Source organism: Ammospiza caudacuta, chromosome 3 (assembly GCF_027887145.1).
Source record: "Ammospiza caudacuta isolate bAmmCau1 chromosome 3, bAmmCau1.pri, whole genome shotgun sequence".
Taxonomy (NCBI): Eukaryota; Metazoa; Chordata; class Aves; order Passeriformes; family Passerellidae; genus Ammospiza; species Ammospiza caudacuta.
The window spans coordinates 62,165,464-62,237,552 of NC_080595.1; the positions used below are offsets into that span (position 1 = coordinate 62,165,464).

Genomic DNA, 72,089 nt, shown 5'->3' on the forward strand with positions numbered 1-72,089 from the left:
GTGAACCATGCCATGCAATGGTTTGAGGGAGCAATGGACAAGCTGATATTTAGTAATGGTAGTAAGAGTTTTTTAAAAAGAAAAACATTTTCTGAATCTCTCTGGGCTTGGTTAGGTGACTGCCTTCCTCCAGAAGAGGAGGTTCAGTTCAGAGAAGGTGGTAACCTGATGTCTCCCTGTGCTCCTGCCAGCAGCATCACTTATAGGCCAAGATCAGATTTAGAATGATTTAGACTGTGTTTTCTTCATATGTTTGGTCTCCTAATGGTGCAAAACATTTCTGGTGAAGTTGCCAAAGTCTCTTAACGTGAGTTTTGGGAATTTTGCAGCCCTACCCACAAAGTGCCTCTTCTACTAGGAAAGTTTTATTGCATGAGCATTGTTCTTGGGATTATAAATAGCAGCAAGTTGAAAAAGGTTGGTTTTGTCACAGTATTTGTAGATCAAGTGTGCATCTCCGTAAAACTGTTTTGATGATTTATTTTAATGGAAAAATATTTTCTGGAAATTGGAAAGGAAGTGGACTGCTATTCCTGCACTTGTATTGGTGTGAACGTTGCCATCACAATGGGGTGAGCAGTGCTGCTGAGTGTATGTAATGCCGGAAGACAGGATAGCATCACCACCAGGTTTGGGTAGAAAGCCACAAGGATTTGGGAGGTACAGACTTCAGAGCAGCAGAGAAGCAGCAGACTGACCCTTGAGCTCTGCACAGACAAAATCATTCAGTCCCATAGGAGATTTCAAGAATTCAAGCATTGTTTCCATTCCAACTCTCAGCCTCCAAAATGCCAATTTTCTCTGCATAGGCAAAGTAAAGCTCAGGAGCAATCTGGTGCTAGCTCCAGAGCCATGGAACAGGAATGCCCTGGCCACTGGCTCTGCCAGTACAGGACTCCCATGCTGGGCTGGGTGGAACTGTCCACCCTCCATGGCCACTGCAGCTCACCAGAAATAGCACAGCTGTTTCCTGTGAGTGTCATCACTTCTACCCGACCCACTACATCAAAACTCTGGCTTGTCGTGCCTGACATACTGAAATGTGTCCAAGGCCCTAGATGGTCCTGATGCTTTGGCTTTTGGCAGAATGACTGGGAAGATCCCAGCCAACCACAAGTTTGTGTGTGTTGGAGTTTTCTTTCTGTGCCTGTGTGCTGTGAGAGGAGCAGGGGGCAGGACATGCAGGGGGCAGGGTCGTATGGGGGGTGTGCAGCTGTTCCTCGGACAGCATCTGCAGTGCACACCCATCTCCAGCCCTGCTTCCCTCATGGCATCTGCATCCAGGCTAGCTGGGAAACCCTATTTCTGTCCATTGTGCTGTGCAGCCCAGCATGCTGTGTAGGATAGTCCATCACCCCTCCCTGTACTACAACATCCCATGTTGTGTATGGGCTCCTAAAATGTCATCAGCACCACCCTTACCAAACTGAGAAGTGCTGGAGTACTTCAAGTACATTTTGCACTCTTTTGTACAAATGCTTATACAATGCATGCTCTGGGAAGCACTAGCTGGACTTCAGTACCACCGCTGTGCTTTAAAGGCAGCAATTTTAAAGGCAGTACTAGATGTGTAATTCAATCATTCTTTTGAAGAGTGAGTTTGTCATCTCCATGTGATTGAAACTTTATCTAGGACTTTCTGTCATCTAAGAACATAATGCACAGTCTTATTTGAAAATTAAGAAAAAAGCTGTATTTAAGAAACATTCTTCATTCCTTCATTGTCCTTGCCCTCAGACAAGATAAAGATAAATGTGCACTTTTGGAACTGTGCTAAGGATCCCTCCCTCCTTTAGCACACAATTTTACAAAGGCTGAGTGCCCCCAGTTAGGTGCCAAGGTCACACCTTTGGCCTTGGCAGGGACTATCACACACCTGCAATTTCTCCTTAAATTAATCCATATCCACTTGCAGGTGTTAACAATTTCGTAGAGGAGAATCTAAACACTCAGCATCTCACAATTTTCTGTTTTGTCAGTAATATGAGTATTTGAAGTTACTGCTGTAATTGCAAGAACGGTCACACTAATCTATTCCCTCTAAAGATTGCTTTCATTTCACCAGTATTTAATTTTTTTCCCCCTCTAATTTCTTATGATGCCTTAGGTAAAAGTGATTTTTGGTGCTTATCCTTTTATAAGCATTTTCTTTTCTAAAAGTTGTTTTGTAGTTTGATATATCCCTCACATTACAATGGGTGGCTGTATTCTAGAAACCCTAGTGACACTTGTGCTTTTAAGGGTCAATATGACTTCTTGTGATCCTTAACTTTCCCGTTTTGGGTGCCACGTTTTGATTTTTTTTGTTTCCGTCCAGATCTGCAGAGGGCTGGGGAGCATTCCCCCAAGAGCATCTTTCTGCTCGTTGCTCTCGCCGCCGCCGAGTTGGTGATGCTGTGAGCAAGGGGAGGGAGGCAGCTGCTGCTGCTGCGGGAGCGCCGGGTCCGCATGGCCGGGCGGCCCGAGTGGCGGAGCCGCCGGGGCCGGCTGCGGGGGTGTCAAGGGACGCCAGCGCGCTTTTGAGATGTGCTTTTGTAGCCGTCTCAGTGCAAACCACTCGAGGGGTCCCCGTTTTCCACTTAAAATGCAAAAAGAACTCTCCCGACGGGGGATCTCCTGCTTAGCTCCGTCCGTCCTCCGCACCGTGCGCTCCTCGCACTGAGTGAGGAGGCGGCCGAGAGTGGGGAAGCGCTCCTTTGCCTCCGGGCTTCCTCCCGTGAATTCTTCCAGCGGTGTTAGGGTTGCCGGGAGGCCGGGGAGGTCTCCCGTCCACCGCCTTCCCTCCGCTCCCCTGGTCAGGGGGGGCGTTTTGGGTCGCTAACGCGAACTCCGAGCATCTCGGCGAGAAGCCCCCGCGGCCGTGCCCGGCAGGTGCTCCCGGCGCGGCGGGGTCCGGCACGGCCCCGATGGGGGCGCGGGCAGCGCCGGGCCGGGCGGGGGCGAACAAAGCGCGGCCGAGGGCGTGCTGCCCCGACGGGGCCGGCGCGGAGCCGCCCGCAGCGGGGGCGGGGTGACCGGGGCACCCGGCCCCCCTTCCCCACACACACACACACACACACACACACGCACAGACACACAGACAGACACACAGCCCCCGCACACGCACACCGCGCCCGGACACACGCCGAGACGCACGGGCGGCCGCTGGTGCGCGGCGAGAGGATGCGGCCGCTGCGCCCCTGGGCGCTGGTGCTGGGCGGGCTCCTGTGTGCCTGGGCCGGGGCCGGGGCCGGGGCAGCGGCGCGGAGCTACCCGCACAGCGCGGTGCTGGACGGCGCGGGCGCCTACCGCCTGCTCTGGGGCCGCCGCGGCAGCGCCCTCGCCCTCCGCCTGGAGGTGCGCACCCGCGGCTACGTGGGCTTCGGGCTCTCGGCCAGCGGCGGCATGGCCTCGGCCGACATCGTGGTGGGGGGCGTGGAGAGGGGCCAGCCCTACCTGCAGGTAAGGCCCTGCTCCTTCCCCTCGGCCGCCGAGACGGGTCCTCCTTGTCCGCCCACTTTCCCCGCGCTGTCCCTCGCTCGGGACGCCCTTCTTTCCCTGCCCCACGTTTCTTCTGCAGCCTTCTCGTCCTGCATCCCTGCACCTCTTTACTTCTTCCTTCCACCCTTCGGGTAATCCCTATTCTGCCTTCCTTTGCCCTGGAGGAGACAGTTCTTTTCGATCCTCTCCTTGCCAACCTTCCCTCTAAACTTCTACATAGATTTCGTTGGAGGTGTTAGGTTTCTTTGCTCTTTACGCAGAAGATGTAACAGCCCTATCCTCTCTCCTTTGGGCACTCTCTCCTGCCTGCCCGCTGAGCCCAAACCCGCGGAGGGGAGGGATGGGAGGGCAGAGTCTCTCCCGGGGAGGTGCGGCACCTTTCCCTTCACCTTGCCAACAGCTGCTGGAGCTTGGCCCTGCTGGTGCCGCCTGAGCTTGCTCTCTCTAATCCCACCGGCATGAGGGCAGCATCCCACCAGCTTCCAAGCCTGCTGACGTCCCCTTCTGCAGGGGCACAGCCGTTGCTGCTCCTGTTCTTGGTGTTCCTCCTCTCCTCCCCTGGAAGTGTTTTGAGCCAGATGTTGGAAAGGACTTGCAGAGTAACCACTGGGAGGACTCCTGGTACATGTCCTTGGTCTGGCAAAGCAGCCTCAGAGGTGCCCAACTCTACTGGTATAATTTCCTTGGGATATTTTTGTAGTAGTCTGGATATTGTCAGGGCTACGTCTGGGAACAGGAGTGTGGAACAGAGGCCTTGCTGGTGCTTAGAGCAAGTCATCCCCTCCAAGAGGCACTGGTGGAGCAGGAGCTATGAGAGGGGAGGGGACCCACACCTTTTGTCCCATCTCATCAATCTGAGATCCAGCCAGCAGGAGTTGCTCTGGGGTCAGGGGAGAAGGGACAGCTTGTCCCACGGATGACTGAAAGGGCAAGCGGGCCAGGAATGACATGTTGTCACCCCCAGATGCTTGAATAAGTCAGAGCTGCAGTTTAAGAGCAGAGTGGTTGTTAGAGTATGGTCTAGAAGTCATCTGTCTTTCCTTCATTATGCTAGAGCTAGTTGACCTTTGAAGCTCCTGCTTAAATTTTAAATCCATAAGAATATGGATTTTCTATTCACAATTCACCATAAGAAAACAAAATGCATAATATGATCTCCCTACTGTTTGTCAAGGTTTTATAAAATCAAAACTTTTCCAGAAGAATTGAGCTTTCAGTACAAATATTTTCCTTTAAAATGTCTTTTTCTTTCCTCCATTCATTTGCTGTATGAAGTTTAGGCAAATATTTGTCTTCCTTAAGTACAGACCAGTGATTTTCAGAATATTGCTTTCTCCATATTTCAAAATGAAGATAATTTTTCTTGAAGTATAAATAAAAGACTAATAACAGTACAAAAACCCAGTCTAGGCTACTCATTGAGCAGTGAGCTCTTCACTCACAGAATGAAAGGCTTTCTGAAAGGCTTTGCAATTCTCAGAAGACACACCTATTAACCATTAAAAGAAACCTCAGCTTTTTTCCTGGTTAGTTCATAGATCCTGTTAGGGTAAAGCAAGTATTTTAGAGAGGCATCCAAACCTAGTGTAAAGACATCCAGTGGTGGAGGATCCATCACTTCCGTTGCTAGTTTGTGGCAATAATGAGTCTCTGCTGTTCCTGATTGCCAGGATTAGTTTGTCTTGGTTTAGCTTTCAGCTATGCATTTTCTCTACTATATTAAAAACTCTACTCCCCCTGCATACCGCCTTCATAAAGTTATTTATATACTGCAATCGAGACAATCAAGTCGCTGCTCCATTTTCTTTTTTGTTAAATAAATAAGCTGAGCTCTTTAGCGTCACAGGACATTTCCCCCAGCACTCACAGCACTTTTGTGGCTCTTTTCAGCACCCTTCACAGGTTTTCAGTATCTTTAAAAATGGCCCCATGCTAACTCCATTCTTCCAGCAGGTTTTATCCACCAGCATTCTGTTACAAATAGAAAAGGACTGTAGCCAATGCCCACCAATAGAAACCTACTTATATTTTTCCTGAAACACTAATTTAGCACATAAATTGTTATGCTAAGAGCTGTGAGTTATTTTGTTGCACATTTGAGCAGGTAAGAAGAAATACTTTCGTCATGCTTGCTTGCCACGTGAGGCTTGCTCCATCCCCGTTCCTTCTTCAGTTCTAGGGAGCATGGTTTCTTTCTAAACAGAACTGAGGTTTTTTTAAAGTTGCTCGGTTAAAATTTTTCCATACTTGCACCAACAAGGAACGGCCAGAAACAAAGATGATCAACAAAATTTGTCCAGAGGCTTTTTCTGGTCAGGCAGCAGGGATTGCCAGAAAATGAACAAATTGTTCTAGGATGTTGTTCCAATAATATCCAATTCTTCACTTTACTGGACAAACAAATACAGTTAATATTTTAAAAATACATTCTGTGTTAAGTGTAGACCATCATAATTTAGATTATTACTACTGAAAAAGATTTTTTCATAGATAGCGCCCTTGAAAGTATGTGGTTTTATGCCTAGCTGAACTCCATGAAATATGTACACCCTATAATGAATGAACTTACTTTTCTTTTTGGTTTTAGAAATATGTTTTTATTCCATGACCATCTGTTGGAAAATGTGCATCGTGGTCTAAACTCTTAGAGGGGTCATTTTTTGGTTTCTTTGAAAGTTTTGAGATGCTTGTTAGTGGCCTGACATTCAGATGTTCTGAAACACCTTTATAGCCTTTCAAGTGGGCATTGAAATTGCTAGTCCCTTGGGTCAGTTTTGCCTTTTTTCCCCCCCAAATTCTCTCACCTTCTTTAAAAATAGAAAGTGTTCTCAGAGGTAAGAGTTCTCTTCTGGGAATAAACATGTAAATATAGTTAGACTACAGCTGCCAGTTAGGGTAAAAGCACATAATCCTGTCTGTGGAAGATCCATGTATTGGGGTAGAGGAAAACTGCCAGCTAGTTTTCAGAGAAAAGAAAAATATTGTTTCCTCTGGCATTTAGTCTTTATCCTCTCAGTGCAAGTAAATGCTATTACCACCATCAGCAGGCAGTGTTTGCCTTGAAAAAACTCAAAGTCCTGGATATCCTGGGTTGGATTTTATTTTCTCAATTTTCAGTGTATCCTGAACTTGGGTGCAATGAGCTGTTGGTTTTGGTTTGCTTTTCCATGTTGGAGCTGCATTTAATCTGAAAGGGTGTCTGACATAAGGAAAGGCTAAAACAATTTGGAAGCCTGTGGCTTAGTTTTGTCTAAATATATCAAGATGGAAAGTGTTATGATGTCATGAAAGAAGAAGAAAAAGTTTTTTGAAGAGCATTGGAATGATCAGGGAATTATACATTTACAGTCCTAACATTTAAGAAGTTTGATACTTGAAATGGGAACCTTAACATACTTTGGGAGGACATAGAATGGATATGTGTACACATACATGCATGACTTAGTGCTTTGTCATGAGGGAGGCATCTCCATCAAGCAGAAGGAGAAAAAGGAGATCAGGCTGTTCTCACACACTACTGAGAGCCTGTGGTGTCAGAGCAGCAGATTGTATGGTGTTTGGCTGAGCATGTTTGAGAACAAGAAGATGCCAATGGGGGTCGGTATTGGAAAGCTGGGAGCTGTCTTTGTCTCTGTAGGGAGGAGCTGGACTTAGGAGAGTTCATTCTTAGCAAAATGTTACCTTGAAATATTTCCATGGTCATTTGCAGCATGTGTTACTCTTCATACAAGATCTTGGGGCAGCCTTAGATTTTATGTCTAGTTTTCTTAATTCTTTTTTTCTTTTCTTCTTTTTTTCCTTTTTTCCTTTTTTTTTTTTTTTTTTTTTTCCTTAATGCATCTCTTTTGTGCTTATGAATTGACACAGCATGCATTTTCTTGCTAGACCCATGCCTTTTCCTTGGTCTCCACCCCTGTCTGGAATTGTGCATCCCCACCCACAGCACGTAGCTTCTGAGAGCCCCATTTTGGGGAGAGTAATCCTCCTTGATGAATGCCTATTTTGTGCAAGTTATACAAGAGGGTTGCATTGTTAGAATCTTCTGTTGAACTTGCACAAAAATAGTCCCTACTCAGGGTGAATAGGGACTGTATGTCACTAAAAAGTACTTTATTATTCATTAGAGCCCTGCTTGTTAACTGTCACCCAAACTAAAGAATATCTGTTATCAAATGTATCCCATAGAGTTAGCTTAATTGCTCACAGGGAGGTACTTGGAAGAGATTTTAAAGGACAGAAAACAGTGAGCATTTTCAGTACTTAACGATATGCCGCTTTTAAGTGCACTCATGCCAACAGCAACAAAAGAAGTGTTTAGAAAACAACTTGAAAGGCAGCAAGAGAGAGATGCGAAGCGAGTGCCACACTGACATATCTCAGTCGGTGTTTTGTTGGAGGTATTTCATGCCTTTGGGCATCGGGGCAGAATCTCCAGATGACTAATGTCTCCCTCTTGGCTTCCGTGTGGGGCATAAAGAGACACTCCAGTGTACATCTCCACTGGCTGGGTGTTTTGTAGTTCCCTTTGAGAGGTACAATAGTTAGGACAAGGAAGCAACAGTAGGTGAACAAAAGATGAGAAGAATTCTGAAGCTTGTAATTTGCAGGCCTTCAGGGGACTGTTTTCAAGTGTTTGGTTGGGATTTTTTTTTCTTTTTTCTTTTTTTTTTCTTTGCCATATTTTTTGTTCTCCTTTGGATTTTGGAAACACCAAGAAAATGAAATTTTCTCACATCTCCCCAAAAATATGGAATTTTAGCCACTGTGAGTGATGCAAAGACTTAAAATACTGGGGGGATGATTTAATTCCCAATATAAACAAGTACCACAGAAATAGGAAAGGGAGGAAGGGAGATTTTCTAAGGCAGATCCAGAAATTTTGGGAACAAATATCCCTAATTGTTGTGCTTGAAAATCCCCTAAGTGTTTTTAATCTTCCTCATAATTGAAGTAATTAAAATAATTAAACCCAGAAAACTTGTACCGAATAAATGTGGCTCCTATGTAAGGAATGTTCCTTGTGATAAACTGCAGTTCTAAGATTGTATCATGCAGTATCTCCTCATTACTGATTTTCTTCCCCTTAAAACACTTTGCTACATGTTTTGTCTAGTCTCTTTCTGTTAGGACAGCCTTTAATCTAGCTTTATATTTTCTGATATAGCTGGAATATAAACTCTTAAATTGGCATTTATTCTTGATGTAAAGAGTTGTATAGGGCCTTGGGACTCCACCACAATGTCAAATTATCCATGTCAATATGCAATGTCATTGTAATGGGGTGACTTTATGATGTGGAATTGTATCCCCATTTGTCTTTTCAGCCCAGAAATAAGTTTTTGCACCTTTCAGACTAGATCTGAGAGTGAAGGGGGGGAGAAGGAGAAGTGGTGGATTGTCTGAGGTGACTGTATTCAAAAACATAGAGATGAGAGCTTCAGCATTCCTGCTCACAGACTGTGTTGCCTGCAGCATGAACAGCAGGAGAGAGCTCTCCTTTGGTTTGGTTAGGGTGGTTTCTTTTGAGCTAGCTGAGGCAGAGAAGTACCTTGGACTGTGGCTTTTCTTTTTCTTGGAACTGATTGGCTATGCTCTGGATCAAAAAATCCAGAACACCGGGAGCTCACACCTGTGGCTCACTGGGGCCTGGGACATGGCATTTTCCAGCACAGGAGGGACTGATAAGAGACTGAGCAAACCAAGCTACAGCCCATCACAAGGACTCCCTGAATTTGCCATCTCTTCAGGACAGCAAGAGGTTTTATTGTTTGATATTATTCAATTTTTATGCTTGTGAATACTTTGTTTGCTAAATAAATGTTTTTCTTCCACTTTTCTCCCAGGAAATCTTTTCCTGAAGCAGTTGGGGGAGGGGCAGCTGGAATCTGCTTTCTAGAGGAACCCCTTTGGAAGTTTCCTCCCAAATTTGCCCTAAACCAGGACAGTCATATTTCAACCTCTAGCCACTAGTGCCTCTCATACCTTCTTGTGCTAAGATAGACAGGTCTCCACACTTCAGTGTTTTCATTTGTGTGCAGAGAAAGTGATGTGTTTTACTTCTCGTGAATTTCACAAAAACAAAGGGATTCCACTGCCAGCTGTAAGCCACCCTGGGCACCATTTAACTGGATATAAGAAATATACACAAGTGTATTCAAGTGAATATACGCTTCTATAAGAAGTATAAGAAATGTAAGAAGATATTCTTCTATTCTCTCGTATAAGAAATATACAGAAGTGTATTCAAGTCTGAATGAGAAAAGGCATATTTCTAAGTAAATAATTGTGTTTCATGTATAAAAATATACAAGCCCTCTTTTGTGAAGAAAATATATGAACATGTATACACATATACAGGCATTATCTGTTTCTGTAAATACACAAATGGAAATGTGTGTCTTTGTGTATATGTTTAGGTCTGCATTTAAAGTACAGACACACACGCACAATCATTTGTTAGAGATAAAAACTTTCTGTCCTTGTCAGAGTTAGTAGTGCACCTGAAGTAAATAACCCACAACCTAGTGTATGTCAGCCAGTTTAACTGGAGTTGTACCAGGAATTGTGTACAGCTTCTCAAAACTGCCCATGTGAGCGAGATCCAGGCTTCCTAGCAAGGACTGAATCCCTTCTGATAATCTGTTGTGTAGGTAAAAATGTAAAACAAAAGAACCCAAACCCACACCCCCAACCTCCCAAAAACCCACCCACCCAAACAACCAGAAGCAAACAAAAAACCTCCTGAACAAAAGCCAATGCAACATGCTCCCACCCCCCCTAAACTAATAAATCAATTATAAACAGACTGCCCATGGGACAGTGGCTGTGAACTTACTGATCCCAGTTACTTTAGGAACGTACTGCAACTACTTGATTGCTGTTGCTGTACCCTTTTGTATGGTTATTTTTTCATTTGCAACCAATCTCAAGATTGGTTCAGTCAACTGGAATGCTCTCAAGGTGTTCTTGTACAGAACAGTGATGCTTTCAGGCTCCTGCCTCATGTTTGGCTGCTGTGAGTGGGCTCTGCTTTTCCCCAGCATAAGAACATAGTAAGATCTTTGCCTGAAACTCAAGCTGAAATTTATTTGAGGTTGCAAAACAGTTTGGTTTGCTTATTTGTAAACTCATACTCTGTTTGGTTCTTGCCAAATACAGTGTAAAACCAGCTTCTTTTAGGTGGTAACATCTAGCGTGTACTGGAACCTTGAGCAGCAGGATTCCATTTAAATTGAATGCAACAATAAAAAAAAAAGAGAAATGTTAACCACAGTTATTTTTTTTGGAAACCCAGAAAGGCATAACTTGGTGCTTATTTCAAACAAATGTTTGGTTCCATTCTTTTCATTACTGTAGCAGTTTATCCAGCCTATTTATACTAAGATAAATCCTCTCCTACACCAACTTTCATCTTTGTTACAGCTTCATGATCCTTTTTGCCAAGCTTCTCTTTGGTCCTGGTCATTGGCATCAGCTTGGTAATTTGGGCATTGTTCTAGGGTGACTTTATCATGCTTGTATCCCCAATTGTCTGTTCTGTTCATGCTGGATGTTAAGTTCTGCACCTTTCAAAGTAGATCTGAGAGTAAAGTGGGGAGAAGGAGTGGAATGTCTGAGGTGACTGTATTCAAAAGCAGAGATAAGAGCTTCAGCGTTCCTGCTCACTGTGGTGTCTGCAGCCTGGAGAGAGCAGGAGAGAGCTCTCCTTTGCTTTTTAGTTAGTTTTTAGCTAGCTGAGGCAGAGAAGTTCCCTGGACTGTTTTCTTGGAACTGATCAGCCTGCTTTGGATCAAAAAATGCAGAAAAACACCGGGAGCTCACACCTGTGGCTCACTGGGGCCCAGGACATGGCATTTTCCAGCGCAGGAGGGATGGATAAGAGATTGAGTGAGCTGAGCTACGCCCCACGAAAAGGACTTCCTGAATTTGCCATCTCTTCAGAACAGCAAGAAGTTTTATTGTTTGATATTATTCAATTTTTATGCTTGTGAATACTTTGTTTGCTAAATAAACAGTTTTCTTCCACTTTTCTCCCAGGAAATCTTTTCCTGAACCAGCTGGGGGAGAGGCCACTTGAATCTGCTTTCTAGAGGAACCCCTTTGGAATTTTCATCCCAAATTTGCCCTAAACCAGGACAGTGATGTTTCAAATTCCATGGATTGGCTGCAGAACATCAGTGAGGACAAGTAGAAAGATGGCTTATTTTCCTGTCATTTCTCGTTCCTGACTTGTCCCTTTTTCCACTTTTGAGTGTTAGACTGGTGCTGGAGCAGCAGTGATGGCCCAGTTAGAGAAAGGCAGTGCACATAAATGGGGTGGCTGAGTTTCTCACAAGCTGAGCTCATGAGGCAATTGCTGGATGGGGCCACAATCTGAGAATTATTTTATGCTCCTTGAGGTTGAAAGGTGATATATATAATTTAGGACAGGAAACTGATATCATAAACAAAACAATCTTGTGCATTGTAAAGGTCTGGGGGGAGAGTCCCATAAACACCTGTTTCAGTGTGTGATGACAGCTGGTGGGACTTTTGGGGTCAGGCTTCCCTCTGCAGCTGTGCTTGCATTCTCAAAGGAGAAACCAGCATCTTTTCACATCCTTAAGAAATTACTCTCCCTGACTGTTTGTGGAACAGAAATCAGAAACCATATATACCTCAAAGTATTTTTTTTAAGAAGGAGAGTGGCTAATAGTATCTGAAAAACAGTATAACATGATCTGCCGCACATCTGGAAAAGAGCATAAAATATCTTGTAATGTCAGGAAGATTTTTCATTTTCCATATCTTATTTCAACTTTTAGGTAATGTGAGGAAGGAGATACTTAATTATTTGATGGATTGCACAACTTAGTTCAGAGTTCAATATGCCATTTTATGCAATATCATCAAAGGGTGTACAACAAATTTAAACGTTTCACATGTAAACAATTTACATACCTAAATCCTGAAACAGACATCTTTGTTATCATGTAGCATGACCAATAACATTTGTGAAGCTTTTTAAACACTTAGTCTTTAAAGAACCAATAGAAAAATATAGTTACTTTATTCTTTTCTTTAACTAATTCCTAAAGTTCTGTAAAGCTGATGTGTAATTTGAAAACTTTATTAAACATATGATATATAATTTTTGTGTGGAGAACCTGGATACAAGTACAGAATCAGTATATAAAACCATATTGTGGGTTTTTCCACATACATGAGAGTGTTTTAGAAATCCAGTTTGCAGGACTTGACAATTCCTGTAGATCTGTTGGAACTTCATGAAATTCAGGGGACTTGTATCAGTATAATCTACCCTACAAAAGACACAGGTTTTCTGCCTAACTGTCTGGGGTAGCAAAACCAGCTCTGTGTAAAAAAAGATTGTACCATGTTAGAGCCTTTTTCTGCTTGTTGGGAAGGATAAACTGTTCCAGTACGAAGTCCATTTTAGAACTATCTGTGATAGATATCAAAGCTCTGCAATACTGTGGATTAAATCATCCCACGGCTTTACAGAATTAAATAAGTGAAACTTGTGAATTTGGATAAGCTCTGTGTTATAGTAGTCGGGACCTGGGAGAGTTTCAAATTAAATTTATATTCCTTTAGTTTAACTGAAACCCAAATGCCCAGTTTACCCTCTCTGGGTTCTGGTAGATCCATCCTCTGTACTGCCACATTTCAAAGGCCTTCAGAGCTATACAGCTTTCTCCTTTGACTAGATAAAAGAGTGGAGTGTAGGCAGTCCAAATGTGATGGTTTTAATTGCATTTGCACCAGGACTTTTGGCAGCAGGACTTTATTTTTATTGTTCTACTCTGAAATGAACCATAGAATATATATAGCAGTACAGACATATATCTACATAGATATATGTAACATTTTTTTACTTTTCCAGATGGCAGGTTTTTCCAAATTGTGGCTGAAAAAGATGTGGCATCGCAGATTGTCACTGTGTTGTCATTTTTGAAAACCTTTTGTTCATTCTGTTTTGTACATAAACGCATCTTAAAGGCTTTTAAGCTTTGATGAGTAAATTGAGCAAAGTCTACATCGTTTGACTTAAAATCTTCTGTGTGAACAGAGAGAGATTCATATGGTTCCTGGACAATGTGGCATTATTTTGTTTTAAAACTGGAACACAAACCATTTTCATGTGAGAGGTTGAGCAATCAAATTTTGAGTTGTTCAGGCTTTTTGTTTTTGCTGTTTTATGTTGTTGTTCTTTGTTTTATTTTGGGGGATTTTGTTGGTGGCATTTTTTGTGTGACATAATTTGATTTTATTTTTATGATGAACGTCTGGATAATTTTCAACAAAGGAAGTAAAAATAGCATTAGCTACATCGAGCCACCAAATAATTTCAGGTGAAATCACTGAAATCAGCAAGGTTCTGTTCATTTTTGACAGCAGGGTTGGGCACCCAGTGCCTGAGCAGGCAGCAGTGTGAGTTCCCAGTGCAGTTCTCATCCCATGGGGAGCAGCCTGGTCCTCTCTGGGGGCCTGGGATTTGGGGCCACCTTCCCCAAAGCATTCACCAGCCATAAAATGGGCCCCTCTTGGTGAGCCAGAACTGTGACCTGTCTGTGACTGTCATCCAGCTGGGTGAGATAATTACACTGACAATCACGTTATCAAGGCATATCTGAGCTTACTCCTTAATTACAGAACTTCTTTGCATTATTGTTGCATTCTTGCCTCAGGCTCATGGAAATCAGGACTTTATCAAAGGGGTTTTTTTCTGGTTAGACCTGTGTCCTCTAGACTTGTGATGAAATTGTGAAGTTTACCACAAAACATTTGAGTGTGCACATCTTTTCTTCACATTTCTCAGCTTTCCTTCACACTGGTTTCAGGCAGAGACTTTGAGTCTGTTCACATGAGCAAAAGTTGCTCTTGAATTTGTATTCCTCAATATTTCAAAGTGTGGGGGCATTCACTAAGAATGTGTTCCTCCAATTTAAGGTAACATTTAAGAAAAGATATCGCACTTCAATAAAAACTGATGTTCACAGGGTTACAATTCTTGTCCAGGCAAACGCTTACTAAAAGATGGAAATGGAGATTCCACAGAAGAGTGTTTTCAGAGCAGGAATTGTACTAATGCATAGGCAATACACTGCCTCTTCCCAAGTTCTGATGCATGGTAAAAGTAGAGGGTTTTGATCCCATAAAGTATCTATCTTCAAAGAACCATTGCAAAACAATGTTATTATTTCTGTCTGGAAAACAGCAAATCCAAGTTATTTCTCTAAACCAATACAACTCATCAGTTCACTTTCTTTCAGGTCCCAGGCCTGTGTTTTGCTCTTTTTAGTGATTATTTTTCCATTTGCCTATTCTCTCATGTATGTACTTAATCATTTGTATTTGTAAGAAGTGGTGACAGGAAAAGAAGAACTTCCTGGTGTCTTGCCCACACACAGATTTCTAGGGTGGAATTAAGTTTAAGATTACAGCTCCTAAATGACCCTTTAGTGAATTAATGAAGTTTCAGTTATTTTTTTACTGCTATCAAAATACTTGGACATAACCTTTTACTGTTTTTCAGATTGGTTACCTCAACCTTAATGAAAGAGGAAAGTTAGAAATGTCCAAAAGTGAACAGAGGTCCAAGCAGATAGAGAAATAAATGCCTGACCAGACAGTGCTGCATTATTTTGCAAAGACACCACACAATTAATGGTGTCTGCCAGTAGCCTGTTTGGCATGAGAAATACATTGCTTACTTAAAAGACTCTTCCCTACCCCAAAGCAAGCAGAAACAGCCTAAAACCCCAAGGAGGGTGACCAGAGGAGGTGCTTCTGAGGCAGTGGCCAGCCCTTCCTAGGTGGCCAGGGTGGGAGGAGAGGGAGGGACGGGTCCCAGCTGCAGGAATCCGGGGTGAGGAGGTTAATGACCTGACATTGCTGCCATGCTACTCCTTTGTGCTGGGCCTCTGCAGAACCCTGGATGGGAAGCATCTTTCTTACAAACAGCTCCCTTGCCTCTTCCAAAACCTCAACCTAATCCCAGCAGCTTTTGTATGAAATGAGCACTTTTCGTGCTAGTTAAGCCGTAGGGTTTCTGGTTCCAGTCAATGTTCATTCAAGAGGTTTGTTTTTTGTGGGAAAGAAAAAAACATAGGAAAAGTTGTGAAAAAAAGGAGTGACACTATTGTTGATGCAAATATTAAGTGAATTTCATTCTCTCTTTAATTTCTCCCGGAGCTCATGACATCCCAGTTATGATAAATAAAGCTTCTTGGTTGCTGGATCCAACCTTTATTTCTGCAGTTGCATACAGGCAGCATGTTGCTAAAATTACCTAAAGCATTCTTGAAGCTGTTTATCAGGAGGGTTTCTTTCTTGGAGATTTTGTATAAAAAATAGTTTAGTGCCACCTCAAATTTAATGTTTAATTCAAAACTGACACTGCAGAAATTTACATGATTTGAAAAAGGCTTCAGTACTGTACATCGAGTTTCCTTTTTAATATTATATTCTAATAATGGGCCACCTTTCTTTCATAACAGGATTATTTTACAGATGAAAATAGAGTACTAAAGAAGGACCCTCAACAGGATTACCATCTGGAATATGCCATGGAAAACAGTACACATACAATACTGGCTTTTAGCAGAGAGCTGCACACTTGTGACACAAATGACAAGAGCATAACGGTAAGAGTCTCTGACTCTATGTAGAGAGATGAAATAATTAACACAGGATAAATGTGTGTATGGTTATTAAGCTGGTAATTGAAATATCTTTTTAGTAAAAGGACAGAATTAGAGAAATTCACTTTCCTGTTTGCTCAGGTAAAATACTCGCGCTACTTTTTTTAAACTATTATGTTTAAATTTCAGCTTTCTTTGTTTTTGTACTTTAATACATTATGTTCTGTAATTTCTAACAAGTGTACACAAGATAGAAATAGATACTTCTGCGCCATCAAGTCCTATATGCCATTGTTACAACCATTCAAGGGAGGCCAAATTGGGAAATACTTTTAAGATTCTGCACTAACTTTTAATTGATCTAAAAAACAATTTTTTTAAAAAATTGGAGAATATATATTTAAAGGGTCTGTTTGCTTTATTTCTTTATTCAAAATTAAGAGTGAAAAAAACTATGGTAAAACTTCCCATGGTAAAATAATTGTCATGGTAAATTCTTCTGTTGCCCTAGGGATTGCTGCGCTATTTCCTAAACATAATCTTAAATTACATGAAGGTGATGACTTTGGTATTGGAAATGACAGAAAGGTTAGAGAGATTTGCAAGGCGGCTTTCTCTGCTTTGGCTTGTTTACTTCTTCTTTTAGAGGCATTACTATAGGAGTAAAACACTATATTAATTATCTGTGTTTTTACAATATATGCAATTATAGCAACATGAGAGGCTGAAAATGCAGGAAGCAAATGCCACCTGTATAAACCACCAGTTTCCCAGGCAGTCAGTGGGTCTCTGGTTTGCACACCTGCTCCAAATTCTCAGTATAATTTAGCATTTTGAGACACTTCAGGATTTATTATAGCACTTAGTCTCAAGGGTCATTCTTGTAATCTGAGAATCGTTTACAGAGAACTGATCTGTATAGTGGCTGTAGATTGATTTTTAATATGTAAATCTGTTCTGTAATTGAATGTTAATTTTCCATAACATCTAAGGACAACAATTCACTGAAGGTGTTCACATCTTCACAGACTTGAGCCTGGAAAATGTCTGGCGGGGAAACATTCTGGTTGCTGATCAAATAAGTAACATCTCTAGAGAAATGTTTGTAATGCATTTAGCTTGTTACTTCTTTATGAGTCTTTTCTGCCATTTGAAGATATGATTTCAGTTCACTACATTAGGGAAGGAGTCTTTCAGAGAACAATTTAATTTCTGTGTATTTCCAGTTAACCCACTGAGTATAAAACATTATTTATTTCAAAGGCCAAATTCTGTAGGTAGATGACTGCTCCTCTAGGATACATTGTCATTGCTTAAATACACCTGTGTCACAGCTATTGCAGGAATTATAGGAACTGTGTAAGGAAGATGTTGCTCCTATCCCTTGTGGACATTCTGCTTTGATTTTTCAGGAGAGCACAGTGCGGGTAATATGGGCCTACCACCACAAAGATATGGGAGAAGCAGGGCAAAATTACCACGGATCGAATCGTGGTACAAAGAGTCTGCGCCTGCTGAACCCGGAGAGAGAGGAAGTCTCGTCCGCCTCTTTGCCGTACTTTGACTTGACAAACAAAGACGTAAGTTACTCCTACATGATGTAGAAACCTCCATGCTGTGGGTTTCTGTGGAGAAGGGAATAAGGCGGTAGCCAAAGCCTTGACTCACACAACGAGTAGTGTGACTTTTATATGTAGATTAAACATAAGGAAGAAATTCTTCACTGTGAGGTTGATGAGGCTTTGGAACACCCTGCCCAGAGAAGCTGTGGATCCCTGGAAGTTTTCAAGGGATGGGGCTTTGAGCAGTCTGGTCTAGTGGAAGGTGTCCCTGCCTAAAGCAAGGGGATTGGAACTGGATCTGGACCGCTAAGGTCCCTTCCAACCCAAACCACTCTGTGATTCTATGATAATACTGTGTTTGTGCCCTTTTTATTAAGACAGGTGCCTGTGCCAGACAAGGACACAACATATTGGTGCCAAATGTTTAAGATTCCTGTACAACATGAAAAGCATCATGTGACAAAGGTGAGTGATTCAGACTCAGAAAATTTAGAGGAATTTAGAGTATAGTTACACTTCAAATCAGTTCTTGCACTTTTGAAGTTTTTTTCACTGCTTACTGGAGGGAAACAAGACCTCTTCCTGTATTCACAAATATGGATCAAGTGTTTGTGTATGTGAGCCCAGAAACTTGCTCAAGTGTGCCCTTCAAACTGCCTTGAACAGTGACAGAGCCTCTTTCTTGCTGTTCTTTTCACCTTCATCCTCTCTCCCACAAGAAAATGAGGTTGAAAATTATTTGTGTCTGTAAATATTTCTGACAAGGACTAAGTAAAATTGTCTAAAAGCATGTTACATCAAGTTTTTACTTTTATATAGGAATTTAATGAATTTTTTTGAACAGATAGTAATTTTAAATTTAAAAAATAATTAAATGGTGGTGTTTGTTTAAATAAAGGGCCAGGTTCTTATTTGATTCCAGTCGTCTTTCTTGTGATGACCAGTGTGGAGCCAGGGTACATCACATAAGAACACACACCAGTGTTTTCAGCAGTTTAAAACCTAAATATTATTTCAAAAAGAGATGAACATTGCTGTTTATTTAAAAAATAATGAAAATGTGTAAATAAACATTCACACAAAGCTCACCAGGATCCTAGGTGACTTGAAAACTCATATGCATAAACATGTTTTCCTATAACACATTCTGTAACTTTTCTTTCTATTTTAAATTGAAAGCTTGAGTGCTGAGGGAAAGATGATTCTCACATTTCTCCCCAAAAGCAATATACTGAAGACCTAATGAAACAACAAATTCTTATTTTTCTAATATGCTGAGGATAGCTCAGTGAGATAGTTCTGGCCCTTATTTTATCTTTCTTTGAACCCACAGATCCATTGTGTAGAATTCTACTTCTTCTGTTTTGTTACAATTGTCATATTTCTTCAGTGCATTCAGTAAGACTGAAATTTTTAATTAATTCAGAGAACTTTAACATGTGATATCAATGTCTGTATGATAAATACTTTTAATTACTCTGAAATATTGCATGTTTCTACACTTTATCAGAATGAACAATTGCAAGGCCCAAATTTCTGCCTTCAGGTACTTGAGCTTTAATCACATTTGTGACAGCTACTTTCACTGTATGAAATAGAGAATTTGTTGTGTTATAATATGTATGTCAAGATCCCTAGTTTTTCTGCTTTAAAGTAAGAGACCTTTAAGATGATAGTATAGAAATCAAGCTTCTCATGTTAAATTTGGTGGAAGTTGTAGGTATTTGCTGCTTTGCTAAAAAAGTTCCCCGGAAGTATTCATTATTTATAATTTCTGATTTTATTTTCTAAATGCTTTGCATGACTGCACATACAGTTGCTCAGTCCTTAAAAAATAGTGTTTGGTTGAAGCTAAAACAAGATTTTAGCTCAGAAATACACTGGTTGATTTTTCAGGATAATTTTATATTCTTTGTTTTTACAATAATGGTTAAAAAATATTGAAGTTTTAGAAGTCATATTTTCAAATGAGCATCTATTTTATAAAGTTAAAAATTAGAGTAAAACCCTCAGTGATTTTTCCATCTTCACAAAAGCAAGAAAATTCGATTTTGTGGCTTAAAAATTTTTAGAGAGGGAAAAATGAATACAGAAAGAGAGTAGATTTAAGTAGGAACACTTCCATAGCCTTTCTTCTCTGGGGCACAACTTATATTTTCCTTTAAGTGGCACTTTCAGATGCCACATAGAGGGTTGTTGTGGAATTGTATCTATGTGCTCTTGCAAACTGATAAAACATTTCCTAAAGCCTGCTGATACACAAAGGATGGGGCTTATGGCTACTGGGGGAGATATTAGCTGTGCAAACAGAGCTTGAGTTCCACAAAGGGGAGGGCGGATGAGCTCTCTGCCCTGATCAAACTGTCCGGGTTAGTTAAATACTTACATGGATGTTGATGCTGGATTCCCTCTGTAGCACAGTTTTCACACAAACCTACGCATCTCATTTTTGCAGACAGAAAAAAAGAGGTGTAGACATGGTGCAAATTTGTCTGTGGCATAACTTAGCCTGCTTCAGCAGTGTACATGTGAGCTGGCTTTGGCCATTTCTGTGCTCCTGTATGGTTCTGTGGAGTGTTGGACTGCTCAGTTTGGCTCTTGCTGGACAATGTGTGCCATCAACAGTATGTACACTGGTGTGTAAATCTGGTGGTGACCTGGGATCTCAAGGAGGTGCATCAGCCACAATTGGAATTTTTTTTCCTATGTTCCACCATTCTCTTTCTTCTTGAAAATTGCTCTGAGCACTTTATAACCAAGTACTTCTTAAATATCAGTTTCATCTGGAAAGCATGATATTTTACTGAAGGACACTGAAAAAAAATTAGACCTGTCATTAAAGGTAGAGGTCAAGACTTTTAATTGTCTCTGGTTAACAAATACCAGATTCTGAATTCAGATTCTGAATTTAAAGCGTTTTTAATGTCTATTAAAGATGCATTATTTAAAAAAATATTGTCTTTAAACCAGAATATATTTAAGGTATTTACAAATACGTTTTGTAAATACAATCTAATGGTGCCAAAGCTGGCTACCTGATAACACATGGGTCTTAGGGTTCACCTGCAGTAATGTTTTAGTTTCTTCTGTTTGCACAAGATGAAGAAATAACTAGTGCAAGAGATCTCAGAACTAATCAAAGATAAATTATGTAAGACCTTAGGTCTTTTCTTTCTCTTTAGATAATATTCATGTTACTTTCCAGGAATCACAGGTAATGGGAAACAGCATATTTTCATTGATCAAGCTGCTCTACGTGATATGTAAATTGTGCAACAGATAAGATTGTAATCTTCTGTTCATTTCAGAGGTAGAATAAGGACATGGACAAGTAATTTCTCCTTATTCTGCATTTACTAATGGAGAACAGATCTTCACTGGAATAAAGGGACAGACATTCAGGTTTAGAACTTCTCTGTTAAATCTTCTTTTGTGTCACATTTCTTGCAACATTCTCTTCAGGGAAGAGATTGTGTCTTCCTCCTACATGTCCCTACAATGCCTTCTGTTTCTAATGCCTCCAGGAACTTCTGGAGAGACAGCTCATAATGACATGACTGCTAAGAAATGAAACAGAATAGGACAGCTTCTCAATACCTGGGCATAATAGTCAGTTATGCTATAAATGACAATAGTGATACAGGAAACAACCAAAACCTGGCACTGAGCTGGTTTTGTGGCTCTAATGGTTTGCATCACTCCTCAGCTTTAAACTGCCTACCTGGCTGAATTGTTGCTCCTTAAAAATTTATTAAACTTCTATAGGATTTTCCCCCAGAGCATTTTCTATTAACAGAACTAATTGTAAGGGTAATAGGTAAATTTTGAAAATAATATATGCAGAACAGATGAAAGGGCTTGCTTGGAGGTAATAGCAGGAATTCAAATCAGATATTTGCAGGATGGCCCTGCAGTGGTCCCAGAGTGGTGGACTTTGGCTGCTCTTCACATGGAGAGCACTCGGCTGCCTGTCTGCAAACTCCTCCTGCAGCTCTATTCTAACATTATAACTGTGCATTGACCTGTTCTGCTGCTCTGAGCTTCAGGCAGTGCTGTGTGCCTCAGGCTCTCTACCCAGGGGATTTTCACTTTTCTAACATGCAGAAGTTAGCTAGGAGCTTTCTCAGAAGTAGGTTTCTTAGAAAAATGCATTCCACTTATTAGCCCAGACTTTCTGGCGATGGGTTTAAGACTATGTCTTGCTGGGATTATTTGCAGTTCTCTGTAAATGTCATTATTCCGACTGGTCTTGAATGTGCCCTTTAATCACATTCCTAAAGAAAATTCTCTGGTTTCGCCAACTGCACCTCAGGAAGAAACTCCACTCCAGCAGGACCTCTTAGAAGGAGGGAGAGCGGGATCCACTGGTAGAGCAGACATCCAGGCAGGTCCACACACCTACCTTTGCATGAAAATGTATTTCTGTCTCTCTGCTAAAGCCATGCTGAGGGCAGGTTCCTGGGTGTGAAGAGCCCACACAGGCAGAGACGCCACTGCACCAGGCTGGGAGCAGGGCTGACAGAGACAGAGGTGATCATCCCAGGGAGCACACCCTGAAAATGGGTCTCTGCAGTATCCTCCCCCTTGTAAATTACCTGGATTGTCGCTTTCTTTTTGCTCATTCAGTTGGGAAAAAAAAAAGTTATTCAGTGACAGTCAACTGGATTTTCTGAAGTCTTGTCATTTTTGTACTGTTGAGATGTCCGATTTTCATGATTGTCACTGTGTATGGATATGTGTGTGCTGACACACATCTCTCTATTTTGACAAGTTTTAAGACTATTTGCTGATAGGTTTTTTCAGCCTATTTGCTGAATTTATTTTTTCCTTGCTGTGAGCAGGCATCATGAATGTATTTACCAGCAGCAAGAAAGTGAAAATTTGTTTCACATTCATGAGAAATACTTCCCAGTGTTTCAATGAACACAGGTCTTGCTTTGTATTCAAAGCTTGTTCTACAGATGCAGCTCTTTTTTATTACTATCTTTAGTTTAGGTTTCAATACTCCATGTCTTCTGTCACTTCAATTTAACTGTATTACTTATTCAAATAACTGCATCTGCTAAGGATTCATGACTCTGTCTTTGCATTTACATTAAGTCTTCCATGTGCTTGATTGTTTTTTCTGCTGCAATTAAAAGACCTTAAGATACAATGTTTCTTCTACTGTCTACATTTTTTGTGAATCCTGTAGACCTGTGGTCTCCCTCTCCACCTGACAAAGTGTTTAATGCTGTGTGTAAACTGGAAATTTAGAGTATATACTGGTGAAAGACTGGTATGGATATCCTGCATGCCAGACATGCCAAAATCTATTTGTGTGAGACTTTTCAGCATAGCATGCCTGTGCTAGTTCCAACACTGTAAATTTCCCCGCTATGTTTTCTTAATTTCTTTCAAAAACACTGTGTTTTCCTCAGGAAAAGTAGTTCCTCAGGCTTCATTAGTAATAATCCCCTAGTCAAAACCATGTCAAATATTAAATTTTCCTCCAAGAGTAGGAAAAGAATTTTATGTAAAATAAACCCCAAAATTGGGTAGTACAGTCACTTGTATCTGCATGTCTTTTCTCTAAGAATAACTCATTTTTCCTTAGTTCTAAACTTTATAGGTTGTTTCAGAACTAGTATAGTCAGAGAAATACCAGCAGAAATGCTGTGATGTGGCTGTGTCCGAGAGCATAAAATATTTCTGATTCTGGAAGAGAACTTTTTACATGGGACATCTAGTAGAGGGCATTTGGCATTGGAAAGGAGGATAGTAGTTGCATTTTGTAAGCTCTTAGAATCTTTGGTTCTTATAAAAAGCAGTCCTTCCACATGCATTATTTGAACCTGCTTATGAGAATGGTGTGAGCAGGTTTAGCTCTGCTGAAATGGGGAAGAATCCCCACACTTGGAATTAAGCTGTTGGTCAAAATCCAATATTTCTTCAGTACAACGTATGGATACTCAAGCAACATATTAGAGACAGTAAATTTTCAGCCACAGAGAGGGGCTTCCTCTCATCTAACCTGACTTATCTATGGGCCTGAGCCAGCTGCTTAATTGACCTTACAGTGGCAAAACTCGCTGTTGGTATCATCCTAGAGGAGTTGTCAGAAATGTATGAGCTCAAGCATCCTGTGTATGGTTCAATCTCTCTCTCCACTGATGGATGAGGGAACCCAGACCACCAGCCTTTGTTAGATAAGTAACACCCAGATGAATGAATCAGGGGAGATATATCTGAACCAAAAAGGTCAGGGGAGAGAAGAGACTGTAATAAAAGCAAAAATTGCAAAATAATACTTTTTAAAAAAAAATTGCCTGTGGGAAAAATGATCTTCTCTCAACCACAGCCCTGTGTAATTTTTTTGGCACTAAGCCTATGATGTGACTAGTGAAACAGGCTAATCATAAAAGCAGGAAAAAACCTTAATTATTTAGCATTAGCTGAGAAGTGTTACATTAGGCATATTTTTATATAGCACCAAAGTTTTCCATTGCTGATGTCCTTAGAAGAGGGAGCCTCTTTTCTATTAAAGAAAGGCCTGTATTAGAAATACCAGCAGCTGCCAGTTAATCTTCATGTTCTGTTTTGGGGCAAACTGATAAGGAAGTAAAAACTCTAAAAAACATGTTGCCATGGGTAACTGTGCTTTTTGACAGTGGAATGCTTTAGTAATACCAAAGACCTCAGTGTGAAAATACAAAGGGACTCCAGTTTAAGAGACTGATTGATTGGAAGCCAGAAGGGCAGCTTGTAGCCTGCAGTACCTAAATGAGGGCACTGATTTTTAACTTGAGTGATAGCAGACAGTAACTGCTTGTTACTCTCTGGCCTGAACTTTTACATTTTGCTAAATGTGATAACTCTAGCAAATTGCATCATGCAGCCTGACATAAACAAATGTTCTATATTTTCCCATGCATTCCCCTACAAAGCAATTTCAGCCCAAGTAAATTAGATTGGCAACCAGACAATCATCTTACGCTGCAGAGCTTGTAAGCTATCTGCCCTTTGATCTGCAGGGCTGGCTCTTTGGTGCAAGCCTGAATTGGCCCATTAGGCTTTCCAGTGCTAAGATTCATGTAACTGAACAGGCTGAAAATTAAAAGTTTCCCAAGCACTGTTGGAGGAAATAACAAAAATGCATTATTTTCTTATATTCTGCTAAATTATTTAATATGCAAAATTGCTTGAGGTATTATTCCATTCTGTGACCACAGATTAAATTATATATGACCACAGATTTTGCTGTCCTACCAAACTTTCTATTTCTTACATAAATTATTTTATGGTAGTCTTCTTTCATTTCACTTGTGTATCTTAACTAAAAGAATTATTAAATTATGCAGTTATTACTGCATTATTTATTCCATACTTGACATGCAAAAATAACCTACTTCTGTCATCAGCAAAGTTGAATGTCTAGTTAATTTAATCCATTTTCTTCGATTTTTGTTTTCTAAATAAAAGCAACATTGTCCATTATGGCAACGTATTGACCATGCCAGCAGGTGATAGGAAAATATGTGTGCTGTGTGACTTTTTGATTAAATAAAAGTCACATGACAGCAGTCTTACTTTAAAATGTGACCAAAAGTAAGCATGAAAAGGGGGAAGTAAAAGTTTTTTGAAGACCTCTGAGTTTTACCTCCCAATTCTGAGAGAATTTGTGGGGTGATCTTCAGGAGACCATTGATATTGGTTAACCCTATTTTGTCTTGTGCCATGTCTTTATTTTTTTTTCCTTATTCTTAGCTTTATTTATGATTTTAAAGTAAACCTATGTCTAGGTGAGGCACTGAAAAGATAAGAAAATAGTCTGCAGCCAAACATCTAGCACTTCTTATCATAGCAGGCAACAAAACACCTCAGAGCAGCATTTGTCCTTAGATCAGCAGTTCCAAAGCATCTTTTGTGCAAATACCAGAATAGCAGGCTCATAGGTAGTAAAATCTCTCTTGATGGGACTTGTGTAGATGGATCACAAAACAAACCTAGCTTGGTTCTGCTTAGCATCTTGGCATTGTTTCTGAAGATCAACCTTCTAATTCAGACAAATCACATTGTAGCAGCATCTTAAACAGATTTTCAATACGGCAAATTAAATTGCTCCAATGGTATTTAAATGGAGCAGAACTATCTATTCCCATCTAACTGAAGTATTTCTCTTCAGTACCAATCTTTTAATCTGCAACCCCAGCTACTGGTGGTAGTTTCAGAAAATGATATTATGACTCTCTCCCTCTTTGCTTTCACTTGCAGTGCGCAGTAGTCACAGCTATGAACAAAGCATAGATTCATAAACTCCACATTAATAACAGTGGAAAAATAGACAGACAATGGTCAGAAAATGCCTCTCCACCATGTCCACATAGCAGACTGTATTGGGTTTGCATGGCTAATGTTCTGGTGGCAGGAGGGCTACAGGGGTGGCTTCTGTGAGGAGCTGCCAGAAGCTTGCCTGATGTGCAGCAGAGCCAGTCTCAGGTGGCTCCAGGATGGATGTTCCAGTGGCCAAGGCTGGGCCCATCAGAAATGGTGGGAATGCCTCTGCTGTAACAGATCTAAGAAGAAAAAAAAGAAGAATTATTGTGCAGATGTAATTGTGGCTAGTGAATAGCAGAGTGAGAAGAGGAACAGCTATTCTGATCCCAAGGTCACTGAGGAAAGAGGAGCTGCTGCAGGTACTGGAGCTGAGATTCTGCTGCAGCCCCTGGTGCAGACCATGGAGCTGTGCATCTGCAGCTGTGCTCCTGCAGCCCGTGGAGGATCACAGGGATGCAGATATCCACTTGCAGCCTGTGGAGGAGCCCATGCTGGAACAGGTTTCTTGGTGGGACCTGTCACCCTGTGGAGGACCTTTGTTGGAGCAGGATGTGCCTGATGGACTGCATCCTGTGGAATAGTGACCCACTTAGAGCACTTTGCGGAGAGCTGTTGCCCATGAGATGGACTCACATTGGAGAAGCTCGTGGAGATCACGCATGATAGGGACCCCACACTCGAGCAGGAGGAAGACTTCTCTCCCTGAGAAGTGGGAGAAACAAGGTGTGTGATGAACTGACCATAACCCCCTTTCTCCTTCTTCCTGTGCTGCTGTGACCTTTCTATTACTGTGTCTTAAGTTGCTGGGACTGAAACTGTATCTTTCTGTTTTATGAAGTGCCAATCACAGTTTTGGTTTCTAAAGAATTGCCATGGTATAATTTTATTGCAGACTTCTAAAAAGAATCATGTAATCTGAAAATAACCCTTGTTGTGTGACTTCTTGCATGTGTTGATGGGTGATGAAGTCCTGCAAAAGGGTATACCAGGATTTGACTGGGTGAGAAAATGTGGAAATAGTATTAAGGTGATCGTTACTTAACTACTTATTTGTAAGCTCTCTTATGTTTGTATATTAACCCTGAAGATACAAATTTTTAGAGGGTTATGAGCAATAGTTCCTGAGTGTTGCTCTGGAGGCTGTCCTGTCAAAATTGGGAGCCTTGTGCTTACTTTATCCCCTGCTTTCCCTTCAAACTGAAGGTGCCAGGATGTGCAAGTTGGTGGCTCCTCTGGGAGCTCAGTATCCGAGCACACAAGGTTTTTCTCACATATGGTCCTTTTTGGTAGCCCCTCACAGAAGTCAGAGTGTCACTTTCAGAAAACATGTTTCCTGGTAATGTACTTCTGCATGTGCAAAACAAGAAAGGGACACACTGTCAATTCTCATGTGTTCTGTCTTCAGGCAAAGCTGCGCACTCACTCATAAGCAGGAGGAGAAAAACTCTAATGTTATTTTAGCTGCATGATCGAGGGAATTGCTTTGCAGTTCTACAATAGAATCAAAACCTCTGCCATTTTGCCCTCAAAGAAATAGACATTGCTGTGCAAGAGTGGTGATGCCATGAACAAATGGGAGTATCTTCGCTGACTTTATTATTTATACTGTTCAAATTGTACATTCCTCTTGAATAACTATAAACTCTTTATTGGTTACCCACTTTGGCCTTAGATATTTGGCCTGATACATATTTGGTTACATATTAATTTATGATGATACTGTTTTCATAAGGAAGTAATGATGCTCATGATTAATTGCCAATTAATTCTGCTTGAAGTGTGTCAACTATGCTGAGAGACTATGGTCATCCTTTAGACCACAACCACTGCCAGTGGCTCTGCTGCTTAGGAATACAGTGAGTGTACTGCCAGGATGCTTAACCAAAAGAAACATGTTTTTGCTTGACCTGAGCTTTTTATGAGATTTCTCCTCAGGGTTATACTTCTTAACTATTAGTAAATGCATTATCTTAAATCTTCAGGCGTACGTCAGGCAGAAACAATGTTTTATTGGTATTTCTTTGAGCTAAACTTCTTTTGGATTTAGTCTAAATTACTGTAAGTCTTTAAAGTCTGAAACTCTTTAGGAGTGGCAGAGTTCCAGGTAATTAATTAGGAATAAAAATTTAAGAATGAGCATGATAACAGAGAGAACAAGAAACCATCTCTAACTCACGTTTTTAAATGTTTGGGCTTATTATGTGTTTTGATTCCTCTTTCTTAATTAAAATATTTAAGTTGTTCTGCAGAAATTCTGGATAGACAGTGCAATTATTAGTAGGATTATATGGGGATAGAAAGATTTATGTAAATTTAGATATATAGCCTTCTCTCCAAGCTAAAAGCACAGCAACCCTTAGGTTTTACCTGAAAGTACATATTTTTTTCCAATAAAAATTCTAAAGCTTAAAACAGAGGTATGGTAATTACTTCTTAATGCTGTATAGAAATAAAACCTAAATAAGAGCCTTCATTGAACAACACAGTCACAGAGTAAACAAACCCTTTTTTTACGCCAAGAGCAGGAAATATCTGTGCTTTGAATTAGATTTTCCATTCACGTGGTAAAGATCTTTCCTCCTCAGTTTTGTTAGAATTCTTATTCTACATTTAAAAGAGGGCCCAAAACCAGGTAAACTCAACTGCCAACAATGCAGCTTCAGTCAATCAATCAATCAATCAATCAATCAAATTACATTGTTATTTCAAATTAAAATTATTATTTGAATCTCACTTTAAGGGGGAAAAACCCTCCACACATATTAAGTACAAATCGCACAAATTTCAGTGCCTTAGATTGCATAGAGCTTTCAGTCTGGAAAACTTCCATCCTCCAAGGAAACCTTACCTAATTACATTATGAGATTAGGGCTGGGGATGGTTTCTGTTGCCTGGGCCTTTTTCTTGTCTACATCTCTGTATTTATTCAAATACAAAAATCAAGAGCTGTCACTAAATGCTCAGGTTAGATTTTTCTCCAGCTAGAAGGTACGAAAAATGTGTATGAGAATAATTTGGTTTAACATTTTTACCTTTGAAAGACAATTTAAGTTTAGCAGTTGTACCTCCCTGTTGTACCTCAGAAGTAATCATCCCTGATGACCATGAGGGAACCAGAAGCAGTGGCTTTGCTCTATTTCCTGCAATTAACTCACCAAAACATACACCTTTCTAAGTGGCACAGTATAAACTCAGAAGCCCTTGGAACAGAGAATGATTTAAATAGATTTGTTAGAGGTAGTGATTGAATTTAGGGTCTGGGTTGTACAGTGAGGAAAACAGAATGAGCACTAAACTGTGTTGTGTGCAAATGATCTCAGGAAAGATTACAGCAGCTAGTCCACACTAGACTGCAGCCAGCTGGGCACTGGAAATGTCTCTTTCAGCTCTAACTATTCTGTGGCATTAATTTAATGCCTTCTGACAGATGGGGTAGGGTGGAGGCATGGGGAGGGTGGTCCCTGCCTGACCCCAGAATGCCTTAACTCTGGGCTGAAAGTCTGCACCGTAATTGTGTCCCAGATGTGGCTCTGGTGTAGGCAGGCTCTCCTGCTAACGTGAGATAGCTGTTCAGTTGTTGGTGCTAAAATCCTGCTCCACCCTGCAGTCAGGGACTTCAACATCTACCCCAGCCCAGAGGCGTGTTTCCAGCTCTTGTTTTAGCTCAGCACACCTCTGGGTTTTGTGCAAGAAGCAGTGTTAGGCAACAAACATCTTGTGGTTTTCTTTCAGAATATTTATAGGAAAATAAAGCCATATTACAGACAGGTTTTTTTCTGGAATACATATTTTTTTTTTTTCTGAAAAAGACCTAACTTTATAAAGCCAAATATTTTAAGTATGTGCTCTGCTGAAGAAAATCTGAAACCCTAAGGGTGATGTTTGGATAAATATTTGATAATTTCACAATTACACTTTTAAAAACTCAGAAAAAATCTTGATGAGTTCTAACAAGAAGAAATCATGTCACCCTTTGAAAAAGTTTTCTAAGTCAGATAATTTTTTAATATATATGCTTGGTACACATTTTCAAAAGAAGTACAAAGACCAAAGTAATCAGTAAGCATGTAACAGTTCTTCCTGATGAGGAGTACAGGAAGCAGAGACCCTATGACTTGGTCTTTAGCGAAAATTTTCAAGTGAACTCAGCCAGTACTCAGTTTCACAGCCATCACTCTTTGCTCTGAGTTAATCAGAGACATGGCAAGTTCATATAAATGAATTAACCAACCACAGACTGGAAATTCTCCTAGATGTAGCAGTGCTAGCATAAAAATCAAATTTTTACTCTCCATTTTGAGACCCAAGAATTACATTTTCTTCCCTGTGTCACCACTGTCTACCTACATGAGGTGTTGTGTAAGGCCTTATTCAGAATCATTTACATGGCAATATATCATACCATCATGTCTTTAAAATGTAAGATTGATTTGGAATTACCTGTTTGAGCCAGAAAAAAAAATCATTTTCTCTGACATTTTAGTGTAGTAACATTGCTGCAAGCAGATCAGAAACCTGCTGCTATTTCCATATATAAAAATAAAGTCAGGTTTTTGTTTTCTGACATTTGGTGGGCTGTATTTTATAAATGGGGACACTAAGGTGAGACTATGGATATATTTGAATAACTTTCATCATTTGCACAAGCAGGCATAAAGACAAATCATGTTTATTACCATCAAAGAAATCAGAGCAAATAAAAAGGTAGGAAAACAGGAACAAGCAAGAAAGACTTTCGGATTTCTGGAGATGTTTTTAACTTGTAGGAAATTTAACTTCTTGGACCACTTGAACTGTTTGCATTTTCCTCCTGTTTAATACATCACACATTAGTATCTTGACCCTGCTTATCATCAGCTTGAGATGCAAAGCACTGTTATATTAACATTTTGGCTTCTTTTATAAGGAAAAAAACCCCTAAACATATGACAATGTTCAGACTGTGCATTAGATAAAGTGATAATAGGAAACAAAGAAGAGAGGAAGAAAAATTGAGGATGAGAAGATATAAACATTTTGTTTGTTCATGTGATGTCAGCCTGTTGAAATGAGGTGAACAGCACACATATCATCTCGCTTAACAGTAGAAAAACTAGATTTTTTTTTATTTTGTATTTTTTGAAAGTCAGCATTTTCACAAGTCCTAAGAGATTCAGGACCATGAAGGGAGCTCTCTAAAACCTCTCAGCCTGCCTGATGAGTACAAACCAATCACTATGACCATAACCCATACTTTTGGTTGCAGAAGACAGTACCTTCACTTACATTTGAATGTGATATATTTTAAATACCTCCTTCCTTGGGAGCCCTGATTTGAAGTGCTGGGGGTTTATGTACATACAGTACATAAACAATAGTACATCTATTATTTTTTACCTCTGTTAGTGGAAGTGTGGTTCATGTATGTCAGTTGCTCAGTTTGAAAGACTTTTTGGCCAAGCTTTCAAGAAGGGTGGAGAGAAAGAAGCAAAAAGCAAACGATCATGAATAATAAATCATGATCTTCTTCCTGCAGGTTTCATGAAAACCAGAGGAGGTTGAGCCTTGTTGCATGCACTTACATTTTTGCAATCCCAAACGCTTTGGGCAATTTGATGTAGAGTGGATGTAGGGCTTTTGTTCTCCATGCCTCTGGCAGTTAGGAAATGTCAAGCAGAAAATGCACTTTGCCTGCAGGGGAAGAAGTCACTGAGGTGCCCAGTGGTGCAGTATCTCTGCAGGCTTATTCACAACAGCAAAGAGATGAACCCTGACAGCTGGGTCTTCCCTGTGTGTCAGCAACAATGAAAATTCCACAGATGGTCCTCAAAGAATGAGGTAAATTGGGGAAGATAGGTAGTTATATGCATATTCCATTTTAGTATCTATATTCCATTTTTAGTCACCTTTCAGTTTCTTTCTTTACTTCTTTGGCTAACAAGAGATTGGTAGGAAGTGGCAAGGAAAGAGGAAGGAAATATATTTCAAAGTCACAGGTTTCTTCATAATTAATGGAAATGAAAGCTGGATTCCCATTTTCACTACATCCCATCTAAATTACTCAATTATTGCTTATCTTGTTGCTTGGCTCCAGGTGTCATTTTAGAGTGCCCTTGTAGTAAGAGAGCAAACAAGGCTGTGTATAATATTGATGTGTCCAAATAAAAATTAGCTGTTGACTTACATCTGCAGAGTTTACTGAATATTATGTACCATGCCTGTTTTTATCAATTTTTGTGTGTGTATTTCACTCCTTAAGTCACCCTAGTGTGCCACTTCGAATTATTTTCTTTCCATAAATATCCTGAAAGTATCACAAATTTACAAAACAGTCCTGGTGACTCTTCAGGGCTGGTCCAGTCATTGTGACTGGAGACCAGGAGAAGTAGAGCTCTGAAAATTGTGTTATCATTCATTGAGGCTATGAGTACTCTGGTAAACAAGCCACCTTGATCTCGAGACTTAATTATAGGTACCTACTTTAGCAACTGATTTTACATCTAGGACTACTTATGTGCAGTTCTGAATGCATTAATGATTTCCTGAATTTGGCCCCTTATTTGAGAAACTCAGTTGTTGTTCATCATTACTTGTAAGGCTGGCCAGAAAACAATATTTTGTTTATTTGAGAAAAAAAAAAGAGGTTTAGAAATTTCTTTTTGGCTTGGAACAAAGTAATCTGTACAGATGTACTTTGTGGAAAGTCAGAGAGGAAGTATGAGGCAACCTAAATAACCAATCTATTCTATAAGTTAAAATGACCAATAGCTGAGCAAATAGGGCAGAACTCAGCTGGGATGTAGAATGGCATATTTAAATCCCTGCTCCCGTTAAACACTACAATAGAATATGGGATTGTTTTTTTTTAATTTTCTTTTCTGCTAAAGTTATCCTAGTATGTAAATACAGTTAGTTATTTTTCAGATCAGAGAAGTGTCTAAGGGCTCTGGCCCTCTACCTTCTCTTGTTTCATTTAACAGTAATGCTGTGAGCCTTAAGGAGGAACCCATTAAAATACTTCCATGCATTTTGGAACAATGAGGGATTAATGAAATTTTCCTAAAATTTTTTAAAATAGAATTTTGACCTCTCTAATATTTTCTTTCTTTCTTATTTATATGCTATTTAAAAGGGGAAAAAGAAATTTCTCTTTAACCAGATTGTAGTAAAAATATGTGAAAAGCATGCCTTCACTGCCGCTCTTCATTATTTATTTCTGCATCTGAAGAATGTAAGTTTTCCTACAAGATGCATTGGAAAGATGTGTAAGGATTTGTTCTAGTTTTTTATTTTCTTTTCTTCACTACAGAAAGCTGAACAAAACTGCTTTTTGAAGTGCTGTAATTGTTTAGGTAACTGACACTAAAAACCAATGACAGGATGTGAGTTTCTAATTTTGGTGATGTCCCATTGTTTTGAGGGGAAGCTGGTTCTGAAGTAGTGATTGTAAGCACAGCAGGTGCTGGGATCTTGTAGCAGCAGGCAGAGCTATAACATGTTGGGACAAAAGTTCCTGTTTTTCTTGCTAGATAAAGGGATAACATTCCCACAACCATTTCTTGACTAACATATATACAGTATGCAGAGCTTCAAAAATCTAGAGATACCTTCTAGTATTTAATGTATAAGCTGCCATGTCCTGACTGTGGGTCTGCAGTACTTGGATAAATATGCAGGTGTGTGATGGAAAGAGGGAAGAAGCAACATCAAGCTGGAATGGATTTCTGAATCTTTGTCATTCAGTCGTATATATTGGGGAATACAGTCTTATTTCATGGAAAAACTGACTCATCTTCTTCAAAAATACCTTTTACTTCCACAGTGCAGTAATTCACAAGGGTGGTAATGCTAACTGAGCAGGGATTACTGAGAACAGTACAGATGATCCCCTATGGAGTATTTCAGCTTCCCTCCAGAATAAAACTTTGGTGCATCTGAATCAATTGGCATCCTTCCACTGATTTCTAAGTGCAGTGAAGTGGGTTGTGCTCTTCTTGGGTGGACATGCAGGTGCTCAGCAGCACCTGACCTCTCCAAGAGCCCAACTGCAATGAACTTTGCAGATTCATGTCAGCAAGGGTGGCCTTGGTGCACACAGGCTCTGGCTGCTTCCTCCTGCCCTTCCTCTTTTGTAATTAATCTAGTGGTTTGAACAAAATGCAGAGAGAGAAATCGTGTCGACAATATTTTAATAATGTAATAAACTGCTCCTGCTTACCCTGTTCCTGTCCTCCAGTAGCACATGGATGTGCCTGCAAAATGAAAGGGATGCAAATTTAGGATGCATATATATTCTTTTCCTGTTTTAAGTAACCTTCTCTTTCCTAATACTGAAATGCAATACTGCATGGCACCCTGCATCTTAAGAGTTGCATTGTCAAAGCTTTGTTTTCCTTGTGAAAATATTAATCTTTATCTTGTTGAACTTGAAGGTAGATATGATAAAATGGGACGAAATCTTTGAAAGGAAAAGCAAGGGAAAAACTCACTTTCATTTTAATACTGTCCTTTATATGCTGATATTTTGTGGAATATAGTCATTCTGAAATGCAAAATAATTATTTTCAGAAGTATTCATCTTTGCCCCAGGGACATCATCTCTGACAGAGATGATTTAACATCACCCATCCAAACAGGGAGTGAACACTTACATGGAAATTAAATAATTTTAGCCTATGCAGAAATTCTGTGGTGTAATTATACTGGGGGCACTGGAGCACCCCTGAGAGCCCTCCAGCTCATCCCTGCCATAAACAGGCTGGAGCACCCAACCTCTCAAGAATGACTTCATGTTAATAAAGTCTTTACAACTGAGAGGATTAAAAAAAAATAATTCTAATTTCTTGTAAATGTCAAAAAAATTTCAAAGTCCATTTTGAACTGCTGAGTTATGTGGGGTATACCTCTAGGCTCACCCTTGATATACAGAATTTATGGGCAGCTGTAATTTGAAATAGTACAAAAGAGGCAGAAACAGGGATGAAAACCTCTGAGTAGTTCAGTCACCAAGCTGGTTCAGCAGAACACATTTTCAGCTGGTTTATATCCCCCCTCCTACTGGAATGTGGCTAAACAAGACTGGGCAGGGAGAAAAAAGTGACAGTGCAAGACTAGGATGGGAGAAGAGAGAACAAGTAAGATTGTAACAGAGGTTTTGTCCAGATGCTGAATGTTTCTCATGACCCTCATTGATGCATTTGGGCAAAATGAAAATTTTGGAAACTTCACTCCTTGAGTTTGTAGAGTGCTGGGCTTACATCTCAAGCTAAGTACAATCTAACATCGAGTCTCCTCTTTTAAAATGAAAGTACCATAGAATTTTTAGTCCTGTCTTCATACCTGCACTGAAATAGTCACATTGAGATATGTTTTCATTTTTTTTTCTCCTTTTAATTTTGCCATTGACAGGTTAAGCCATTGATCCAGAAAGGCCACGAGAACCTGGTGCACCACATCCTCCTGTACCAGTGCAGCAGCAATTTGAATGACAGTGTTCTGGACTATGGGCATGAGTGTTACCACCCCAACATGCCAGACTCTTTTCTTACATGTGAGACAGTCATTTTTGCCTGGGCCATTGGAGGAGAGGTAGGATGAATGTCTGTCTAGCATAGTTCATCGGTGGGGCTTTTTGAGGATGTGTATCATCAGGAAATGTCTTCCTAGTATATTAGTGATTACTTAATCTGTCTGTTCTTAATGGTATGGGATCACAGTCCCTAAATGCCTCAGCAGTAAGTCCTCAACCTCCTCTTGGCCTTTCAAGTATGCAGTGCAGTGATCATCCTGAGTGACAACCCAAAAGTAATGAAAAATAGTAGAGAGGGAGTTGATGCCTTAGGGGAGGAAGATAGCTTTGGAGCATGGAAATCTCTGGCTGTATCAGCTTGTCCCATCTGACATGGAAATACAGTGCCTCCAGCAATGACCAGTATCTGCTACCTGTGGATAATGACAGAAAGAAAAGCAGTGTCTGTAGGTGGCTTCATAAAACACACACAGGCACAACTCTCCAAATGAAGTTATACATTAATTTAATTAATTTTGTGCCTTACCAGGACCTGGTTTCAGTGTTGCCCCATTCAGGCATATCATTCTGAAGTTTCTTACCTGTCCAAAGAAACATTTCAGTGTAGGAGAGGTCCTGTGTCAGTGCAGGGCCAGCATAAGGACCACTTTACATATGGCAGTGAGGCATATCTACAGAAAACAGAGGCTGTGATGCCATGCTCACCCCAGGCTGTGTTTGCAGCTTATTTCATGTTAATTTAGGCTGCATTAAAGTTAGTGCTTTCAGCTGACATAACACAGCATGACTACCAAAAGAATCCTAGCTCTTTACACCCTTGATTCACTGTGTGCCCAAATGATGGTTTGGGCAGAGAGAGGGACTGGGGTGATGAAACTTTCTGGAACCTTCATTTGCCAGCCTGCAGTCCAAAACCATCTGCAAATGCTGCAGTGTGAAGAAGCAAGAGTTGTTACATGGACCCATCAAAAGAAGTTTAATCCACTAGGAGTGTTATCCCTGGTGTATGCTTTGTGCATTTTTGCCATCAGCTATGCTCTGACCTAGTATTTGTACTTTTAACTGTCTTAATCTAAGTGAAATTAAAAACTCATATAAATAAGTTATCATTTGACAAGCCCTATGGAGGTTCTTGCAAGGATGAAGCTGTTGTTAAATCTGTAGAGAGGAATCTGACAGATCTGGGTTACATTCAGGTTTGCCCAATTACCCATTTCACTAACTTTAGCTTTAGCTTACCCCTATGTAGAATGAAGATGATAATAAATTTTACTATGAACTACAATTAATCCAATAATGTCTATCAAGCATCAAAAAGTTGGAATCTCAAATTGCAAATTTCAGAAAGTTAGAATGTCAAATTGTGTATTAAAATATTAGCTATAAACTATAAAATGGTGCAGATTAATTCCAATTAAAGTGAATTTGGTAAATGAGTTCACTTAGGAGATACTGGTATTTTGGGTTGAATCAAGAGTGAGCTTTTGAAGTAAATCTCCCAGTTATCCCCACTTACAAAGCTTTGTTTATCATCATGAGTGGTTTGAGAATTTGCACAAGCCTCTCTGGGATGAAGTTAAAATAAATGTGCAGGGGTGAACCCAGCACCTTTAGCAATAAATGGAACCTGACCAGAGCTTGTCCAGAGGAGCATCGTTTGGGGGCAGTGGGTCCAGCGCAAGCTGTTTCACCATGCAGAGCTACTTCTTTATTGGCTTGCTAGTGGAAACATAGCCATAAAAATCACCTTTATTGTTCAAATAATTTTACTTAGAATAGAGTTATTTGTGCACAAAAAGCAAGTTAATTACATGCAACCTCAGTATTCCCTGGGAATTACTGCTTTTAGAAGCTGGGAACATTTGAAATGTTGATTCATCTCTTCATAAGGGTTTTATTGTCAGACTAAGTGCTTGATGATGCAATGTTTGTAAGTTTAAAATGGAATTTTCCTTTTCTGCTCAAACAATAAATACAGAATAAATAATTGTAAGATCACAGGATAATGCAGGTTGGAAAGGACCTCAGGAAGTCTCTAATTCAGCCTCCTACTCAAAGCAGGGTCAGAGGTGAAGTTAGACTAGTTTGCCCAGAGCCTTGTCCTCTGGGAAGCATTAGATCTACTATTTTATATTGACATAGTTATTAAGTTTATTAAGTACATAGTAGGTACATTTTATCACAATGCCATCTTCAGAAAGTTGTAAAAGAAGTGATATTTGTAAATTTTATCATTAATATGATGATACCATTGCAAGAAGGAGTCAATGTACCTGCAAAGAGAAATTGACTTTTAACTATGGCAAAAAATACCCTAACTCTGTATTGATTTCCATGTGTATTGGTTTCCAGGGCTTCACCTACCCTCCTCACGTTGGCTTATCCATCGGCACAGCAGCTGACCCTCTATTTGTCCTTATGGAGGTGCATTATGACAATCCATCAGAGACAGAAGGTTTGTAGCCCCACAGGCTTTAAAGCATGCCAGACTGGAAAATGTACTACACACAAGTGCTCATCCCTGCACTGCATGGCAAACAGAGCAAATAAAAAACTGAGGGTTATTTCTGCTCCTGATCAATAGTTCCTGGTTTACAGTGTTTTTCTCACTGCCCTTGAATTTTTTTTTTGCTGCATTTTTTTAGATGTACAACTACCTGAACAGTGGACAGTTTCTGAAGCAGAAGTATAGACTCAAGTGTCTTGACCATTCACCAGCAAAAACCAGCTTATCTTAAAATATAAGTTTTTAATTTGTAATAGTGTTTTAAAATTGTTCTTCCTGAATTTAATTTATATTTAGAAGAAGTAAAAGGGAGAAACAAAAAATCCCAGGAAAATCAGGGGAACTTTGAAGATGCCTCTGGGAAAGATACTTTTTTGTTCTGAAACAGAAGTTTATTAACTTACTGTACCCAGGAATATTGTGGTGGTTGCTACATATGAACTGAGTAAAATCCAATGCAGGATAGTATACTGGCCTTTCTTTACACCCTCATGAATAAAATAAAATAAAAATAAAATTTTATTTAAAATAAAATAAAATTTTAATTAAAATAAAATCTGCTATGTGGGCTATGGCACTCTGCCTTACTGTCATTTCCCATCTTCATATTTTAAATTATTTTTTTAATTTAGTGACAGACTCTGTGCTTTCAGGACGTGGGATACAATAAACTTAATTTGCATCCTTGATATTGTATGCATTTTCATCAAATGTTGCATGAAAACCCAAGAAATCACATGCTGAAAAACTGTGTCCCTTTGGTTTGTCCCTTTGATTTGGTTGTGTCCCTAAATCCATAACTTTGTTTTAATTGACAGTTCATGATAGTGTTGGTTTAGCTGAAGTGGCACATACAAAAAACTGGAAAACTGATAATGTTTTGTTTCCTTTTAAGCAATAGGAACAATTGTGCCTTGCTGGGACAGTCCCAAAAGACCTGGGAAAATTCAGACAGCGTAGGCAGAGCAGAGTGTTTGTAATCCAGGTCATAGTTTTCCTCCTCCCTGGCAAAATACACAGTGTAAGATTGTGCCAGGAGTGCAAGAGAGCAGACCTGGGTGCTCCATCTGCTTCAGGTGGGGACAAATGAGTTCTCCTGACAGAGCAGCAAACCTGCCACTGGGTCACCTTCCTTTGTGTGTTTTGGCACCTGCATTTTCACAGTTTGGTGAAAGGCTGCACTGTTTGCCTCACTTTGTGACCTGGGGTAATGTTTTCCTAAGTGACTCAGATTGGTAGTGACTTTTGGCTCCCAGTTAGGAGGAGTTGAAACATGTTTTAGTTTAATATGGATGGGTTTCACTGTTTCTGGTTTTGTAGTCCTTAACATTCACTTCTCATTTGAAAGGTGGCCTCTTTTGAGATTGTTTATCAGACACTCTGACATACCAGAGTTTTGCCATACAGCAGAGTGTCTGACATTTAGACATTAACAATGTCTAAAAATTTCTGAAGCAGAAAAACCAAAAGGAAAAGGTCAAGTTGATGAGGTGGTACAAATTTCTCCAGGAAGGGAGTGAGTAGGGATTCCCAAATGCTAAAGTTGGGATGTTGTGGGACACAATGTATCACCTTAAATATGATTTGTATGTTGCAGAAGGTCTCAAGGCTGATTACAATTCTTAATTGGCTATGCACAGGTCATATCCTTCGTTCCTTAATATTTATATGCACTACTCCATCTTAGGTATTTTAGTGTGCAACAATCCCTGCTCTGTACCTCTGCCATTTGCTTATCTTAAAATAGACTGCTGATATCATATTGATGTAAAATTTGGCTCCAGGCACTGCTATGTATGCTTTGTTTTTCAGAAGACTAATATAGGTCATTAGGAAGCATCTTACCTTCTCTGAGATATTCAATATGCATTTTTCATTTTCAAAATTGAAATTGTTTCAGTTATTATTCAAAAATACAAAGAGATTAATAGATGAGCTAACAGAATTTAGTTCCTGTGCACAAACAGATTAATAATTTTTGTCAATATCTTTACAAATAAAAATTACTAAAAGAAGACAAGTATTCTAAGCATTTAGATAAATAAGGCAACATAAATTATTAATAGATGCACAAACAAACACATATGGCTAAACATATGTGGGTGAACAAAATAGATTTGTATTATTTTGGCTCTTAAAAACACAGCCTCCAAACAGCAGGCTTTGGTTCTTTAAACCAATTTCTGAAATTAAGATAAGTTCTTGAGTCAGAGCAACATTAACATACTCTGTAATTCTCTTGTCTACTTCACTCAAGGTGGGGGTATTGTCTACAAGTCTGGGATTTAGTAAGGCAATTTTCATGTTTAATTGATGCTCTCTTAATTGGAGAGATTGTAAAAAGGATGTATTTTTCATCTCAGGTAGTCTGTAATGTAACAGGCAATCCAAAGCAAAGGGAAAAATATAATTAATGGTAGGACCCAAGATAAAGAAATAGATAAAATTCTCAACTAGAAGACAACATGTGGCTTGAAAATTTTGAAGAGAAAAAACCACTTCCTGCATATGGTTTCACTCATTTCCATGATACTGAGATTGATTCCTTGATTTTCATGTAGAAAACTTATGATATAGCATGAAAAACATGAAACAATATGGTTTGGGTTTTTTCCTCCTTTAAAAACCTGATTTTTAGCCATGGCTAAGTGTGTTCTTTTGTTGCAGGCTTGATAGATAACTCTGGTTTGAGGCTAATTTATACTCCAGTTTTAAGGAAATACGATGCTGGGGTTATTGAAGCTGGTCTTTGGGTCAGCCTTTTCCACAATATCCCACCAGGCATGCCTGAATTTGTGTCAGAGGGTCACTGCACACTGGAATGTCTGGAAGAGGTATGTCCCTTGCCTGAATCCACTGGTTTTCATTCATGGAAATAATTGGAAGAGTCACTTGAACCTCTTGGAAAATTTGATAGTTACAGTTAAAAGATGTGAGCAAAGGCATCTAGTGGTACATGTTGTCCTCCAAAATGTTGTCTTTTTGAACTGGGTACTTGGCATGCTCACTACTCAGGCTGCTTTATTTATTTGAATAATAATGGATGACACAGGGGTTGCAATGTTTTTGTTTTGTGTTCAATATGTAAGCATCCACTGCTTTCCGTGGCAAAGCTATTAATAACTTTGGTATTATGTGGGCATGTGCAAAAGGCTTCTAACGATGAAATGAAAGCCTGAAAGGTGTTCTTACACCAGCCACAGAAACTGAAGACCTAATCAGGTTTTGCATTTATTAAGTTCTTGGTTTCATTAAGATAACTGAAATATCTCTGCAGGCAATGGAAGCACTGTCTAAAATCTGTGGTGACTGTATAATGGGAGATTCTCATATACTTTGTCTTCCATAGGGAAAGGTTGAATTAATAACATGGTTTACAATGAAGGCTAAATTAGATACAAAATTTAGTTTTGTTTTTGGTGGTGTTAAATGTTGTGTATTTTCCTGGCATTTTCAGCCTTACAACTCTTGAGTTATCCATTATCATGAGGCTTCTGACCCTAGGGCTGTTCTTGAAAGGTATTGTGATGACAGATTATTTCTACCTTGAGCTCTGATCAATAATTATAGCATACTCATACTCAACATAAAGTTTAGATCAGTAGATGTCAGCCAGAATGGGAGTGATGCCAGATTTGTGTCAATTTGGAAAAGTTAATTTGCAAATGTTTTTGACCTGGAAAAAAACTTTTAGATTTAGACTTATGGTATTTCCCTACCAGTTCACTTAAAGATGGAAAGTAGAGGATGTTACAACTACAACTAGCCTCTCAATTTGAAGTGCGTCTCTTGGCATCATTCATAACTGCAGAGAAATTCATTTTCACAATAAACATCCACATTCATTAGTGTTGGCCATTAGCACCAAAATAATGTGCAGGTTTTAGTACTATTCCTTTGAAAGTCTTAAAACTCTTGAGAATTATTTGCAGTCCAGTTGATTTTCATTTTAACAAATGGGTGTGTTAGGAGTAAAAACATGTTTTGGTTATAAAAAATAATCACAGAAAAAACCATAGCCTTTTTTGTATAAACTCCGAATTTCACTTAATGTCTTGGTTTTGCTTCAGACTGCATTTTTCAGTAAACTGAGTGAATTCAAAATGCATTAATGAATGTATTTTCACTGTTTGTAGATGGAATTATATTACATTACTTTTCATTTGGGAACAGTGATGATGTTGGTTTCTCTTGGCCAGGCTCTGGGTGCTGAGAGACCTGCTGGGATTCAAGTGTTTGCAGTACTTCTCCATGCTCACCTTGCTGGCAGAGCTATCAGGATGCGCCACTTCCACAACGGCGAGGAGCAGAAGCTGCTTGCTTATGACGACGAGTTTGACTTCAACTTCCAGGAGTTTCAGTACCTGAATGAAGAAAGAACCATCTTGCCAGTATGACACTCTTAGTTCTTTTCCTGAAAGTGTTTAAGAGATCATGTGCCTATAATTTTCTCACCTTTAGGATTAAATTTGCCACACAATTTCTTAGCCTAGCATCATAGAATTCTTGGATGTTCTGTTGGATGTTTTCCACTTATTGCAGAGTCACTCATGCATTAAAGTTTCAGTGTCTCAGGAGTGTCCACATGAGTCACCACAGAACTGGCTTGGTTCACCAAATCAAGCTATTCCTTGGATATGTTTGATATCCATAATAATTGAACTTTACTATCACAAATGTTTGAACAAAGCAGATTAGAAAATCCCTTGTTTTGGGCTGTACCATCTTCACTCATCCAGAAAGATGAATAATGGAAATGCCTCTGTGTGGCTTTACAGAGCTGTGCGACCAAGTAGCATATTTCATTATTTGCACACAGCAAGTATCCAGCCTTACAAACATGTTTAAAAATCAGCCAAGTCTTCTGTTTGTTTCACACTTTTTCTTGTTGGGAGCAAAACTCCATGCCCATGTTCCACCTGATGTTTCTCTAGTAAACAAAACCCTTTGAAAGAAGAAATCATACAACTCTATCTACTGTATTCCTGAAAATAATGCAATAGAACTTTTAGAAATATTCCAACTACAGTTATATTATAAACCAGTAACTATGCATAGGTATTGCATGAAAGGAGTCTGCATTTTTAGTGTGTCACTCATTTAAAAATTATTCACTCTTCTTTTGTTCCACCCAGTATCCATATTTAAGTTTTGGCATGATGACAGAAATTTTAGTGCTGCAAAGATCTCCTTGATGCTCCAGATCTGGCCAGGAGAGCAGCTTGTCCTGGTGCATGTGAAAAAGCATGTTTTTAAATTGACAGTTGCAAAGCGTCAAAAAATTGAATTTATTTACAATTGGAATCACTAAGGGAGATGGGTCTGAAAAGAACATTGAAATGACTGAACTTCAAGTATGATCAGGAGCCCCATGGTTTAAACTTCAGGGGCTTCTCTTTAAGCCCCTTTCTCTCTTATGTCTCGTCTCCCACACTGTGAGGCTTTGATATTTGTACTTTAAAGACAAGAAGCTGAAATGCTAACTTTATAGTTTAATTTCTACAGCAAAACCTGGATGTTCAAGTGCAGAATTTACTCTTTGAAGTCAAATTGCTCTTAGTTTAGGGGCTTCAAAGACAAAGTACCTCCTTCAGGAAAGAAGGTTGAAGGGTTTAGGAAGAGGGCTGGCAGAAGATGACAGGTTTGCAGAGAAAGCCTGTAACATTTTTAGGAAAATTCATGCAATTATAACAGAAGGCCTCTTAAAATTCAAGAACATAAGGGAATAGACAACAGAAAAACTATAAAGAGCATTTGATAGTAACAGCAAAACGACAAAAAAAAACCCCAGCTCAAGTAGAAGATGGAATTCTTTCTCTGAAGAGAACCATTTTTTATGCATTTCATTTTCATCTTATGCAAAATTACCAGTGCAGCTTTACATACATCATCTGGTATAATTCAGAGAACAGTTTAATCAATTAACTAATAATATGATTTTTCACGTAAATTCTTGTTATTCTCTCTTTCTATGATCTCTCCCAAGAGTGTAACCTTCTTTCAGTTTGTGGAGTCCATGTTATTTTTTTTCCTCACATAGTAGCACTCTCTTCTCCATTTGGAAGCAGCAGATCTAGTCTAAGAGAAGGAACAATTTTAGTGAATGTTATCCAGTCTGTAAGATACAAGAGCCAGAGACCTCATCGATGGGAACAGAGTATTCCCACTGGAATTAGTGACACTGTGCCAGCTCAAGCTACTTCAGAAACCTCTGTCTCCATTTACTGACATGAAGCTGATGCACCTTCTTCCAGCAGTCTGGAGTACAGATTGTGCTAGCCTTGATCTGGAGAAACAGCCTGTAGGAAAGGAGAAATTCTCAGCCTTTGAAGGGTGATCTGGTGTTTTTAAGGAAGTATAATGGTTGATAAGCAAAGATGATGATACAAAAAAAAAATCCACTTGATTATCACGGTGATTTTCAAATTTGTACTCGATTAGTTTCACAGGGAGTGAAACTATTACCAAACTGTAGATCAGTTTGTCAAGACACCAAAAAGTTAATTGTATGTGCTTGAGAAGGTAAGTATTCAGCCTTTCCCATACATATCTGTCAATGTAGTGAAGTCTTTGCCTGCCACTCCTCTACTCCCAGGCTTGGCAGAGATATAGTTGTTTTTCTGATGTGGAAAGCCTTCTTTTCCTCATTTGCCAGATATTTCTATTGAAGTTGGCAGTGTAAATTAGCCTGGGTAAAGTAGCACTGGATGAGTTTTGCAGCAAGTATCATTTGTTTACATTGTCTACTATATAATTTTCCAGAAAATTGGATGGTACCTGTGTACCTTCATTGCTATTTTAAAAGAAATCCAGACAACACTCTTATTAAGACTCTGTTTAAATCCATGGGGGATCCCTGAGGATCTGGATAATATGAATACTAAGTGCCAAGGCCTTAACATATGGCAATTACCTAATCCTTCACTCTTTCAAAAAGTCATATCCACTGCTCTGATATTTATTACTTAAGTGCTTGCTGTCATCTGTGGTTACCTGAAACTGGTGTTGATGAAGTTCAGAACTGTGAACTTCCTAAATTTTGTATTTCAGGGGGATAATTTAGTCACAGAATGCCACTACAGTACTGTGGACCGAATTCGTATGACATGGGTAAGCAATATTTTGGTGGATCAAAATAAGTACACAGATAAAACTGGGGACTAAAACCTTTTTCACAGAACACTGTTTTAAAAAAGTGAATTTACTTACTAATTCCTGTGTGCACATAACTATTTATTGTCTTTCCTTTCATAGATTCTTAGTCTTTAAGGTCATCTGAGCTATTGTGATCTTAGTCTGATCTTTTGCTTAAGGCATTCATATGCATAGTTTGTAAAAATAAGCACATCAGCTCATAAAAAATTCTTAGAAGTCAAATTTTTCTGGTATAAGGAGTGCTTTCTTCACAACATGTATTAACATACAAATTCTACATACTGTAATGAATTATTTTTATGAACTTGTTGCACATTTTTCCTTGGAGTTGTAATTGCCAGTTCTTTTGTATTGATTTTTAGATAAACTGTGATCAGGAGGTTTTCCAACTATTTAGTTTTGTGCCTAATACAGAATCCAGGCAGAATGAAGGTCCTTGGGTTGGGAAGAGGTGTTGGGAACCCACTCCTCCCTGCTGAGGGTGTCCAGCTCTGGTTTGGCACAGTCTCCCAGAAGCAGCTGGATAGGTTAACAGAGGCACTGGGCATTGCAATGCAGTCACTGGGTTTTGGAGGTGAAGTAAATTTGGTTGCTCAGACATGGGCTGGACTGTGCCAGTTGTCTAGGAACACACACAGTGATGCCAAACCCACTTTGTCTATGGGAGGGATACAGCTGCCTGTGCCAGGGTCTGATGCTGCTTCCTGGGGAGTGGCTGGATCCAGACCTCTGGGAAGTGAGACCTGAGGGCTGTCTGTTTTGCAGGGAAAAGTTGTTCCTGGCATCCAGAGAGAAAAGGGATACTTCTCCCTGAGTAATGGATTGCATGTAGGCGCATGCAGTAGTTATTTAATGAGAAGCAAAAGAGCAAGAATGAAGGCTTTTGAGTTTTTGTCCTGTTTTCCTGTATGGTGACCACACTAACTCTTGGCACATGTGTTTGTTTTCTCCATTCCTATTCCTGTGGTTCCATGAGACTTGTGGAACTGTTCCCACCCAGGATATAGGAACGTGCAGTTTATAATCTTGTCCATGTTTACCAAGATTAATTTTAAGTTGGTTGTTTGCCCCATGGTTCTCAATGGAAGATTGCTTAAGAGTCTGTTTCTTCTGTTAGCTAGAAATATTATATTCTAATAATTAATTTTATAATGCATGCTCATTTTTTCTTGAGTCAACATTATCTGTTAATAGAAATAATTCTTTTCCTTCCTGCTTTTTACTGGCATATGTACTTACAACCTAAGTTCATAGGTTGTAAGGAATATGAATCTTCCATCCCAGCCTCTGTTTTAATAGGCAAAGCTAAATTAATTTCTTATTAAACATATTTCTTATTAATAATATTTCTTATTAAACACATTAATTGTCCTACAAGATTTTTTTCCTTATTTGTTCCACTTTTCTGAAACGTGGCAAATCTAAGTACCTCGGGGGCAAGTGAAAGCAAACCTGAACTTCTCAGATAGTACAGTTCAATATAATATGAGCCTTATTTCATTCACAGGTGTTCTTTCTGATGTCTTTTAAATTAGAAGCTGTTGCTTGACCTTCCAGAGTATTTTGTAATTAATTATGTAATAGCCTCTTGCTACTTGATAACCTCATGTACGAGATAAACTTGTCAAATTTGGCCTTCTCATACACCTTTCATTGGCATCTGAATGCTAATCAGTGGTTTAATCTGTGGGATTCCAGTGCTACCCTGATTAACGAAAAATCCCATTTTCAGGGTGGTCTGAGCACCAGGAATGAAATGTGCCTGTCATACCTGCTCTATTACCCGAGAATCAACCTCACCCGCTGTGCGAGTATTCCTGATATAATGGAACAGCTCCAGTTCATCGGTGTTAAGGAAATCTATCGACCAGTCAGGTATGTAAAATCTTTATGAATATGTGCAGCACCTCTCTTTCTGTCTGTGGGATTCTTGGATCATTTTTATACAACTTTTCTTTCTTTCTGGTAGAAAGAAAAGAAATATAGTCATTGTGCCGCTTTTTTTGGTCAATATGTTGTGCTGCCATTTTTCCTGCCAAATTATTTTGCATCTTTTTTTCTTCTGATAGAAAAGTAGTTTCTTTTTTTAAGGAAATAATACTGTTTACATTGTTTTGTTTTGGGTTTTTTTACCACATACATCTGTAAAGAGGCTATATATCAATGTTTTAAATCTATCAATTTATTAAAACATGTCAATGTCTCATATAAAGAGAAGTAATCTTGAAAAAGAGTTTGTGAGCTGGTTATTGAATTTCCCTGGGTAGTTCTGTTGACAGGAATTCCGAGGACAAAAATATGTTCCTTATAGTGCTTAAGATTAAAGCATCTCAACAGGAGGTTGTAAACAGTGAGAAGAGTCAGAATTGGAATGTTCTCAATGAATGAAATGCAGAAAAATAATCAAACAATAAAAAGTTGAATGAACATTTTGTGGTGAAAGGTGAATTACATTTGTATTTTTAGTTGCACTAAACTACTGTAATAGTAAGATTTTAAGATCAAATGGATAGACTAATTGTGTGTCATTACAAATTTTAAAAGTTGTCTTTGCTTATACAGTTTATCTTAACAAACCATATAAAGCTATTATTGCAAAATAATTTGACATACAGGCTTAGTGGTCTTAGTTCTGAAATTTATGTTCAAGACGAGTTTGAAGGAAGTCACAGTGCAATCAATATCTACATAATTTTCCACACTATTTCCATTTACAACCTCTTTTAATGTAGGGAGAACAGAGTTTCTAAATTAGTCCTATCTAAAAGAGTCTTTCTGAGCTTAGAAAGAAAATACTCTAACAAATGTATGCTCTCTTGAGTGTTCATTCATGATAACTGTACTTAAGCAAAAAAATGCACATTTGGCCTGGGGAAATAAATATGTTCTGAATAGAGTAAGTATGCAGACTGTCTGCCACAAATGGAATAGTAATTAGAAGAGGAGATTATTAATGCCTCTAGTATTTATGACCTAATCCACAATTCTTGTTTCATTAAACTCTGTCAGCCTAAGGATATGTGACCTGATCCTCATCTCTCTTGTGTCAGTTTAACACTAGAATTGCTTCACTGACTCTTCCAAAGTCTCTCTTGACATACAAATGCAAACTGGGAGTAGGATCAAAGCATTGTGGCTCCCTTTAAAACATTTTTCCTCTGTCTGGTGGCACAACAATAGTTTAAATCATGAGGAGCAGAGATAAAAGTGATTGGGCCATAATAGTGGCCTGAGTACCAAAATACTTGGTTAAAATCACAGTCTCTATGCCTAGATGTTGTGGAGCAAAACTCTGGCATAGGCAATTTCCCCAAAGCAAGTGGGAGACAGCCTAGTACAAGGTAACACAGATCTGTTTAAAGTATTCTGAAAAGATAACTCATGCTCCAATCACAGTATTAATTAGGTTACTTGATAAAGGTTTAGATACTTCTGTTCTTCCTCCAGCTGTATTGATTTTGTGTTTGATTCCTCTACCATGTTTTTTCCATTCTTCTCAGTAAAGTCAAACAAGGAGAAAGCAGAAACAATTGAGAAGGTTGTGGGGTTTGGATTTTTGGATTTTTTTAAATTTTCCTATGTTACTTGTTTAGTTTTCTTTACTAAATGAAATCTCATTCCTTCCCTTTCCATATGGCTGGTGAGAAATGAGATTGTGCCCATTTGTTCATGGGAAGGATTCCCACACTTGGCCAGACAGATCTTCCAGAGCAGTGCAGCAGGTCTCTAAACCACCTCTGGCCAAAAGCGCCCTTCCAGCCAGCTTGCAGGAATATGCCAAAGGGAATGTCCACAACACCTGTTATTATCTGCTGCCCACCAGTGCAGAGCAACTCCTCAGTTCTGACCTGAGCTTGGCAGAACCATCTGGAAGCAGCTTTCTAATGGCAAAGGTTCCTTGGCAACCTGGCCTGCCAAACCTAGGAGTGGGTGTGGCTTTCTTTTGTTTTTGTTTTCTTCAGAAGTTACAGCAGATCTGTTTTCTATTGCTTGTGCATTGAGTTTGTCGATCAGAGAAGAGCAATGCAACTCTTGAAGTCTTTCATTTCTAAAAGCATCTGGTAGCAAGTACTAACCTGCTGACAGCCTTTCATAAGGTTGTCAAAATCAATGAAACTGCATCCGTTTTCAGTAGAAGAGAACTTAGTTGAAAAGAGAACTTAGTGAGCTAGGCATAATATACACAGTTGTAGTGTGTTTATTTTTCTGAGTAAGTTCCCCAAAAGTTTTCCTCATTCATTTTAGCTTGATAGTTTTTATCTATTTCTTTAAATTAATTGTTTCTTTTACTTTAGGACTTGGCCTTTCATTATCAAGAGTCCTAAACAATATAAAAACCTGTCTTTTATGGATGCAATGAACAAATTCAAATGGTCCAGATCAGAGGGTCTCTCCTATAATCAACTTGTGCTTAAACTACCTGTGAACGTGAGATGTTCAAAAACAGATAATGCAGAATGGTCGGTAAGTCTGTGTGCTGAAAAGGAGGCAACGATGACATGAAACTAATCTGATTTACTGTGTTTCAATGCATGTGAATAACTATCTGATTATATGTCTTCAGGATGTTTAAGCAGCTATATTTAATTTACATACAATAACAAATGATGAGAATGTTTTACCAGTACTTTCATCTAACTTGAGTTCTAGAAGCATTTAGAAAGAATAGAGAAGTTGGAGCTTTAATCAGCACTTGGGATCAGTAATAGGAGGATGGAGTCTTTCAGTGGGGCTGGGACTGATCAGAGAGCAGCCATGTGTGTCCAGGTGAAGTCACCATGCCAGGAAGCTGTCCTAGCTTGGCCACCTCCATGGTCAGGGACTTATGTTAGGGTCTTGCAACAGATGATTTGAAATCCCTAAATCAGGTTTCCTCTCTGAGACACCTTCTAAGGGAAGTTTACTGACTGCATAATGAAGACTTAAGAATATGCCTTCTTAACTTGGGCATCTAGACAACCTAAAGCTGTATGAATACTCTTGCAATAAGTCTTGCTTTTTTAGTGGTCCTAGAATTGTCTATAGTGTTGGGCCAGAAAAATAAAATTGGGTAGTCTGTTCCCTTTCTGCAACTTACTAAGATTTTATTTTCCATGGTTTTACTTGCCCTATTGTCTTGATGAAAAAACCTGTAAGAGAAAAAATAATTCTCCAATAAATTATTATTTATTCTAAATATCTATTGGTATTTTACCAGGACACTGCTGAGAAAAGTTGTCATCTTTAATGTTGATGTTCGTTTAAAAAGAATGGCTAGTGCATGTCATATCATCCCTAAAAGGGATGCTTTAAAATATGTATTCCTCTTTGAATTCCTTTACAGACTCCAAATTCTAGGCTTTCACTTTTTTGAGATTTTCTGTTCAGAATGAGAGGCAGTCTCACTGTACCAGCTTATTTCCTATTGTGATTTCAGTCCAGTGTAGCAGAGCTGCTGTGAGATACTACTGATGAAGTAATTCCTATTAAAGGACTTCGGCTTCATCCTCCTCACCTTAAAAGATAGTCCATGCTTCCTCATAGTGTGTCACACGGTCCTTTCAGGTGCTGAAGAAATTGCCCTTCCTACAGCAGCATTCTTGTGTTTTTCCAGCATAGGTCAGACTGTTCTGCCCATTGGATGACAAAGGAATACTGTGTGCTATAAGTAATCAAAGAGGTTCTGTCCCATTGTAGACTTCCTGTGGAAAGTAGCTGTAGACAGAAAAAAACCAGTTGTAGACAATGCTGTGACTTTTCACCAGTTTTGGTTAAACTTCTTGACCTTTACAGCTGCTGGCTAGTAGCAATTGCATAGCCACCCTTTCACTGATTATTTGTCAGAGGACAAGTCAAGATGATGAAAAGCACAGAAATTTTATCAAGTGGGGATAGGCTGAGGTTTTTTTAATGGTATACTTTTAATGGAAAATACTGTTGCTCTTTATCTTACAGGATGAAGGAACAATACTTACAACTCAAAGAATGAACTCACTGGAACTGGGAGTTCTTAGATTTTCCTTAATCATAGTTTCCTTTTTCAAAATGACATGGGCATATTCTTGAAAGCTAAGATTAGGACTCTTTCCTTTCTCTTCCCTTATTAGTGATATTGCACTTAAATGACCATCCTCATCAAAATCAGAGACAGATTTAACCTGAATGTCCAAACAATCCCTCAGTTGTTACAAGACTGAAAAAAATTGAAGCAGAGGAACTGAGTTGAAAATACCTTCTTTTTTCTATAGAGTTGGTCTGTATTTCAGTTTTACTTTTGTGTTGTGTTAGCTAAGATTAAGTCAATATTCAGTTGGGGTTTCTTTCTAGGGTACAGAATAATAGCAACATAGATGAAGTCCCCAAAGCAAGCATATGCTGTACAGGTGGGCATTCAAACTTTCAAAAATGTGCCCAGGAGCATACTTTCTGCAGAGCTTATTTTCTTTAACATGTAGGGAGTAAATTTAGGAAAAGCAAGCTGGGTTGTGTACACAAATGTCTCCAATTTCATGTCAAAACTATAGCAAACACGTAGTTACGTCAAATCCCATAAAATTGCACTGAGTTCTATGGGAAGAATGAAAAATGCTCAGTACTTAGCAATATGACACTGCTGTATGTGACCTTGCTTGAGCAGGGACATGGAACCCAATGACCTCCAGAGATCCTTTCCAACCACAACCATTCTGTGGTTCTGTGGAACAAAACCTGTGTACACAGTTTTAGCTGTTTTGTACGTGCAAGTGTGAGTCTTGCACTCAGAAATTAACACATTCAAATATCATCCTATGTCCCCACAGCAGGGTGACACTGCCAGCTTTCGTTTTTATTTGACAGAAAGATGAAAACAACAACCAAACCTGCCAAACTACTCCACAAAGCAAAATAAGGTTATCCAAATCAAGCAACCAAAGTCTATCCTTGCTTGACTGGGGAGGATGCCAGTGTGTACTGCTGCTCTCGAGCTGAGAATGTTGGATATGGCTGATCGTTTGGCATGCAGTATATTCATACTTTTACTGAGCTTGATGTTTCCACAGTGAGAGTCACAGCCCAAGTACAAAACTATCAATAGACTATCAGGCAAGCTGCCAATTATCTTGAGAGCAAAAAGAGTTTTCTAATCTTATGTGACAAAACTCTGATAATTTTTTTCTATTTTAATTTCAGATCCAAGGCATGACAGCTTTACCTCCTGAGATAGAGCGACCATACAAGACAGAGCCAGTAATATGCAGTTCATCTTCCTGTTTAAGTTGCAGTTTATTCCTTACCCTGTTGTGTATTGTATACATCACAGCCAGTACCATAGGAAACACTGGGTCCTTTGTATAATAATTTTTATTCATCTGTGTTCTGTATGCCATGCAAGTTCTGATGTGTTTGCACTGTTGCTATTGTAGATTTATTTTTTTACTTATTAATGAACTAAATTTGCTGGATCAAAACAAAATGTGTACATCCTCTGGAAACTGTAGGGTTTTTGGTTTTCAATGTAAAATATGTATGAAATACAGTAGGTACACTGACACATTGCATATTGAAATATTTTCCTGTACCATTTTCTTATACTTTGTCCTGCCTCTTTCACGTGGTGCGTTCAAAGTCATCTATGTATATGGGTAAAATTAATAAACTAAAAGCAACTTAGTTAACCACAATCAGCCTGGTCCGTGTTGTATTATTTTGCCTTGACTGTTGTTATCTGCAGGTAATGAAATCACTGCTATATGGACAGGACTTGCAAACATAAATTTGGGCATGTCTGGTTGACATGTGCCATAAAGCTATGGGAAGAAATCAGTCTGTCTGGACATTTCTGGGAGCAGCACACTGCAAAACCATCTCAGCTCCTGAGATACGAGAACTAAGGGTGCTAAAGGGATGAAAAACACAGGCAGAACCCCAAATCTCCTCATCGTGAATCCTGCACAAATCTTTTGGCTTGGTTGGCATTTCTTTTTCCTGATCCCAGGTAGTTCAGGGCGTTCCTTGTGTCCTAAGATATTTGCACAGTGATTAAATCTTTGGCAAGAAGTACGTACTCCTTTTCTAGATTTGATCTGGACAGTAGGAGCAATAAAGATTTATCTCACATTTAGGCTCTGCCATGCACAGGGAACTGATCCTGCCAGCAGCTATTGTTAGCACATGCTGAGCATTGCAATAGGCCAAACTGCTGATTAAGAGGTTGTTTTTCTGTCTCATATGTACAAAGTTTTATTTATATTCAGAAATTGGCAACTTTTCAACTCAGATGGTGTTGGGTAGAGAGTATTCCTGAAAGAGACAAAATTTATTGCTCCCCAGTGAAATTATGCCATGCAGTAGAAAAGGACTGAACATTTTAAAAAACCCATTCACTTTTGTAGCCCCACTTCAATTACAGTAAGCTATAATTTTTTCAGTATTTTATAAACACTTTTGGAGTGTGGCTGTAAAAATAAGCGAGTCTGGATGCTGAGAGTGCTTCCCTGATCTCTGCAACACCTGCTCTACAACTAACCTCTGTAGGCTTAGTTACACACAGGCTTTGTTATGTACATTTTATGACATTGAGCACTTCTGTGCAGTGTGGTGAGTCCAGAGCAGATCAAGAACCTGAGCTGAGATAAAATGCTTTTCTGCCCATTTTTTTTAAATTAACTCTTAATGACTGATATCAGCTCTCCATGCAGCTCCTCTTCTTAAGCAGGGCAGGCTGTTTTATGCAAAGAAATATCACATAAGAAGGAAGATGAGGAGAGGATGTGGCAGCTGTCTTCTCTGAATTTGAGAAGTAAGAAAGAAAGCATCACAGAGCTGGTAGGGCTCCTCTGCATGTAGCCAAAATTACAATGCATGTGACAGGAGAGAGACACTGAAGCAGCTCCATGTCTCAAGTAGAGATGAAAGATTTAATCAAGGGTAGGTTTATTTTCTAGGAGCTATAACAATCTCATTAGAGAACTTATGCATAAAGGGAGTTTAAGACGGACCATGAAGCTAAAAGATTACAAGGCCAGCTTTATCCTCCTGATGGTATATCTGTACTTGGCTTGGAAAAACTCCTACATGGGAAAATTCTTTATCATTGTTGGGCAGCTCTTTGCTCTAAATATACCTGGACTGTGATATATTCTGTTATTCTTCCCTTTGGTCCTGGATGTGCTAAGGAAGTAGTGTATGCCAAATAGCATGTGGGATTTTTGGGATTAAGCTCCTGAAGTTTCAACAAAGAAATGTAACTATGTAGGTGTCTTCTTCCTGCCAGAAGAACTATGTTCTTCTGTTTTGTAGTCCCAAATAGAACTAGTTGAAAAGAGTAGTCATGGTGAATTATAGGCAGAAAAGTCTTCTGACTGATTATTTTTACAGATCTGTTCTGTATGTAAAAAAAGTGAGGGGCATCCTCCATCTACTAAGATATCTTGAAGTCTAGGATGCATCCTATTCTAACAGGAGTCAGCAGGGACCTTGGCCTTTCTTATGCTCAAACCCATCCCTAATCTGGGCATGTTTTAACAGCTTTTCTTCAGGGAGCAAGGGAAAAAATAACAGGCAATGAAATTAGAAAAGAGCTTTTGTGTGGGATAGGGGAGCCCTTTCACATGCAGTGTTGTGTCTCATTTGCTACTGCTGGCATCCATCCTGGGTTGACTTGATTTGCAAAAAATATAAATCAGATCTAGGGTTAATTTCCATTCTGTCTCTTCTCTGATTGATGACTGCATCTTATCTACAGGGATTTCCTTTCTGTGGGCACCCATCCTAGGAACACGTGAACAGATGGGTGTTTGTTTTTGCTATCCAGTATGGCACAAGATGATGTAAAGCAAAGCCAGCTCAGAAAGGATGTGTGTGAGAGATAGCTGCCAGCATATCAGGTAGACATGTCATATACACTAAACACTCATTTCTGTTTAACCCACAAGTGTTTTATGATTTCTGGGGGAATGGAAAGGAAAATTTTGCATCACAGGTAAATAAAAAGAGAAATTGGTGATAGAGTTCTGGGATATTTCCAAATAAAAGAATCCAAGACAGATGTGAACACATTTTTACAGAAACTTAGAACCAGAAAACAAATAAAAACCAGTCTGAAATTGTTGAAAATTCAAAGAAAGATAAAAGTGAGAAATGCCACGAGCTAACTCTATGTCACTGAAGAAAAACATGTAGCAAGCACACACCTAGTCACACTGCACAGGAAAAAGCTCTCAGATACAGCTCTCTGTGGTTTTCTTTCAATATTGAGCTCTGGTAAAGCATATGTTGTGTTTCTACCCAAAGCATTCAGTAGTTTAGTTATAGTTATGGTTATAGTTATAGTTATAGTTATAGCATATACAGTAAGTACTATTGTCAAGCAAACCATGGTGGTGAAGATGTATATACATTAGAAAATCTATGACTTGCAGATGATGAGCCCAAAAATGACTATGCACAATGCATTATTTTAACAATTATGTCATTCATGCTTTTCTTTGTATGAAAAAAATATTTTAAAGTTTCTAGTGAGAAGCCAGACACATAAATATTTTAGTGAGATAAAATATTTGATGGATTGCATTCTCCAATAGTTGCTGAAAATCCCATTCTGTTTTAATAATATTCCTCACAAAATGATCCAGTCGCCTATCACCTGCAGACTATCTATAGATGTACTATTTATAGTATTTTATCCCTTTTCGGTCTATTATTTATCCATTACAGATCTTCCATTTAAACATGTGGCTCTCCTCAAATATCCCTCTCATCTAAATTGACAACCATTTGGGATTTTGCCTGTGTGTAGTAAAAACAGGATGCAGGATGTCTGGGACAGGAACATTGGAGTTTACATAGCTATAATATTTGTCCCTGTAGAGGAGAATGTCATTCTCTGATTTCATTTCCCATCCTGGAGGCCCATCTATACAACCCCATGTCAGCCCATCCTTGGCTGCATAGCGTGACATCTAGGCTGGGTGCAAGTGTGGACCAGTGCAAGGGGGAGAGGCTGAATCCCAGCTGGTGGGATCACAACTGTATTGGGCTTAATTCCTTTCACTGGAGAGGTCTGGCTTGTTTAAAAGAGGCCTGTTTGGCCATATTATCCCAGATGCCATAGGGGCACAAATTTAATAAACAAAATCCAGCAGAAACACTGGCCTCATTCTCCTCTTTCCTCCCATCAAGCATGATGTGACTATTTTTAGACCAATCATTACTACTGGAATGTTTAAGAATTTTCATTCCTTCTGCCCTTTGCCTCTTATTTGGTACATCTGTGTCTTCCATAAGTGTGAGGGAGGGAGAGAGAGAGAGAGAGAGAGAGAGAGAGAGAGAGAGAGAGAGAGCGCAAACAACCTTTTAGCAGAGGGTAAAGCTCCTCTAGCCCCCTTCCTCCACCCCCAGAGAGGTCTCCCTAGGTCATGGGTGCCCTCACAAGCAGTTGGCATCCTCTCACCAGTCCCCTGCACTGGACACTGGGGGTGGGTACAGCCATGTGGTTTCCCTACTTCAGCCCCTGCAAAGTGCAGGTGGTGCAGGTGCAGTTCCCCATCAGGCCAACCTAAGGCCTGGTGCTAAGGAAACTCACCTAGGAAAACAATGTAAGCGTAATTTATGTTTGCACATCAAATCAAGCAAAGGAGACTATTCACCTAGATTGAATTTTTAGTTTTGTGGTGTTTCCAGTTTACAGGAAAATGGTAAGGTACCAGGCAAATATTGGGAAATTTAAGATGACTAGTCTTACAGTCTGTTTCTGGGCATACTAGAAAAATATTTACTTCAAGCAAATGTCTTTTTGCTCTGCATGCATACTCCTGTAAAAGGAAATCTGAGGCTTCACATCTGCTCTAGGACAACGCATTGCAGTTACACTACCAATGGCAACTAACACTGTGCTGTGGAAGTGAGCTCTGAGAGACAGAAAGCTCTGCTTGTGAAACATAAACAGATTGAGTAAATACTCCTGGAGACTCAGAGACTTATTGGGAAGGTAAACTGCCTTTTGTGAGGCTGCTCTCTCGTTTCCTATGGATGTCTCCCATGGGTTGCATATACATCACCTTGTAAATGCTGTTTCTTGCATCCTAGCAAGCAAGAAACCAGCTGGGAACTGAATGTGCTTCTGTCACTAGAGACGCCAGACCAGACTAGTTGTAGAGTTTACAACTCTCTTACAAAATTATGGCAAAGAAAAAAAAAAAGTATTGCTCTGTCTTTTAGTTTTAGAGGCTTGAGCAAGTCTTTCCTGAGCACATTGCCATTATTTAATCAGGATTTAAACTTCCCTCTTTGCAGTCATTTTTAAGAAACGTAACTGCATTTATTCACTAAAAATTTCCAATCTCTTGTGAGAAAACTTGGCAAAATCCAAGCTGCTAACTCCTTCCCCTGCTCTAACCTGTGAACTAGAGAATAAAAGGTTCTTAAAGCTTTTTAAAATAAAGGTTCTTAAAACTGTGAAACATTTTGCATTATGAAGAAATAAGAATAATATGACAATCTCAAATGCCTATGATCACAAATTCTCAGTACAAGAGAAAATACATTAAAAATGCCCACTTTGTTAAGGCAAATAGCATTTCTGTGGATCTCCTGTTGGTTTCCTGGAGAGTTTATGCTCTTAGGTCAAAAAGAGGATGTTGTGCAGTATATTTTCCTTTCTCACAGGTAGTCTTGAGATTGCATGATTAGTTTGTCTTTAGAAGATATCTTAAGGTGTTTAAGAGGATAAGGTTTGAAAACTTCTTAATAACCTGTGAAAACCTTGCAAAGCATTTCTGGGGAATACAGGAAACTTATATATAACAAATCTGCACTATTCTGTGCAAACCACAGAAGCTGCTCGAGTGTTGGCCATTATTTGTAGCATCATGTAATAAATCTGGGAGAAGCTATTCCCAGATTGTGCCTCTCTGGGAGACTCTAAGTGAAATACTGCACCTGGACACATTTTTAGACTTGACAGGTTGGATTTGCTGCTGATGTAAGGGGACACAAATCCATTATAGAGCTATATGGATCTACCCCCTCCTTCAGCAGCTGAGGAGTTAGTGATCTAAAGCTGGCAAGACAGAGAAAAGTAGGTCAGAAAATTGAGAAAGGCATCTCAGGAACCAGACCATGGGGAAAAAATTAAAGATAGATGTGTCCAACTGAACATACCTCCAAAGGTTAGTGCTTTTTAGCTAGGGTGTGGAAGAGCTGAGCTACAGAGAGAAGAGAGATGATCACTGAATATGAAATTTGTAGGTATTTTTGAAAAGCATGATGAATGGAAAGAGCAACTGAGTTCATAGCTAAGGTGTTGTACAGAGCTTAGGAGTCCCAAGTTCAGTAGTGTATTCATGCCATAACCAGAAATATGTCTCCAAACCCTTAAAGACAGGGTGATGATGGATAAATCAGTGAAAATGGATACCACAGGGAGACAGAGAACTGCCAGAATTGTACAGAGACTGTATTGGTGCTGGAGGGAAGAAATTATTAAAGAGATTTTTCTGGGAGGAGAATTAGGAAAAACAAAATTATGGAAGGCTGGAAAAGACAAGTAGACAAGAGTTTCAGATTATGAAATCTGTCCATCTTGTTGTTCTTCTCCTATATGAAGTTCTAGCAATTTTTTATCTGGGACAGGTAATCTTAGACTTGTCAAAAACTTTCCCCTTTGAGGGACATTCCTATCTTGGCTGAAGATAGTCTGGTAACCAGACAAGATCTTTCCCTTGTAAATAGAAAGATAAAACACACCTTTTCCAAGGACCACTTTTTTCTGTAACTATCTAACTGTGTTAAAGGCCTAGTATCTGACTGCCAAAGTTGATTCTTAGAAACTGTTCTTTTCTGGGTTTTTTTATTTGTTTGGTTGGGGTTTTTTTAAACCAGACTGGGTTTTTAAAGAATGTTTCTCTATTTTTCTGTAAAAAATATTTGTACGACATTGCAACAGGTTAAACAGTTTTGAAATTGCAAGGTAAGGAAAAGATTTCATACTAGAAAAATATACATATTATATTCTCTAGTAAGTCTCAACCCTAACAGGGAGAGTAAAATAGATCCATCTATATAGCATTCTCTTCAAAGCTTAATGCTCAATTTTCAAATATTGCTGTTCTCCTTCCATTAGTAGTTGTTGGACTAAGGGTTATCTTAATTTCTTTTGATTTAGTTCCCAGCTGGTTTACCACTATAATTTCCTTTCTCTGGCTCTCCCATTATTCCTACTCTAACCCTGGCTAGAATTTTTCTATTCCTCAGCTACCTTAAAACATGTAACACAAGATCCCAGCTAATGACGGTCTTACTAAGAAAAGTTTTCACTTTTCTTTTGCCTTTTTTTTTTAAAGCCACAGATTTTACTCTGTCTGGCACAAAGACATTGTTATTGAATAGTTGAAGTATTTTCTCCTGCTCCTGCCTATAGAATGGGATAACAGCAGAGGAAGAATTTTAAAGCATTGACTTCTGGTATGGTAGCAGGTAATTGCCAGATTCCCCACAATATGCTGTGGTCTTATCCCCCTGCCCATCTGCCAGCCTTGAAGCAATGGACAGCTGAGATACCCAGGCAGGAAAAAGGGACTTGCCAAACTTAAGAGGATCTTCATGTCTTTTTTTGACCACATCCAGCTTAATTTGTAGAGGAGGGAGGGCTCTTTCCTACAAGCAGAAGGAATAAAATATTTCTTCCCCCCACCCCCCATTTTTCATGGTTTCCTCTTGGATTTTTCTTTAAAACCTGAAAAAGAGAGAACCAAACTGAAAAAATAACTGCTTATTGAATAGCACTCTCTGCTGCCCTCTGAGAGATCTGCACATGCTATCAGCTCTAAGCTTTTCGATGAGACACTTCTTACCCTGGAAGAAACAGAGAGCTCGTGTTAATCAGTCTTTTGTGCCGACCCTGAACCCTGCTGTTTGCCTTCCCAGGCAAGAGAGAGAGCTCAGTGGCAGTGAAGGAAAGGAGGGAAAGCCCAAAGTACACTCAGCCACTGGAACCCCATCCTCAGCCCCCATCTGGTTTAGTGCCTGCTCATGCAGTGCCAGGTGCAGAGGCAGAGGTCAGAGGGGAAGAGCTGAAATCACACACTATCAATGCACTTTACAGAAGCAGAAAACCCCCCAACAACTGCTAAGCATCTGCCTTCTTCAAAAAATAAGTCATTTTGCTAAGGTGTTGTCCAGGGACAAAAGCCAGAACATTTTATGTGTCAACTGTTATATCTGTAATTTATACCAGTATAAAGTTATTTGCAGTGGCTGGCCTACTCCCAGAAAGAAAAGGGGAAAATTGGTACAAAAACAGAACCAGAAAGGCACCTACTTATGCCAAGTTAGATTTATAAAGCAGAATTATTTTTAAAGTGTTCAATCCCCTCCAGAGCTAAAGCAAAGCTGCTATGCAGACAAAATTTCATTGCCAAAGACACATCATTTATACTCACTTTCAATGTAAATAGCATTATCTGAGAGTGTCAGGCAACCCAAAAATGACAGGGGGAAAAAAGAAAAAGCAGAACGAATAAGGCAGAAGTAGAAAAGATTGAAAACTAAGGTCCTGCCATCTTGTGGTACCGAGGGAGAATTACTCGAGTTCTGCAGCCGTCCTGGTCTTGCTTTTCTGGCAGCCAGCAGTGCCTCAAACACCCATCACTATTTAAGAAAATGATAGGCTGTGGAGAGGGAGGGGTTAAAATACTGTAACATTTCAGTTGTCACCTAATGGGAACTATTAAAATACTTTAATCGGTTTTATCTGCCTATTTTATTTGTCCATTTCACCTTCCCATTAGCACACAGGGTGCTTACTCTGCATTTAGAAATATCATAACTATTTTGGTTTGCTGAATCTGGCATCCCTAGAGGGGTGAAGCTGCTGCTGCTGCTGCTGCTGCATGTCCCCAGGTCCAGCCAGTGGCAAGACTGAGCATGCATCCCCACAGGCACACCTGCACAACCATGAGGCATGCATTAAATGCAAATACACAGACTGGCCCCAAAAAGCCGCACCAACAGTGATAGTTACACATGCACAGACAGCACAAACAGCTTAACCCTGTTCCCTCCCCCAGCAGCTCGTGATGAAGACTCATCAGTGGGAAATATTTGCATATATGCAATGGGATTCCCTCTGATAGCTGTCCCCTGGACAGACAAGCCCCCAGGTCCCACCCCCCTGCTTCATTTGCTGGTGTTCAAAGACACACAGAGACACCCCCTCTCAACTCCCAGGCAAGCCCCGTGTCCTGTTCAGCAGCTAAATCAGTGTGGTACTGTCTGATGGTTGCACACTGACACACAAACCCTCTCCCACTCTGGGTGCTGATACCTGGACATGTGACCCTGCTCCAGCTCCTGACACTTCTGCCCCCTTACCTACACACAGACAGAAGGAAATAATTCGAAATGGAGCTGAGTGGGAAGCCAGGACAGGATGTGCTGATGCAGTGCCGGCCATGGCCATACAAGCCCACAGACCAGCAGTCTCCCAGAAGAGCCCCACTTCTATGATGGATTATTAGGATTCCCCTCCAGCACCACACCTCTGTATTTCCTCTGTGCAAAGAGATGAGACACATAACAATGTACTTTTTCCTGTGCTGAATAAGCAGCTGGTGCATTGCTTAAAACCTTCTAGCCAGTTCTTAACATTATTCATATTTCCCTGTATTTATTCTCTACAACTGATAGGGCAAAATACAAACCACAGATGAAAAGAACCTGGAACATGTTCTTTTTTTTCCTTGCAATTTCATCCTTAAAAATAGCAAGAAAAGAAAATCAGACAGAAGTTGCTTGGTGTTGCCCATGGAAATGCCAGCTGCTTTTCCCAGGTGTTGACAATCCAGCAGCCAAATGCCCACAATTCAGTTCCTCCTGGACAAGGATACAGAAGGATCTACAATTTTTGGTCAGCCAGGGGCCATTCCAAGCATACAGTCCAAAGATCCCTGGTTCTTGCAGACAGCTGCACAGCACTTGCACAGGAGTGATAGGCAGAAGAGGAATGAGCCAACAACAGATTTGTCAGACATCTGCTGGAAGAAGCCCAGTGAAGAGAAACTACAGGGCTTGCTAATTTAATTCCTATACATTAGAGTGTTCCCTAGGCCCACCTGTACTGAGTACCCCTCTCCTTTCAGCCTTTGTGCCAAGCCCAATCCCAGGTTTCAAATGAGAGGGATACTTCAGTGCCTTCAGGGAAAAGGGATCAGAACATTTTTACTGTGTGAAAAACAATTTATTTTTAACTAACCTCTTACTTGGAAACCAATGAATCATTTTGGCTGATTTTTTCCACAAACAAAGCAGCCTAAAGCAGACGCTAGACATGGAAAATTTCGTCCAAATGAAGCATTCAGAAACATTTTACGCTGCTGAAAATAGGACCTGAAAATTGGAAATGATGGGGAAACCTTGGTAGTAACTGATTCTGTTCAGTAGTTTTAGACTGATCCCACTGGAATGGTGAATAATTCAACAAAAATGTTTTTATTCTTTTGCACTGTTTTTCATCAATGCTGATATTTACCTATTTCTAACTCATCTTTTATGGACATATATAGCAGTAGCTGAGACAAATTAATGAACTTTTCAAAAGCAAATATAAAATATTACCACTCACTTTTATCATTCTGTTCTTCAACATCTTGATTATCTGGGGAAGAATTGGCAAGATTTTTCTGAACTGTGATTATTAGAAGTGAGAACTACAAAAAACTTGAAATTCAGTATTTTTGTTGAGTTTCTTGCCAGTTTATCCAGATTCTCCCACAACTGTTCATTTTTAATTCAATTGCAAATTTTAACAAATTCTGTGCTTTTGTAATGAAATATAAATCATCTGGAAAATGACATATCAAAATCACTTAGTTTGTCTCCCTTCCTCTTCTGCTCTATTCTCAAGTGACTTTTCAGTAGACCAGGGCATATGCCAACAATAGATTATCAATTTCTTTTTAAAAATAGTAGGGTAGGGAAGAGTTATTTGGAAAATATTACATATTGTTTCTACATATTGTTTCTTCTTGTGTTTTATTGTATCACCCCTTCCTTGGAAAGGTTCATCTTGCCCAAATAACAAAAAAAAAATAGTAGAAAAGGAGACTTACTGAGGTTTGCACAATATGCCTAAATCCCTCTTCCCACTGACTGTCCTGAAGTGAGCATTCCCCAGCTCCCCTGCCAGCATGGGACAAGGGCCTCTGGCTGCCAGCCTTCTCCCACAAACCAAAGGCTGGATCACAAAAACAAAGCCAGCTTGTTGTTGCCTCCAGAGCTGAGACAGCAGGTCCGAAGGTAAGAGGGACCATTTTGTCCAGTTCTGTAGCTTTATTCAGCTCTTTCAGACTGGGTTTTGGACTCTTTTCTATTCATCTTCCTTTTCTGTTTTCAGCCCTGTGCACTGGTGGGTAGGTGACTGGACACGTGGCCTCCCTCCTCCTTGTGTGCCTCTTTCTGTGCTGCTGGCAGCCAGGGAAAAAACAAGTGGGCATTGCATCAAGAGTAAAATTGAGCTCATGACATCAGAGGATCAAAATCCCTATTCAGGGTGAAAAACAGGGGCAATGTGTAGCCTTGACTTCCACACAGAGCCCAGCTGAGAACTAGTTTAACCAGATACAATAAAACTAATAGAGATTTATGCTACAGCAGTCAGTGGTGAAAATACTCTTTTCTCCCTCCCGCAAAAGACCTCTGGTAGTATCTGGAGATCACCAATCAGCACCTATCAAAGTAACTCTCCTCTTGCAGGACTTTTTTAGTGGCACTTTAATAGTCCTGCTCAGCACATTAGAAAGAAAACTTCAAACCAGAAAATGCAAGACAAGTCATTTGGTGCAGTGGCAGAGTATTAGACAGCAGGCAGACCAAACCCCAGGCGGCAATCATTTTGCTCCCTGTTTGGCCCTCTGATTCTCTAGATTTTCTTTTTGTAAATGTGAATGACCCAGAGTCACTGCAGATGAGAAGCATCATTAGGGCAGGAAGGGGCTGCCAGAATGATCTATTCCTTCTATTCCCTGCAACAACTCTGCCAGGTACCCATATCAGTCACTGACACTCCTCTTTTCTGTAGCTATGGCTTCAGTGCAAGACATCCTTGCATCTTTAAGATAAAAGCAAAACTGACAAGGATGGCAAAAGTTATGTTCAAGGGAATTTGTTATGAATTAGTTTTGGGTGCTTACTAAACATTTATACATGAGCTCTCAGACCATGTATTTCCCAGGCAAATAATCACCATCTCTGAAGATAACTATGCCCTTTTAGCTGTAATATTTTCCCTTCTTTAAACTTAAATCCTTTCCTTTCTTTGGGCAACCCAAGAAATGTCATTTTCCATTGGAGACTGAATTAATTAAGCTTGTGCCTGTTAATTCATGCTTTCATCAGTCAACCTGGAAAAGTTTATTTCCTAGGAGTTGTAGAGGCTCACAGGGCTTGTTTTGGAGCCCTGTGTTTTAACTCTTCACACTTTCTGACTGCATCCTTCTCCAGAGCCCTGTGAAGATAGTCACCCTGCAAATCAATCACACAATGCACCTCATGAGTATGGAGCATGTCAGGAAAAGTAGCTGAGTAAGGGATGCTGGCTGCTGCTGATCCACTGTGTTTATCTAGAGTCATTTAACAAACATGACCGAGTCAAGATGGTGAGTCTACTGTCTGTGGCAGCTGGCCAGGAGTTCCTGGGCAAAGAGAGGAGCTCTGTGGCACAGGAAGGCAACAGGCAAATGTTTGCTGTTGATACACAACTGTTAAAACAACTTACGCAGATCGCAGTGGGCTGAACAATCAGCAAGGTTGATATGATGACCTGGGAGAGGGCTGGCATCCTGGTATGATATCTGGAAAAATGTTCAGTTTCTTTCTTCCTGTTTTCTTCAGGCTAGAGTTTGGAAAAAAACCCCAAAGCAGTCTGATGAGGAAAATATTTTCTCTGTACAGAGGCCATCCTCATAGCAGATATAAATCAATGGCAAATGCTTTCTTTCCTCTCTGTTTCTTTGTCTTTTTCTCTCTTTTCATATCACCTACAGTCTATTTTTCTCTATGTACACACACATACATACATGGTTGAAGAACCAACCATTCATTATCTACAAGATGCTGTTTCCCTCACCACATATCACTGTGTGTTACTGGATGACTGTAAGCAGGACAGCAGCACACAGGTTGAGTTGCCAGCTGAGGCTCTGGGCTGGAAACTTAAAGATGGAGAAAAGAGAGGATTGGATATCTGAGAGTCTAACTAGCAGTCAGCCTGAATCACTCATTACCTCCTTGAAATTTCTTGGCCCTCTGCACCTGGAGGCAGACTAAGTCAAGATGTTCTCTCTGCATCTGAGTTTACCCAGATGGTCTGTCATCTTCAAGTTGGTTTACATCTATTTTAAATTAGAGTTTTAGCCACTCTCTTCATCTAAATTAGTTTCTCTTTTAATCACAAGTGTTGAAGAACAATTTATTTTAATGCATGTGAAATTGCACTTCATTTAACCTCACTTTAATTCATTTATGACCATGTAAATAGAAGACTGTAGACTGTAGAAGTCATAGAAGTTTTGAAAAGTACAATCTTAATACAAGAAACATTTATCTTATACTGTATTTCAGAGGCTATTTTAAGTGAATTTTGATCGTCTTCAAGACAGATGACCTGCTGCATCTGCAATTAACAATAGCAGCAAAAACAACAATTTAAAACAGTAAATCATCTCAAGGTTTTGGCTTCCAGAAGTTTCACAAGACAGTTTCAGATGATCTTTCTACTGATTGTTTAATGAAATGAGTAACTGATCATTTATCAATTTCATTTCTTTGAAGGGAATTTTGATGCTCTGGACTTCTGACAGACACCCAAACTGGGTGCTCAAAAGCATTGGCAAGGGGAACCTAAAATAATTTTTGAAAAATTCCTCATACCTTCCTATATATTCAGAAGCAATAATTCTGATTCAGCCTCATGATGACTACTGACTCATGCAACCTTTAAAAATCAGCCTACAGACTCTAAATATAATTTCTTATTCAAATCTATTGCACTGTTCATGATTTCTGAATCTCTATCCTTCTCTCACTCCACCTATCTAAGGAGTGACACATATTTTTAGGACGCTGTTGGTGATTATTTCAATACAGAGGGGTGTAACTGCTGGGATGAGCCACAGCTGTGTACTTAGATTTGGTGTCTCTGCAGGTCTAAAAGGATTTTAATGCCAAGAGAGCTGTGTCAACTTCTCACAACAGAAGATGCCATCCATTGCGTTCTGCAAACATCTGTGCTCAGCATATCCAGAAGTACTGAGAAAGTAGCTGGGAAGCAAAGTGCCAGAATTTGCCAATAATAGGCAAAAGTTTTTAAGGTGGTAAAGTTGAGAGTGAACACTGAAGGACTGCAGCAGACAATCAGGTTACCTCTATAGTCAGAGGGAAAAGGGTATCCAAAACGTTACTCAAATCTCTGATAATGTTGAATGTTTTCATAAGCTTACTACTTCCCTTAATCACTAAGAGACCTAAGGAGCCAGTTCCTGACTCATCCTTATATTAATGGGCATTAATCCAAACTTTAGTTTTGATACCTCATAGAAGATTTCATCTCATCATGTCATTTCTCTCATCAAGGTACAACATGGGGTTCTTTTTATTCTCTAATCTGCAGGGTCCTAGAGACATAAGAGATCAGTAGGAGTTTCATTGATTCCTTCTTTGGGCTTTCGGCACAATCAGGGGAATAGAGACCCAGGTTCTAGTCCTCAGTGACATCAATGCCTCTCAGCATGCCTGCATAAACACCAACAGTCTTCAATTTCTCCTAAATATAGCCTCAGGGGATTTCGCACGTGCATTATGAAGTTAGCACAATTGGTCTTTCAGTGCCTTACTCTACCTCTCCTGAGGCCCATGGCATACAAGTGAGAAAGGGTGGTTTGTTCCTGGGCAGTTCTGGGTAATAGAAAGGTCTAGTAAGAGCATGGTAATATCATGGGTGGGAGATTGCATGCTAGAGCAGCTTGTGAATTTGCCCAGATTTGTGCTGTGGGTACCACAACTGCAGGGAAAAATCAAAATGGCTTAAGAATAGGACTGAAACAGAGAGAGTGATCTGGTGAACTACGGCAGACCATCAAAAACTTCATCATTCATTCATGTCTGGTTCAGAAAAGGTAAGAGGAATTTGGTTAGTAGAAAACAAAATCACAAATCATAGCTCCTCTGTCATGTTGTGTCATAACACAAAAAGAGATTTGTAGCTATCCCTAGGCAATAATTTAAGAACAAAAATTGAATTTTTTTTTTTGTAGTCAGTTTATATAAGTCATGACATACATTTTAAAGAGTCGAAAGCACATGTGGGTTAAAATGAAATTTCCTTTCGGGAAGCGAAAAGGAATCTTGTGAACTGCAAAAGAAAGGCTTACAGACACTCAGGAAAGGAGATAGGATCAAATGAAATGCAATTGAAAAAACCCAGAAAATGGGCAATTCTAGTGTCTTCCAAAAATGGTCTGTGAGGAAATGAGCTGCATTGCAAAGGACCAAAACATGCCAAAACTAAGCTCACAGATGTTGCAAAAGCAGGGGAAATAGTCAAGGAGGAAGACACAACTTGAAGGGGAAGATATGAGTGATGTGGCATTGGTTTTTAAAAAAAAAAAAAAAAAAAATTTTCCAAGTCACATCCATCAAAAAGCACGCCATATGCCATCAAGTGCAGGCACATGCAGCAAAGCTTGCCAAAATTGATTCCTGCAGAAGGCCAAAACAGAAAAGAAGGACTTCCAAACATGCTGGAATGGAGATACCATCAAAGGAATTGCAAATGGAGGAGAAAAAAAAAAAAGTGGAAATTTGGGACATTTAGTGACTCTAAGAAAATGGACCAGGGTTGTATCAGGAGCAGTGGAAAGGAACAAAAGATGCAAAAACTAAGCTCGCAGATGTTGCAAAAGCAGGGGAAAAGGCCAAGGAGGAAGACACAACTCTGAGAGGGAGATATGAAGGACATGGCATGGATAGTGTAATAACAAAAAAAAAGAGGGGAAAAAATCTCTCCCAAAGTCAAAGGCATCGAAAGGCATGGCATGCCATCAAGTGCAGGGACATGCAGCAAAGATTCCTCTATTGGTGCCCATTGAAATCGCAAGATTCCTTTTCCCTTCCCGAAAGGAAATGAAATTTCCTTTCGGGAAGGGAAAAGGAATCTTGCGAACTGCAAAAGAAAGGCTTACAAACACTCAGGAAAGGAGATAGGATCAAATGAAATGCAATTGAAAAAACCCAGAAAATGGGCAATTTTAGTGTCTTCCAGAAATGGTCTGTGAGGAAATGAGCTGCATTGCAAAGGACCAAAACATGCCAAAACTAAGCTCACAGATGTTGCAAAAGCAGGGGAAATAGTCAAGGAGGAAGACACAACTTGAAGGGGAAGATATGAGTGATGTGGCATTGGTTTTTAAAAAAAAAAAAAAAAAAAAATTTTCCAAGTCACATCCATCAAAAAGCAGGCCATATGCCATCAAGTGCAGGCACATGCAGCAAAGCTTGCCAAAATTGATTCCTGCAGAAGGCCAAAACAGAAAAGAAGGACTTCCAAACATGCTGGAATGGAGATACCATCAAAGGAATTGCAAATGGAGGAGAAAAAAAAAAAAAGTGGAAATTTGGGACATTTAGTGACTCTAAGAAAATGGACCGGGATTGTATCAGGAGCAGTGGAAAGGAACAAAAGATGCAAAAACTAAGCTCGCAGATGTTGCAAAAGCAGGGGAAAAGGCCAAGGAGGAAGACACAACTTGGAGAGGGAGATATGAAGGACATGGCATGGATAGTGTAATAACAAAAAAAAGAGGGGAAAAAATCTCTCCCAAAGTCAAAGGCATCGAAAGGCATGGCATGCCATCAAGTGCAGGGACATGCAGCAAAGATTCCTCTATTGGTGCCCATTGAAATCGCAAGATTCCTTTTCCCTTCCCGAAAGGAAATGAAATTTCCTTTCGGGAAGGGAAAAGGAATCTTGCGAACTGCAAAAGAAACGCTTACAAACACTCAGGAAAGGAGATAGGATCAAATGAAATGCAATTGAAAAAACCCAGAAAATGGGCAATTTTAGTGTCTTCCAGAAATGGTCTGTGAGGAAATGAGCTGCATTGCAAAGGACCAAAACATGCCAAAACTAAGCTCACAGATGTTGCAAAAGCAGGGGAAATAGTCAAGGAGGAAGACACAACTTGAAGGGGAAGATATGAGTGATGTGGCATTGGTTTTTTAAAAAAAAAAAAAAAATTTTCCAAGTCACATCCATCAAAAAGCAGGCCATATGCCATCAAGTGCAGGCACATGCAGCAAAGCTTGCCAAAATTGATTCCTGCAGAAGGCCAAAACAGAAAAGAAGGACTTCCAAACATGCTGGAATGGAGATACCATCAAAGGAATTGCAAATGGAGGAGAAAAAAAAAAGAGTGGAAATTTGGGACATTTAGTGACTCTAAGAAAATGGACCGGGATTGTATCAGGAGCAGTGGAAAGGACCAAAAGATGCAAAAACTAAGCTCGCAGATGTTGCAAAAGCAGGGGAAAAGGCCAAGGAGGAAGACACAACTCTGAGAGGGAGATATGAAGGACATGGCATGGATAGTGTAATAACAAAAAAAAAGAGGGAAAAAAATCTCCCAAAGTCAAAGGCATCGAAAGGCATGGCATGCCATCAAGTGCAGGGACATGCACCAAAGATTCCTCTATTGGTGCCCATTGAAACCGCAAGATTCCTTTTCCCTTCCCGAAAGGAAATTTCATTTCCTTTCGGGAAGGGAAAAGGAATCTTGCGAACTGCAAAAGAAACGCTTACAAACACTCAGGAAAGGAGATAGGATCAAATGAAATGCAATTGAAAAAACCCAGAAAATGGGCAATTTTAGTGTCTTCCAGAAATGGTCTGTGAGGAAATGAGCTGCATTGCAAAGGACCAAAACATGCCAAAACTAAGCTCACAGATGTTGCAAAAGCAGGGGAAATAGTCAAGGAGGAAGACACAACTTGAAGGGGAAGATATGAGTGATGTGGCATTGGTTTTTAAAAAAAAAAAAAAAAAAAAATTTTCCAAGTCACATCCATCAAAAAGCACATGCAGCAAAGCTTGCCAAAATTGATTCCTGCAGAAGGCCAAAACAGAAAAGAAGGACTTCCAAACATGCTGGAATGGAGATACCATCAAAGGAATTGCAAATGGAGGAGAAAAAAAAAAAAGTGGAAATTTGGGACATTTAGTGACTCTAAGAAAATGGACCAGGGTTGTATCAGGAGCAGTGGAAAGGACCAAAAGATGCCAAAACTAAGCTCGCAGATGTTGCAAAAGCAGGGGAAATAGTCAAGGAGGAAGACACAACTTGAAGGGGAAGATATGAGTGATGTGGCATTGGTTTTAAAAAAAAAAAAAAAAAAAAAATTTTCCAAGTCACATCCATCAAAAAGCAGGCCATATGCCATCAAGTGCAGGCACATGCAGCAAAGCTTGCCAAAATTGATTCCTGCAGAAGGCCAAAACAGAAAAGAAGGACTTCCAAACATGCTGGAATGGAGATACCATCAAAGGAATTGCAAATGGAGGAGAAAAAAAAAAAAGTGGAAATTTGGGACATTTAGTGACTCTAAGAAAATGGACCAGGGTTGTATCAGGAGCAGTGGAAAGGACCAAAAGATGCAAAAACTAAGCTCGCAGATGTTGCAAAAGCAGGGGAAAAGGCCAAGGAGGAAGACACAACTCTGAGAGGGAGATATGAAGGACATGGCATGGATAGTGTAATAACAAAAAAAAAGAGGGGAAAAAATCTCTCCCAAAGTCAAAGGCATCGAAAGGCATGGCATGCCATCAAGTGCAGGGACATGCAGCAAAGATTCCTCTATTGGTGCCCATTGAAATCGCAAGATTCCTTTTCCCTTCCCGAAAGGAAATGAAATTTCCTTTCGGGAAGGGAAAAGGAATCTTGCGAACTGCAAAAGAAAGGCTTACAAACACTCAGGAAAGGAGATAGGATCAAATGAAATGCAATTGAAAAAACCCAGAAAATGGGCAATTTTAGTGTCTTCCAGAAATGGTCTGTGAGGAAATGAGCTGCATTGCAAAGGACCAAAACATGCCAAAACTAAGCTCACAGATGTTGCAAAAGCAGGGGAAATAGTCAAGGAGGAAGACACAACTTGAAGGGGAAGATATGAGTGATGTGGCATTGGTTTTTAAAAAAAAAAAAAAAAAAAATTTTCCAAGTCACATCCATCAAAAAGCAGGCCATATGCCATCAAGTGCAGGCACATGCAGCAAAGCTTGCCAAAATTGATTCCTGCAGAAGGCCAAAACAGAAAAGAACGACTTCCAAACATGCTGGAATGGAGATACCATCAAAGGAATTGCAAATGGAGGAGAAAAAAAAAAAAAGTGGAAATTTGGGACATTTAGTGACTCTAAGAAAATGGACCGGGATTGTATCAGGAGCAGTGGAAAGGACCAAAAGATGCAAAAACTAAGCTCGCAGATGTTGCAAAAGCAGGGGAAAAGGCCAAGGAGGAAGACACAACTTGGAGAGGGAGATATGAAGGACATGGCATGGATAGTGTAATAACAAAAAAAAGAGGGGAAAAAATCTCTCCCAAAGTCAAAGGCATCGAAAGGCATGGCATGCCATCAAGTGCAGGGACATGCAGCAAAGATTCCTCTATTGGTGCCCATTGAAATCGCAAGATTCCTTTTCCCTTCCCGAAAGGAAATGAAATTTCCTTTCGGGAAGGGAAAAGGAATCTTGCGAACTGCAAAAGAAAGGCTTACAAACACTCAGGAAAGGAGATAGGATCAAATGAAATGCAATTGAAAAAACCCAGAAAATGGGCAATTTTAGTGTCTTCCAGAAATGGTCTGTGAGGAAATGAGCTGCATTGCAAAGGACCAAAACATGGCAAAACTA

At 39.6% G+C, this 72,089-nt stretch overlaps 1 protein-coding gene across 1 annotated transcript; it reads left to right on the top strand.

Moving 5' to 3' along the window:
- Positions 1 to 3,162: 3,162 nt before the first annotated feature.
- On the top strand, positions 3,163 to 52,768 carry MOXD1 (monooxygenase DBH like 1). The gene is made up of 12 exons (XM_058802569.1): positions 3,163 to 3,441; positions 15,984 to 16,130; positions 17,540 to 17,707; positions 18,071 to 18,154; positions 35,393 to 35,572; positions 37,866 to 37,968; positions 40,687 to 40,853; positions 42,219 to 42,410; positions 45,070 to 45,129; positions 46,907 to 47,049; positions 49,470 to 49,638; positions 52,324 to 52,768. The coding sequence occupies exons 1-12, from the start codon at positions 3,163 to 3,165 to the stop codon at positions 52,486 to 52,488; spliced, it is 1,857 nt and encodes a 618-aa protein (XP_058658552.1). The 3' UTR covers positions 52,489 to 52,768.
- Positions 52,769 to 72,089: the final 19,321 nt, after the last annotated feature.

Bases quoted from the DNA above. Each gene is read 5' to 3' on its own strand.
- MOXD1 (XM_058802569.1), top strand. From the start codon at position 3,163: ATGCGGCCGCTGCGCCCCTGGGCGCTGGTGCTGGGCGGGCTCCTGTGT. The intron at 17,708-18,070 runs GTAAGTTACTCC...TTATTAAGACAG, and splicing joins TTGACTTGACAAACAAAGAC to GTGCCTGTGCCAGACAAGGA. The intron at 35,573-37,865 runs GTAGGATGAATG...ATTGGTTTCCAG, and splicing joins CCTGGGCCATTGGAGGAGAG to GGCTTCACCTACCCTCCTCA.